The sequence below is a fragment of the Somniosus microcephalus genome, unplaced genomic scaffold (genome assembly GCF_052327205.1).
Source record: "Somniosus microcephalus isolate GS21.2 unplaced genomic scaffold, FLI_Smic_1.0 unresolved_chr3, whole genome shotgun sequence".
Lineage (NCBI taxonomy): Eukaryota > Metazoa > Chordata > Chondrichthyes > Squaliformes > Somniosidae > Somniosus > Somniosus microcephalus.
The window spans coordinates 30,637,587-30,709,675 of NW_028225181.1; the positions used below are offsets into that span (position 1 = coordinate 30,637,587).

The 72,089-nt window shown below is 46.5% G+C and overlaps 1 protein-coding gene across 1 annotated transcript; it reads left to right on the top strand.

Moving 5' to 3' along the window:
• The first annotated feature begins 27,963 nt into the window (after window positions 1-27,963).
• On the top strand, window positions 27,964-59,238 carry LOC147091343 (putative G protein-coupled receptor 139). Its single transcript, XM_085976510.1, has 2 exons — window positions 27,964-28,250; window positions 58,337-59,238. Exons 1-2 carry the CDS (start codon window positions 28,028-28,030, stop codon window positions 59,236-59,238), a joined length of 1,125 nt encoding a protein of 374 aa, XP_085832636.1. The 5' UTR covers window positions 27,964-28,027.
• The last annotated feature ends 12,851 nt before the right edge of the window (window positions 59,239-72,089 follow it).

The following is a 72,089-nucleotide window of genomic DNA, read 5'->3' on the forward strand; positions in this document are numbered from 1 at the left end:
CTTTACTCTATCTAAACTGTGCTGTACCTGCCCTAGTAGTGGTTGTTCGGGCAGTGCAGAGGGAGATTTACTCTCTATCTTACCTGAGCTGTACCTGCCCTGGGAGTGTTTGATGGGACAGTGTAGAGGGAGTTTCTCTCTCTATCCTACACTTGTGGTAACGGCCATGGGAGTGTTTGATTCCGCAGTGCAGAGCGAGCTTTATTATCTCTCAAATCCGCTCTGTAACTGTCCTGGGCCTGATTGATGTTACAGTGTAGAGGGAGCTTTACTCTGAATCTAACCGGTGCTATAACTGCCTGAGTGTTTTTGATTGGGCCGTGTAGAGGGAGCTTTTCTCTGTATCTAACCGGTGCTATAACTGCCTGGATGTTTTTAATTGGGCCGTGCAGAGGGAGCTTTTCTCTGTATCTAACCCGTGCTGCCATGCCCTGGGTGTGTGTGGTGGGACAGTGCTGAGGTAATTTTACTCTGTCTCTAAGCCGTGCTGTACCTGCCCTGGGAGTGTGTGATGTGATAGTGCAGAGGGAATTTTACTCTGTATCTAAGCCGTGCTGCACCTGCCCACAGAGTGTTTGATGGGACAATGTAGTGGGAGCTGTACTCTGTATCTAACCCTGTGCTGTAGCTGTCCTGAGAGTGTTTGGTTGCACAGTGTAGATGGAGCTTTACTCTGAATCTTACACTTGCTGGAAAGGCCATGCGCGCGTTTGATTGGCCAGTGTAGAGGTAGTTTAATCTATCTAAACCGTTCTGCAGCTACCCTGGTCGTTATTGACGGGACAGTGAAGAGGGAGATTTACGCTATATCTAAATTGTGCTGTCGCTGTGCTGGGAGTGTTTGATGGGACAGTGCAGAGGTAGCTTTACTCTGTATCTAACCTGTGCTGTCCCTGCATTGGCAGTGTTTGATGGTCTAGTATTGATGAAGATTTCTTCTGTATCTAACACGTGTTTTAATGCCCTAGTAGTATTTAATGGGACAGTGGAGAGAAAGCTTTACTCTTTATCCAAACCATGTTTTCCCTGCCCTGGGAGTGTTAGATGGGGCACTGTAGTGGGTGCTTTACTCTGTATCTAACCCGTGCTGCCCTGCCCTGGCAGTGCTTGATGGGACAGTGTAGAGGGAGATATACTCTGTATCGAACCTGTGCTGCCATGCCCTGGGACTGTTTAATCTGACAGTGTAGAGGGAGCATTACTCTGTATCTAACATGTGTTGCACTGCCGTAGTAGTGTTTGATGGCACAGTGGAGAGGGAACTTTACTCCGTATCTAAACCGTGCTATCACTTCCCGGGGAGTGTTTGATGGGGCAGTGTAGAGGGTGTTTCACTCTGTATCTAACTTGTGCTGTACCTGCACTAGGAGTATTTGACGGGAGAGTGTAGGACGAGCTTTACTCTGTATCTAACCCGTGCCTTAACTGCCCTGGGAGTTTTTTATATGACAGTGAAGAGAGAGAATTACTCTAAATCGTAACGGTACAGTACTTGTCCTGGGAGTGTATGATGGGACAGCGCAGCAGGAGCTTTACTCTGTATCTAACGCTTGTTGTACTGCCCTGGGAGTGTTTGATGGAACAGTGCAGCAGGAGCTTTACTCTATATCTAACCCGTGCTGCAGCTGCCTTAGTAGAGTTTGATGGGACAGTGGAGAGGGAACTTTACTCTGTATCTAAACTGTGCTGACCCTGCCCTGGGAGTGTTTGATGGGACAGTGTAGAGGGAGCTTTCTTCTGCATCTAACCAGTGCTGTCCCTGCCCTGGGAGTGTTTGATGGGACAGTATAGAGGGAGCTTTATTCTGTATCCAACGCGTCTTGTACTGCCCTAATAGTGTTTGATGGGAGAATGTAGAGGGAACTTTACTCTGTATGTAGCACTTGCTATCCCTGCCCTGGGTGTATTTCACTGGATACCATAGGGGGAACTTGACTTTGTAACCAACCCGTGCTGTACCTGCCCTGGGAGTTTTTGATTGGAAAGTGTGGTGGAAGTTTTACTCTTTATCTAACCCGTACTGTACCTGTCCTGGGATTGTTTGATGGGACAGTATAGAGGGAGCTTGAAATAAAGAATAGATTTGCCTTTCTAATCTAGGCTTTATTAACTTTAAAATCCTGTAGCACATCTTTCCACACCCAGTCCGAAACAAAGCTGGAAAAGAACTGAATTTAAGATGGCCACCACACATCATGTGACATTAACTACCAATGAGATTACAGCATATATCCCAAGGCAGGAAACAAACAACCAATCACAATACTTCTTACTAATCATAAAGAATAATCACCACATTCACCTCTCCTTTTAAAATATACTCCAAGGTAAATAACCTTTACAATTTATAATTAATTATTTACAACTAAAACTATGCACAGACAAGAACAAAACTATTCACATGACACAATACTAAGTGAACAAAAACAAATAGTAACATTGCACATAAGTATTAAGTATCTCTCAACTAAAACAATATAATATAATATTTCAACAATTTTAAAACATTGCTATCAATTTAAAAGTCCATTTTCAATCGGTCGACCGGATATCTTGTTCGTGTCGACCTTCTTAACCTTGGTGAAATTCCTTGCCCTCCCACACCAGGAGACACAGAAGTGTCTTCAACAGGAAGGCTATCCATATCCCGATTTTCAACAGTTTCCGGATTAGAAATCCCATCAGGAGGTAAACTGGGACGGTCATAAACATCCATCGAGGGCTGACTAATAGAAGTATAATTATCTGCAATCGGATTGGAAATATTCGTAGCATCTGTAACAGCATCCACATTATCTGAATCATGACTATTGTTAATATCCTCAGAAGAGGGCTGGCCACCACAAGGAGCCAAGTCTTTAATTGAAACGGTACATTCTATCCCATCTTGGAATCGAATATGAGCATATTGGGAATTTGCCTCCAACAGCTCCACCTCCTCCATTAAAGGATCATATTTTGACAATCTAACATGGCGTCGAAGCAGCACAGGTCCCTGCATAGTAAGCCATGAAGGTACCGAATATCCCGTAGTAGATCTCCGCGGATAGTTAAAGAGCCTTTCATGGGGGGTCACATTAGTAGCCGTTGAAAGCAATGATCTAATGGAATGCAGGGCATCAGACAGTATCAATTCCCACTGTGTATTCTTAAGGTTCCGGGATGTCAAAGCCAACATAACTGCTTTCCGGATTACCCCATTGTATCGTTCGCACTGTCCATTACCCTGGGGGTTATACGCGGTAGTTCTACTAGTAGAAATTCCCCGACACTGAAGGTATTCCTTCAACTGGGAAGACATGAAAGAACTTCCCTGATCCGAATGGATATACGCAGGCATCCCAAAGATGACAAAAAGTTGAGTCAGACATTTGATAACTGTAGCAGCTGATACATCTGTGCAAGGAAAAGCAAAAGGGAATCTTGAAAACTCATCCACAACAGTAAATATATATCGGTTTTGAGTAGTTGAAGCAAGAGGCCCCTTAAAATCGACGCTCAAACGTTCAAAAGGAGAAGTAGCCTTTATAAGATGAGCTCGTTGAGGCTTAAAGAAATTCGGTTTACACCGAGCACAGATAGAACATGATGAAGTCATCCGCTTGACGTCTTCAACTGAAAAGGGCAAATTCTTACTGCGTACGAAGTGTATCATCCTCGTAACCCCATGATGGCATAAGGCATTGTGAAGATTAATAAGCATATCTCCGTGAATCACAGAACAATAAGCCTTCCCCGGACGATAAACTATATCAAAATGGTAACATGCCAACTCAATCCTCCACCTCATTATTTTATCATTCTTAATCTTTCCAAAATGCTTGACATCAAACATAAAGGACACAGACTTTTGATCAGTTACCAACGTAAAATGTCGCCCCGATAAATAATGTCTCCATTTACGCAATGCTTCTACTATTGCATACGCCTCTTTCTCTATTGAAGAATGCCTTTTCTCACTATTGTTCAAGGTACGTGAGAAAAAGGCCACAGGTCTTCTATTTTGGTTCAGAGTAGCCCCAATTGCAAAATCAGAAGCGTCCGTCTCAATCACGAAAGGAACCTGCTCATCAATAGAATGCACAACTGCTCCAAGGATATCCTTTTTAAAATTATCAAAACACGTCCTGGCCTCCCATGATAGAGGATATGTCATAACCCGAATAAAAGGCCGGGTCTTCCGTTAAAATTTGCAATCCAATTAGAATAATAAGAAAACAGTCCAACAACTCGTTGCAAAGCCTTAGAATTAGTAGGACAAGGTAAATCAATCAATGGTCGCAGACGTTCTGGATCTGGTTTAATCTTGTTTCCCGAGATAATATACCCCAATAGATTTACCTCAGTGGTCGAAAAGATACACTTCTCTTTATTAAAAGTTAAACCAGCTTTTTCCGCAGCTTGAAGGAAACTTTTAAAATTAGAATCATGCTCCACCCTTGATTTGCCACACACTGTGATGTCATCTAAGTATGAAAATGTGTCAGAGAGAGAGTTATCACTTATAAAAGCATCCAATGCCCGTTGAAAACAAGCAACATCATTAGTAACACAAAATGGTATTCGGCAAAACTGATACAGCTTTCCACCAGCCTCAAAGGCCGTATCTGGTTGATCCTTCTTAACAATAGGAATCTGATGATAAGCACTCTTTAAGTCAATAGTGCTAAAAACCTTATACTGAGATACATTGTTGATAAGCTCATCAATCTTAAGCAAGGGGTACGCATCTAATTGAGTATGCCTATTAATAGTTTGGGAATAGTCTATCACCATTCGTTTCTTATGTCTCTCGTTAGTCGTGACAACTACCTGTGCTCGCCAAGGCCTTATATGTTTCAATAAGATCGCCTCTCATTCTTCTGAACTCCAATGAGTAGAGTCCCAATCTACTCAACCTCTCCTCATGATTCCTTCCAATAAGAGACGTTGAACTTCAGAATTAATAAATTATCTATCGTGACTGCTATACCTTCTTGACTTGGTAGCAATTGGCTTACAATCCGGCATCAAATTGGAAAAAAGTGATAATGGAGAAATGGATAAAGAGGTTAATCCACAAATAGATAAAGGTGACTTAATCCCTCCAAATGAAAGACTGAGAGACTCGTGTAACTGAAGCACATCATGACCAATCAAAATATCTGCACAGAGATTAGGCAAAACAGATAGGCGTATATCAGTATACGTATTACCTAGAAGAATCAATTTCACAAGGCAACAACCAGCCACTTGTGAAGTGAGAGTCGTCTGAGCCATACACACCTGATACGTAACAGGCAAAATTTTCAAATGCTTCTCCTTCGCAAACTGAAGACTTATAAAACTCTCGGTACTGCCCGTATCTATAAGGGCCTTCACTTCCAACCCATTAACTTGAGCCGTAACTATTGCTTTGTTTAGGCCATGAGCAAATGCAGCAGAAATTGATGCAATAAACGCCCTATCTAAAGGCTGAATAGTCACAGAAGAGGTAATTGAACCTGATCATTTACACACGCATGCGTAATGACCTCTCTTGCCGCATTTACTACACACAGCCTCCCGAGCAGGACACACTTCAGACGAGGGTGCCGGACATTCGCACAAAAATAACACTTCTGAATCCTAGAGGCAACAGCCGCCAAAGTAGAAACTGTTTCAGAATCTAGTAAACCACTCCTATTAAGTCCACATAATTCCTTTTCATCCGGAACTGCCAAAACCACAGTCGCAGGCCGATTAAAAAGAGCATAAGAATCCAAACTTCTCTGAGCCACATCCAATGTAGAAGCTTGCTCAAAAGCACTCTTAAGGTCCAAAGTCTTATTTTCTAACAACCGTTGACGAATTGATCTAGACAGTAATCCATTAATAAAAGCATCCCGTACCGATCCTTCCTTATATTCTTCAGCCGTCACGGCCTTATAATTACAGTTAACACTAAGGCACCAAAGTGCTTGTAAATAAGTAACCAAAGATTCTCCCACCTGCTGCCTACGGGCAGATAGAAGGTGACGTGCAAATTTCTCATTCTTTGGTTTAACAAAAATCTTTGCCAATGTAGAAATAGCCACTTCGTAAGTTTTACAGTCCAAAATATATTTATACACATCCGGAGCAATGTAGTTGATCAGCATATTCAGCTTATTTAGAGAATCTTGATCCAACACGCCCAAAAAGTTTTTAAATGTACAATACCAATATTTCCATTTATCATCTACTCCAGCAGAAGTAGGGTCAGCATTGAATCGTTCTGGTTGAAGATATCGCTCCATTCAGACATAAAGTTAATTAATTGAAATAAAGAATAGATTTGCCTTTCTAATCTAGGCTTTATTAACTGTAAAATCCTGTAGCACATCTTTCCACACCCAGTCCCAACCAAAGCTGGAAAAGAACTGAATTTAAGATGGCCACCACACATCATGTGACATCAACTACCAATGAGATTACAGCATATATCCCAAGGCAGGAAACAAACAACCGATCACAATACTTCTTACTAAACATAAAGAATAATCACCACAGAGCTTTACTCTGTATCTAACCCGTGCTGTACCTGCCCAGGGAGTGTTTCACTTGACACCGTAGAGGGAGCTTGACTCTGTAACCAACCCATGCTGCACCTGCCCTGGGAGTTTTTGATTGGGCAGTGTAGGGGGAGCTTTGCTCTGTATCCTTCCCTTGCTGTATCGGCCATGCGAATTTTGATTGGGCAGTGTAGAGGGAGCTTTTCTCTGTAACTAACCCGTGCTGTAGCTGTCCTGAGAGTGTTTGGTTCTACAGTGTAGATGGAGCTAAATTCCGAATTTTACCCTTGCTGTAACGGCCATGGGAGCGTTTCCTTGGCCAGTGTAGAGGGAGTTTACTCTATCGAAACCGTGCTGCACCTACCCTGGGCATGATTGATCGGGCAGTGTAGAGGGAAGTTTACTCTGTACCTTAATGGGTGCTGTACCTGCACTGGGATTGTTTGACTGGACAGTAGAGAGGGAGTTTTACTCTGTAACTAACCAGTGCTGTACCTGCCCTGGGAGCATTTGATGGGACAGTGTAGGGGGAGCTTTACTCTGTATCTAACCTGTACTGAATCTACCCTGGGAATTTTTGATGGGCCAGGCGAGAGTGAAGTTTACTCTGACTCTAACCAGTGCTGTACCTGCCCTGCGAATGTTTGATAGGGAAGGGCAGAGGGAGCTTTACTCTTTATCTAACGCGTGTTGTACTGCTCTAGTATTGTTTGATGGGACACTGGGGAGGGAACTTTACTCTGTATCTAACCTGTGCTGTCCGTGCCCTGGGAGTTTTTGATGGCACAGTGCAGATTGAGCTTTAGTCTGTGTCTAACGCCTGTTATACTGCCCTAGTAGTGTGTGTTGGGACACTGGAGTGGGAACTTTACTCTGTTTCTAAAGTGTGCTGTCCCTGCCCTGGGAGTTTTTGATGGGAGAGTGTAGAGTCAGATTTTCTCTGTATCAATCCTGTGCTTTCTCTGCCCAGGGAGTGTTTGATAGGGAAGGGCAGAGGGAGCTTTACTCTTTATCTAACGCGTGTTGTACTGCTATAGTATTGTTTGATGGGACACTGGGGAGGGAACTTTACTCCGTATCTAACCTGTGCTTTCCCTGCCCAGGGAGTGTTTGATGGCACAGTGCAGAGTGAGCTATAGTCTGTATCTAACGCCTGTTATACAGCCCTAGTAGTGTCTGTTGGGACACTGGAGAGGGAACTTTACTCTGTTTCTAAAGTGTGCTGTCCCTGCCCTGGGAGTGATTGTTAGGACAGTGGAGAGGGAGCTTTACTATGTGTCTAACCTGTGCTGTATCTGTCCTGGGAATTTTTGATGGGACAGTGCAAAGGGAGCTTTACTCCGTATCTAATGCCAGTTGTACTGCCCGAGTAGAGTTTGATGGGAGAGTGGAGAGGGAGCTTTACTCTGTATCAAAACTGTGCTGTACCTGCACTGGGTGTGTTTCATAGAGCAATGTAGAGGGAACTGTACACTGTATGTAACCTGTGCTGTACCTGCACTGGGAGTGATTGATGGAACAGTGCAGTGCGGGTATCTCTCTGTATCTAACCCGTGCTGTCCCAGCCCTTGGAATATTTGACGGGACAGTGTAGAGGGAGCTTTACTCTGTATGCATTCGGTGCTGTACCTGCGAACGGAATGTTTGATGGGACAGTGCAGAGGGAGCTTTAGTCTGTATCTAACTCGTTTTATCCTGCCCTAATAGTGTTTGTTGAGACACTGGAGAGGGAAATTTCCTCTGTATCTAAACTGTGCTGTATCTGCCCTGGGATTGTTTAATGGGGCAGTGAAGGCGGAGCATTAATCTGTATCTACCCCATGCTGTACCTGCCCTGGGAATGTTTAATGGGACAGTTTAGAAGGAGATTAATTCTGCATCTAACGCGTGCTGTCCCTGCCCTGGGAGTGATTAATGGGTCGGTGTAGAGGGAGCATTAATCTATAACTAACCCATGCTGTACCTGCCCTGGGAGTGTTTAATGTGACAGTTTAGAGGGAGCTTATCTCTGTATCTAACGCGTGTTGCACTGCCCTAATAGTGTTTGATGAGACACTGGAGAGGGCACGGTCGTCTGTATCGAAAAAATGCTGAACCTGTCCTCGGAGTGTTTGATGAGGCAGTGTAGATGGAGCTTTACTCTGTATCTAACTGGTTCTGTACATGCCCTGAGGGTGTTTGATGGGACAGTGTAGGACGCGCTTTACGCTGTATCTAACACGTGCTCTACATGCCCTGGGAGTGTTTAATGGGACAGTGTAGAGGGAGCTTTACTCTGTATCTAACCCGTGCTGTACCTGCCCTGGGAGTGTTTGATGGGACAGTGTAGAGGGAGCTTTACTCTGTATCTAACCGCTGCTATATCTGCCCTGGGTGTGGTTGATGGGAGAGTGTAGAGGGAGCTGTACACTGTATTTAAGAACATAAGAACATAAGAAATAGTAGCAGGAGTAGGCCAATCGGCCCCTCGAGCCTGCTCCACCATTCAATAAGATCATGGCTGATCTGATCCTAACCGCCAATCCACTATCCCAGAACCATCTCCTGAATCTAACAGAATTAGACACACGAAATAGGAGCAGGATTAGGCTACACGGCCCCTGGGCCCGCTCCGCTACCCACAGGACCATGACCGAGTCGAACCGAGACTCATGTCCAATTTTCTGCCCGCTCCCCGTAACCTTTAATTCCCTTTACCTCTAGGAATGTGTCTATTTCTGTTTTAAATTTATGTAATGATGTAGCTTCTACAGCTTTTTGGGGCAGCATATTCCATGGACCTACCACCGTCTGAATGAAGTAGTTCCTCCTCATCTCAGTTTTGACAGAGCAGCCCCTTATTCTAAGACTATGCCCCCTACTTCCAGTTTCACCCATCATCGGGAACATCTTCCCCGCATCCACCCGATCCAACCCCTTCACAATCTTATATGTTTCAATAAGATCGCCTCTCATTCTTCTGAACTCCAATGAGTAGAGTCCCAATCTACTCAACCTCTCCTCATATGTCCATCCCCTCATCCCCGGGATTAACCGAGTGAACCTTCTTTGTACTGACTCGAGAGCAATTATGTCCTTTCTTAAGTATGGACACCAAAACTGTACGCAGTATTCCAGGTGCGGTCTCACCAATACCTTGTACAACTGAAGCAATACCTCCCTATTTTTATATTCTATCCCCCTAGCAATGAAAGCCAACATTCCATTGGCCTTCTAAATCACTTGCTGCACCTGCATACTAACCTTTTGAGTTTCGTGCACCAGGACCCCCAGATCCCTTTGTACTTCAGTACTTTCCAGTTTCTTGCCATTAAGATAATAACTTGCTCTACTATTTTTCCTGCCAAAATGCATAACCTCACACTTTCCAGTATTGTATTCCATCTGCCAAATCTCTGCCCACTTACTTAGCCTGTCTGTGTCCCCTTGCAGGTTTTTAATGTCCTCCTCACTCACTTCTTTCCCTCCCATCTTAGTATAATCTGTAAACTTTGATATGTTACACTCGGTCCCCTCCTCCAAATCGTTAATATAGATTGTAAAGAGTTGGGGACCCAGCACTGACCCCTGTGGAACACCACTAGTTACTGATTGCCAGTCTGAGAATGAACCATTTATCCCAACTCTCTGCTTTCTGTTAGATAGCCAATCCTCTATCCATGCCAGAATATTACCCCCAATCCCGTGATTTTTTATCTTAAGCAATAATCATTTGTGTGGCACCTTGTCAAATGCCTTTTGGAAGTCTAAATACACTACGTCCACTGGTTCCCCTTTATCCACCCTATACGTTACTTCCTCAAAGAACTCCAGCAAATTTGTCAAACATGACTTCCCCTTCATAAAACCATGCTGACTTTGTCCTATTTAATTATGATTATCCAAATGTCCTGTTACTGTCTGCTTAATAATGGACTCCAAAATTTTACCTACCACAGATGTTAGGCTAACCAGTCTATAGTTTCCCACCTTCTGTCTACTGCCCTTTTTAAATAAGGATGTTACATTTGCAGTTTTCCAGTCTGCCAGGACCTTTGCCGAGTCCAGGGAGTTTTGGAAAATTATTACCAATGCATCCACAATCCCTCCTGCCACTCCCCTCAAGACCTAGGATGTAAGCCATCAGGTCCAGGTGATTTATCCGCCTTGAGTCCCATTATTTTACCGAGTACCACTTTCTTAGTGATTTTGATCGTGTTTTGCTCCTCCCCCCCCCCCTTTAGCCCCGTGTTTGTCCAGTGTTGGGATATTCTTAGTGTCTTCTACTGTAAAGACTGATGTAAAATATTAATTCAGTGTTTTTGCCATCTCCATATTTCCCACCATTAATTTCCCGGTCTCATCCTCTAAGGGACCAACATTTACTTTAGCCACCCTTTTTTTTTTTATATAACTATAAAAAGTCTTACTATCTGTTTTTATATTTTTTGCTCATTTACTTTCATAATCTATCTTCCCTTTCTTAATCAATCTTTTTGTTATTTTTTGCTGTCTTTAAAAGTTTTCCCATATCCTCTATCCTCCCACTAGATTTGGCTACCTTATATGCCGTTGTTTTTAGTCGAATACTATCCTTAATTTCTTTACTTAGCCATGGATGGCTGTCTTTTCTTTTACACCCTTTTCTTCTCAGTGGAATATATTCTTTTGGAAGTTGTAAAATAACTCCTTAAATGTACACCACTGATCATGTATCGTCTTACCCTTTAATCTATTTTTCCCAATCCACTCTACTCAATTCCGCTCTCATACCTTCATAGTCTCCTTTATTCAAGCTTAGCACGCTTGTTTGAGATCCAACCTTCTCACCCTCTAATTGAATATGGAACTCAACCATGTTATGGTCACTCATTCCAAGGGGATCCTTTACTAGTACATTTTTAATTAATCCCGTCTCGTTACACAGGACCAGATCTAAGGTTGCTTGCCCCCTGGTCGGTTCAGTTACATACTGCTCAAGAAACCCATCCCTAATACACTCAATGAACTCATCCTCAAGGCAGCTCTGCCCAATTTGATTTGTCCAATTAATATGATAGTTAAAATCCCCCATAATTATAGATGTTCACTTATTACATGCCTCAACTATTTCCTGATTGATACTCCGTCCAACAGAGTTGCCACTGTTCGGCGGCCTATAGACTAACCCATTAGTATTTTTTTCCCCTTATTATTCCTAACCTCCACCCAAACTTTTTCATTATCCAGATCTTTTGACCCAATATCATTTCTCTGTATTACAGTGATTCCTTCCTTTATTACCATAGCCACCCCACCTCCCCTTCCTTCCTGCCTGTCCTTCCTGATCGTTAAATAACCTGGTTAGTTTAATTCCCAGGCATTGTCACCCTGCAGCCATGTTACTGTAATGGCCACAAGATCATACCCATATGTAGTTATTTGTGCCATTAACTCGTCTATTTTGTTATGAATGCTACGTACATTTAAACTGTACTGTAACTAAACTAGGAGTGTTTGATGGGGCAATGTAGAGGGAGTTTTACTCTGTATCTAACCCATGCTGTCCTAACAGTGGGTGTGTTTGATGGGACTTTGTAGAGGGAGCTTTAATCTGCATCTAACCCCTGCTGTACCTGCCCTGGGAGAGTTTGATGGGACAGTGTAGAGGGAGTTTTACTCTGTATCTAACCCGTGCTGTCTTAACAATGGGAGTGTATGAAGGGAAAGTGCAGAGGGAGCTTTAATCTGTATCTCGCAACCTGTTGTACTGCCCTGGGAGTGTTTGATGTGACAGCGGAGAGGGAACTTTACTCTGTATCTAACCTGTGCTGACCATGCCCTGGGAGTTATTGATGGGACAGTGTAGAGGGAGTTTTACTCTGTATCTAACCGGTGCTGTCCTAACAATGGGAGTGTTGGATGGGAGATTGTAGAGCGGGCTTTACTCTGCATCAAACCTGTGCTGTACCTGCCCTGGGAGCTTTTCATGGGACAGTGTAGAGGAAGCTTTACTCTGTCTCTAACCAGTGCTGTAGCTGCACTGGGAGTGTTTGATGGGAAAGTGTAGAGGGAGCTTTACTCTGTACCTAACCTGTGCTGTACCTGCCCTGGGAATGTTTGATGGAAAAGGACAGAGCGGGCATTACTCTGTATCTTATCCGTCCTGTCCCAGCCCTTGGCGTATTTGATGGGCCAGTATTGGGGCAGCTTTACTCTGTATCGAATGCGTGTTGTACTGCCATGTAAGTGTTTGATTGTATTTTTTAGAGTTAGCTTTACTCTCTATCTAACCCTTGCTATCCCTGCCCTGGGAGTGTTTGATGGAACATTGTAGAGGGAGCTTCACTCTTTATCCAATCTGTGCTGTACCTACCCTGGGAGTGTTTGATTGGACAGTGTGGAGGGAAATTTACTCCGTATCCTACACTTGCTGTATCGGATTTGGGAATGTTAGATTTGGCAGTTTAGAGGTAGCTTTACTCTGTAACTAACCCCTGCTGTACCTGCCCTGGGCGAGATTGAGGGGACAGTGCAGATGCAGCTTTGCTCTGTATCTAACGCGTGTTGTACAGCCCTGGGAGTGTTTGATTGGACAGTTTAGAGTTAGCTTTACTCTGTGTCAAATACTTGCTAACCCTGCCCTGGGAATGTTTGATGAAGCAGTGTATAGGGTGCTTCACTCTTTATCCAAACTGTGCTGAACCTGCCCTCGGAGTGTTTGATTGGACAGTGTAGAGGGAGATTTACTCTGTATCCTGCACTTGCTGTATCGGCCATGGGAATGTTTGATTGGGCAGCGTAGAGGGAGATTTACTCGCTAACTATCCCGTGCTGTACCTGCCCTGGGAGTGTTTGATGGGAAAGCGTAGAGGGAGATTTACTCGCTAACTAACCCGTGCTGTTCCTGCCCTGGGCGTGATTGTTGGGACATTGTAGAGGGAGCTTTACTCTGTATCTAACCGGTTCTGTATCTACCCTGGGCGTGTTTGATGGGACAGTGTAGAGAGAGCTGTGCACTGTGCCTAACCTGTACTGTAACTAAAGTAGGAGTGTTTGATGGGGCAGTGGAGAGGGAGCTTCACTCTGTATCTTAACGTGTGCTGTACCTGAACTCGGAGTGTGTGACAGGACAGTCGAGAGGGAGTTTTACTCTGTATCTATGCAGTGCTCTACCTGCTCTGGGAGATTTTGATGGGTCAGTGTAGAGGGAGCTTTACTCTGTATCTAACCTGTGCTGCACCTGCCCTGTGAGTGTTTGATGCATCAGTGTAAAGGAAGCTTTACTCTGTATCTAACCTGTGCTTTACCTGCCCTGGGATTTTTTGATGAGACAATGTAGCGGGAACTTTGCTCTCTATCTAACCGGTTCTGTACCTGCCCTGGGATTGTTTGTTGGGGCATATTAGAATTAGCGTTACTCTGTATCTAACCGGTGCTGTACCTGCACTGCGAGTTTTTGATGGGACAGTATAGAGGGTGTTTACTCTGTATCGACACGGTGCTGTACCTGCCCTCGGTGTCTTTAATGGGGCAGTGTAGTGCGAACTTTACTCTGTATCAAATTTGTCCTTTACCTGCTCTGGAAGTTTTGATGGGACAGAGTAGAGTGGAGTTTACTCTGTCTCTAACAGGTGCTGCACCTGCGCTGGGAGCGTTTGATGGGAAAGTGCAGAGGGAGCTTTACCCTGTATCTGGCGTGTGTTGTACTGCTCTAGTATTGCTGGATGAGACACTGGAGAGGAAAAGTTACTCTATATCTAACCCATGCTGTCCCTGCCCTGGGAGTGTTTGATGGGACAGTGCAGAAGGAGGATTTTCTGTATCTAAACTGTGCTGTACCTGCCCTGGGATTGTTTGATGAGACAGTGTAGAGAGAGATTCACTCCGTATCTAATGCATGTTAAACGGCCCTAGTAGTGTTTGATGGGGTACTGGAGAGGGAAATTTACTCTGTATCTAATATGTGCTGTCCCTGCCCTGGGAGTGTTTGATGGGCCAGTGTTGACGGAGCTTTACTCTGTATCTAAACTGTGCTGTCCCTGCCCTGGGAGTGTTTGATGGGCAGGTGTTGTAGGAGCTTTACACTTTATCTAACCCGTGCTGTACCTGTCCTGGGAGTGTTTGATGGGACAGTGGAGAGGGAAGTTTACTCTATATCTGAACTGTGCTGTCCCTGCCCTGGGCCTGTTTGATGGGAAAGTTTAGAGGGAGTTTTATTCTGTATCTAACCTGTACTCTACCTACTCTGGGAGTTTTTGATTGTACAGTTTAAAAGGAGCTTTACTCTGTATCCAAATCTAGCAGTAACGACCATGGGACTGTTTGATTAGGCAGTGTAGACAGAGCTTTACTCTGTATCTAACCGGTTCTGTATCTGCCCTGGGAGTGTTTGAAGGGACAGTGAAGGGGGAGCTTTACTCTGTATCTAACTGGTGCTGTACCTGTCCTGGGAGTGTTTGATGCGACAGTGCAGAGGGATCTTCACTCTGTAATTAACCGGTGCTTTACTTGCTCTGGGAGTGTTTGATGGGACAGTGTAGAGGGAGATTTACTCTGTATCTAACCTGTGCAGTACCTGCCCTGGGAGCTTTTGATGGGAAAGTGTAGCGGGAGCTTTACTTTGTATGTAACCCATGCTGTCCTAGCAATGGGAGTGTTTGATGGGACTGTGCAGAGGGAGCTTTACTCTCTATCTAACTCGTGCTGTCCCAGCCGTTGGAGTGTTTGATGTGACAGTATCAAGGGAGCTTTCCTCTGTATCGAACCATTTTGGTACCTGCCCTGGGAGTGTTTGATGGGACACTGTAGTGGGAGATTTATTCTGTATCTACCCCGTGCTATACCTGCCTGTGTCTGTTTGATGGGGTCGTGTAGAGGGAGCTTTCCTAAATCTAATCCCTGCTGTCCCAGGTCTGGGAGTGTTTGTTAAAACAGTGTAGAGGGAGTTTTACTTTGTATCTTAGCCGTGCTGCCGTTCCCTGGGGGTATTTGATGGGACAGTTTAGAGGGAGGATTACTCTCTATCTAACACATGTTGTACTGCCCTAGTAGTGTTTGATGGCGTGGAGATGCCGGTGTTGGACTGGGGTGTCAAATATAAGAAGTCACACAACACCAGGTTATAGATCAACAGCTTTATTTGAAATCACAGGCTTTCGGAGCGCTGCTCCTTCATCAGGTGAAGTGGAGAAATGCATAAAGACACAGCTTATATCGAGAGATATAATGTCTGATGTTTATAGGTAATCTTTCTAACTGCCCTTTATCACACCTCGGCAGAGAGATAATCACAGCAATCAAAGGTGTGAATGGTGTCCAAACAGGTCAGCCAGGAAAACATTACATCAATGATCAGTGAGGTAGGATCACAAGGGGTCAAATGTTGAAGCTGCTGGGGTCTGTATGAAAAACAAAAAACAAACATAAAAACTATTTTTTGCAGGATATCACAGCAGGTCCGGCCGCATCTGTGTAGAGAGAACAAGCCAACGACGACTCGAGTCTGGATGACTCTACGTCACGTGGGGTTACATGTAGCGTGACGTGGACCCAAGATCCCGGTTGAGGCCGTCCTCTTGAGTGCGGAACTTGGCTATCAGTTTCTGCACGACGATTTTGCGTTGTCGTGTATCACAAAAATCGCTTTGGAGGCTGCTTACCCAAAGATCGGAGGCTGAATGTCCTTGACTGCTGAAGTGTTCCCCGACTGGGAGGGAACACTCCTGCCTGGCAATTGTTGTGCAGTGTCCGTTCATCCATTGTCGCAGTGTCTGCATGGCTTCACCGATGTACCATACTCCAGGGCATTACTTCCTGCAACGTATGAGGTAGACAACGTTGGCCGAGTCACATGAGTATGTACCATGTATCTGGTGGGTGGTGTCCTCACGTGTGATGATTGTATCTGTTTTGATGATCTGGCATATCTTGCAGTGGGTGCCGTGGCAGGGTTGTGTGGTGTCGTGGTCAATGTTCTCCTGAAAGCTGGGTAATTTGCTGCAAACGATGTTCTGTTTGACGTTAGGTGGCTGTTTGAAGGCGAGTAGTGGAGGCGTGTGGATGGCCTTAGTGAGGTGTTCGTCATCATCGATGATATGTTGAATGCTGCGAAGAACATGGCATAGTTTCTCCGCTCAGGGGAAGTACTGGATGACGAATAGTACTCTGTTGGTTGTGTCCGGTGTTTGTCTTCTGAGGAGGTCTATGCGATTTTTCGCTGTGGCCCATCGGAACTGTCGCTCGACGAGCCGAGCATAATATCCTGTTCTTATGAGGGCATCTTTCAGCGTCTGTAGGTGTCCATTGCATTCCTCCTCGTCTGAGCAGATCCTGTGTATTCGCAGGGCTTGTCCATAGGGGATGGCTTCTTTAACGTGGTTAGGGTGGAAGCTGGAGAAGTGGAGCATCGTGAGGTTGTCCGTGGGATTGCGTTAGTGTGAAGTGCTGAGGTGTCCGTCTTTGATGGAGATTCATGTGTACCTCCCAGTCGGGGAACACTTCAGCAGTCAAGGACATTCAGCCTCTGATCTTCAGGTAAGTATTCTCCAAGGTGGCCTTCGAGACACACGACAACGCAAAATCGTCGAGCAGAAACTGACAGCCAAGTTCCGCACTCATGAGGATGGCCTCAACCGGGATCTTGGGTCCATGTCACGCTACATGTAACCCCACCTGACGTAGAGTCATCCAGACTCGAGTCGTCGTTGGCTTGTTCTCTCTACACAGATGCGGCCGGACCTGCTGTGATTTCCAGCAAAACAATCGTTTTTTGGGGGGGGGGTTTTCATACAGAACCCAGCATCTGCAACATTTGACCCCTTGTGTACCCAGCTCATTTTTTTTTGATGTAATGTTTTCCAGACTGACCTGTTTGGACACAATTCACACCTGTGATTGCCGTGATTATCTCTCTGCCGAGTTGTGATAAATGGCTGTTAGAAAGATTACCTGTAATCATCTGGCTGTGTTCTCTGACTATATATGCTGTGCCTATATGCTTCTCTTCACTTCACCTGACGAAGGAGCAGCGCTCCGAAAGCTTGTGGTTTCATTTAAAGCTGTTGGACTATAACCTGTTGTATTTTTTGATGGGACAGTGGAGAAGGAACTTTACTCTGTGTTTAAACTGTGCTGTACATGCCCTGGGATTGTTTGATTGTACAGTGTAGAGGGAGCTTTACTTTGTATCTAACCGATGCTGTACCTGCACTGGGAGTGCTTGATTGTACAGTGTCGAGGGAGCTTTACTCAGTATCATACCCTTCCTGTAACGGCCATGGGAGTGTATGGCTGGGTAGTGTAGAGGGAGCTTTACTCTATATCTAAACTGTGCAGTACTTGTGTCGGAGTGTTTGATGAGACAGTGCAGAGAGAGATATACACTGAATCTAAACGGTGCTGTAATTGCCCTTGGCGTGATTGATGGGAAAGTGTAGAGGGAGCTTTACTCTGTATCAAACCGGTGCTGTACCTGCACTGGGAGTGTTTGATGGGACAGTATCGAGTGACTTTTACTCTGTATCTAACCGGTGCTGTACCTGACCTGTGAGTGTTTAATTGGAAAGTGTAGATGGAGCTTTACTTTATATCCAAACTGTGCTGTATCTGCCCTGGGAGTGTTTGATGGAAATGTGTAGATGGAGCTTTACTCATTATCTAACCCGTGCTGTACCTGCCCTGCGAGTGTTTGATTGGACAGTGTAGATGGAGCTTTACTCGGTGTCTAACACATCTTGTATCTGCCGGGGGCACAGTTTCTATTCCCTACACCTCGCACTGCTGAGCATTAAACTCAGAGATATTGTTCATGTTGGTCAGTCCTGTTATTACAAACTTCTTTCTTATCACCCAGAAGGTTTTGCCTCTCGCTGAGTTCAGTATTCTCAGGTAGTCCATGCATTTGTCAGTGTTGAGCATTGCTATTGAGCCGCATGAGGTGTCTCGGCCATTTCCGATCGTGATCTACCTCAACAGGCTCCAGCCTCAAACTCCACCCCTCTGCTCAGCCACGGTCTGATGCTGAACCCTACTTTTCACAACTTCGGCGATGTATCTGACCCTGAGCTGAGCTCCCGACTCCATATCCCCTCCATCAACAAGCCCGCCACGGCCCTCCCCATATCATCACCCATCTCTGCCCCTGCCTGAGCTCATCTTCTGTTGGATCCCTCATCCATGCCCTGGCTACCACTAGACACGAGTTTTCGAATGCCCTCCTGGACGACTTCCCACATTGCAGCCTGTCTAAACTTGAGGTCATGCAAATCTCGGCTGTCATGTCTTAACTCGCACCAAGTCCCGTTCACCAAGTCCCGTACACCAAGCCCCGTTCACCAAGTCCCGTTCTCCTATCACCCCTGTGCTCGCCGACCTGCATTGGCTCCCGGTCTGGCAATGCCTTGATTTAAAATTCACATCCTCATGTTCAGGCCCAACTCATTGGCAATTGCCTAGTAAAGGAATTGTATCCCCAAAATGCCAAATATTAACTTGTGTTTAATATTTTACCATAAGTACTTTTCAGCCCAGGATAACAGTTTGATTCCTAAAATTGGCATCAAGGGGACAATAGTCACAGGGCAGGGGGTAGAATTGGGCTCGGACTGTAGCACAAAACACCATCACCTCCAAGTTGCGCCATCCACTCCAAGTCACACACCATCCAGACTTGGAAATATATCGACATTCCTTCACCGTCACTGGGTCAAAAGCCTGAATTACCTTCAGTAACTGTATTGTGGGAGTCTGGTCAAGAAGGTGAGAGCCCATGGTATCCAGGGCAATTTGGCACATTGGATACAAAATTGGATGAGTGGCATGAGGCAGAGGCTGATGGTCGAAGGATAATTTTGTGACTGGAAGCCTGTGTCCAATGGTGTACTCCAGGGATCAGTGCTGGGTCCTTTGCTGTTTGGCAGTGTACATTAATGATTTAGATATGAATGTAGAAGATGTGATCAGTAAGATCACAGATGACACAAAAATTGTTGGAGTGGTAAATAGTGATGAGGGAATCCTCAGGCTACAGGATGATATAGACGGGTTGGTTAAATGGGCAGAACATTCGCAAGTGGAAATAACCCTGAGAAGTGTGAGGTGATGAGCTTTGGGAGGACTAACAAGTCAAGGGAATACACAAATGATGGTAGGATGCTAGGAAGGGCAGAGGATCAGAGGGACCGTGGTGTGCATGTACATAGATCCCTGAAGGCAGCAGGACAGGTAGCTAAGTTGGTTAAAAAGGCATATGGATACTTGCCTTCATTAGCCAAGGCATAGAATATATAACTGCAGGGAGGTTATGATGGAGCTGTACGAAACGCTACTTAGGCCACAGCTGGAATACTTTGTGCAGTTCTGGTCGCCAATATATAGGAAGGATGTGCTTGCTTTGGAGCGGGTGCAGAAGAGGTTCACCAGGATGTTACCTGTGCTGGAGCGCTTCAGCGATGAAGAGAGACTGCACAGGCTGGGGTTCTTTTCCTTAGAGCAGAGAAGGCTGACGGGGGACCTGATTAAGGTGTACAAAATTATGAGGGGCATAGATAGGATAGATAGAAAGGAACGTTTCCCCTTTGTAGAGGTGTCAATAACCAGGGGGCATAGTTTCAAGGTAAGGGACAGGAGATTTAGAGGAGATTTGAGGAAAAACCTTTTCACCCAGATGGTGGTTGGAATCTGGAACTCACTACCTGAAAGGGTGGTAGAGGCAGGAACCCTCACAACATTCAAGAAGCATAGAGATAAGCACTTGAAACGTCATAGCATACAAGGCTATGGACCAAGTGCTGGAAAATGGGATTAGAACAGACAGGGCTTGATGGCCGGCTTGGACGCGATGGGCTGATGGGCCTCTTTCTGTGCTGTATAACTCTATCTAGAAATTCGGTATCGCCCCGTTTTGGACGCTAGGCCTGGCGAAGTGCTAAGTTTAGCGCCAGGCGCAATTTAGCGCCACCTAGCGTGATATTGCGTAGTTGCGCCCATGATGTTGATTGTGGCATTAAATCAGGCGCTGCACGGGACTCCTAAAGCACTAACCCGGCGACGCAAACCAATTTCGCGGCGGCCAGGCACAGCACAGATGCTCTCATTAATCAATGACCCCGAGACACAGTGGTGCCGGACAGCTCTTAAAGGGGCGGGTCAATTAGGTTCACCAGACAAATTCACTGCCTTGTAGGCCTTGAAATCAGTGGGAGCCTTCCTGTGGTGCACCAGCCTAGCAAGACATGGAAAGGGTGAGCCAGAGGGCGGAACACATCACTGATGGGGCATTGGATGCTTTGGTTGGCGCAGTGGAATCAAGGCCAAGGAAGATGGTCGGAATGTGATTTATGTTTTGGACAGTCTCCCGTGTGTGAGAGTTGGTTATGTGTCAGTGTATTACTTTTGCTTTGTGTTGCCATTGCTTTCTCATGTTTGATGGAACCACAATTTGTGTAATAAAGCACTTTCTTCATTAACAATGGCCATGTCTGCTATTTACATGCATCTTGCCCTTCACAGGCTTGGGAATATCAGACCGGCTCCATTCCTGCTCTTGGAATGACAGCAAGCAATCCGTGAGAGGTGCCTAGAAGCTAATTCTGATCAGCCTCTGATGCGCAGCCTGAGAAGAGCTGCTCGCGTAGAAGATCAGGACAGCAGGCATCTTCTCAGCCACCGACAGAGATGTCCTGTGCTTTCTCTGAGGTTGCAGATCTGGCTAAAGCAGCTGGCACAGCTCAGACACCACCTCCTTTGTAAAGCGCAGCCTTCTGATACACTGCTCCTCCGACATGTCCATGTAGGAAAACTGCTTTCGGAAAACCCTGCCAGCGTAAGGTCTGGTGTGGCGACATCTGTTGGCTCTCCTCCGTCTGGCCATGCCTGCCCCTCTCGCCATGTTTCTCTGTGCCCTTCCCCGATGATTCAGCTGCAGGACGCTCCCCTCAAATGTAGCCCCCATAATAAGAGCACACAGGAAGTTTTCCCATTGTCAATGCTCACCAACAGCAAGGCGATGGTCAGAAGGCTGAAGTTCCTCTGCCCGCGTGGGCTCAGTGGTCAAAAGGCTCTCAGGGTGCAGCTCAGCAACTCTTTGTTGCTCTCGAGGAAGGTGTGCTCCAAAAATGGATGCCGCATTTAAACCACACCAGTCCCCTTTAAATAACGCTCCTCCAGCCCGAGGCCGACTTGGTAAGGTTCCAGATAAGCTGTCACTATTAGCGCCTGACGCTACAGAGGGGGGCGCCACTGAATTTCCAGCCTGGGGAGCCCAAAAAGCGTTGCACACTCAAATGACTTCATAAGCTGCTGGCGCTAAATGCATGCTAATTATGGGGTGAGGCACTATGCGCCCTGCGCCCGGTCGGAAATTGGCTAGCACCCCACTTTTCGGCCTCGTTAGGCACTAATCCGTGGTGCTACCAGCCGAATTTCTAGCCCCATGATGAATCTATTCCTTCATCGTCACTGGATCAAACTCCTGAAATTCCTTCAGTAACTGTATTGTGGAGCACCGTCACCACACGAACTGCAGTGGCTCATGACAAAGGCCCAACATTTTCTCATGGGTAACGAGGGATGGGCAAGTAATACGGGCCTTGACAGCGTCACACTTATATGGATAGAAATAATAAAATAGGAATAACATCAATGATTTTTAATTCACTGATTGAATCCAGGCGAGGCCTGTGATCAGAGTGGCGCCTCATGCTCCGCTAAGCAAATAAAAAGAATTTACAGAATTGAAACAGGCCATTCAGCCCAAGGCTCCATGCCCGGCTTTATGCTCCACTTGACCTGCTTCCTCCTCTCTTTATCTAACTCTATCGCCGTAACCGTCTGTTCCTTTCTCCTTCATGTGTTTCTCTCGCTTCCCCTGAAATGTATCTGTGCTTTTCGCCTCCACTACTCCCTGTGCTAGTGAGTTCTCACCACTCTCTGGGTGCAGAAGTTTCTCCTGAATTACCTCTCGGATTTATTGGTGATTATCTTATATTCATGGCCCCTACCTTTAGTCTCATAATTATTTCATGATTTCAGTTTTTTTAAACTCTCTTTATAAAATTGTCAACACACCTTGTCTTACCAGCCCATTGTGTTTGCTTTCCTGCTGTAACATTTATCAGAGTACAAGGAGCGATTGGAATCTGGCTCAAAAACTGCAGAATGCCGATTATACACGAGACAAGGACTCAGTCGCTTTTGTGATCACAGAATCACAGTTTCATACAGCACAGATGGAGGTCATTCAGTCTATTGTGCCTGTGCCGGCTCTTTGAAAGGGCATTCCAATTAGTCCCACTCCCCTGTTCTTTTCCCATAGCCCTGCAAATCCCTCACTTCCATTATTGATCCCGTTCCCTTTTGAAAGTTATTTCTGAATCTGCTTCTATCACGTTTTCAGGCAGTGCATTCCAGATCATAACATCTCGCTGTATAATTCTCCTCATCTTCCCTCTGATTCTTTTGCCAATTATCTTAAATCTGTGTCCTCTGGTTACCAACTCTTCTGCCACTGAAAACAGTTTCACATTATTTACTCTATCCAAACCCTTGAACACCTCCCTTCAATCTCCAGTTAACATTCACTGCTCGAAGGGGAAAAATCTCAGCTTTTCGAGTCTCCCATTGTAACTGAAACGTTTCACCTCTGGTACCATTCTAGTAAATCTCCTCTTAGCCTTCTCCAAGGTGCTGACATCCTTCTTAAATTGTGGTACCCAGAATTGGAGACAATACTCCAGCTCAGGCCTAACCGATCATTTATAAAGGTTTAGCATAACTTCCGTGCATTTGTACTCGATGACTCTATTTATAATGCCAAAGATCCTGTTTGTGTTTTTAACAATCTTAGCTACTTGTCCTGCCACCTTCAATGATTTGTGCACATAAACTCCCAAGTCTCACTGTACCTTTTTTTTATTCATTGATGGGATGTGGGCGTCGCTGGCTGGCTAGGCCTGCATTTAGTGCCCATCCCTAATTGCCCTTCAGAAGATGGTGGTGAGCCACCTTCTTGTACTGCTGCAGTCCATATGGTGTAGGTACACCCACAATGCTGTTAGGAAGGGAGTTCCAGGATTTTGGCCCAGCGGCAGTGAAGGAAAGGCGATACAGGTCCAAGTCAGGATGGTGTGTGGCTTGGAGGGGAACTTGTAGGTGGTGATGTTCCCATGCGTCTGCTGCCTTTGCCCTTCTAAGTGGTCGAGGTCGCGGGTTTGGAAGGTGCTGTTGAAGGAGCTTTGGCGAGTTGCTGCAGTGCATCTTGTAGATGGTACAAACTGCAGCCACAGTGCGCCGGTGGTGGAGGAAGTGAATGTTGAAGGTGGTGGATGGAGTGCCAATCAAGCGGGCTGCATTATCCTGAATGGTGTCGAGCTTCTTGAGTGTTGTTAGAGCTGCACTCATCCAGGCAAGTGGAGAGTATTCCATCACACACCTGACTTGTGCCTTGTAGATGGTGGAAAGGCTTTGGGGAGTCAGGAGGTGAGACACTCGCTGCAGAATTCCCAGCCTCTGGCCTGCTCTTGTAGCCACAGTATTTATATGGCTGGTCCAGTTCAGTTTCTGATCAATGGTAACCCCCAGGATGTTGCTAGTGGGGGATTCAGCGATGGTAATGCCATTGAATGTCAAGGGGAGATGGTTAGAGTCTCGCTTGTTGGAGCTGGTCATTGCCTGGCACTCGTGTGGTGCGAATGTTACTTGCCACTTATCAGCCCAAGTCTGAATGTTGTCCAGGTCTTGCTGCATATGGACACGGACTGCGTCAGTATCTGACGAGTCTCGAATGGTGCTGAACAGTGTGCAATCTTCAGCGAACATCCCCACTTCTGACCTTATGATGGAGGGAAGGTCACTGATGAAACTGCTGAAGAGAGTTGGGCCTTGGACACTGCCCTGAGGAACTCCTGCAGTGATGTCATGTGATTGAGATGAATGACCTCCAACAACCACAGCCAGCTTCCTTTGTGCTAGGTATGATTCCAACCAATGGAGAATTTTCCCCTTGAGTCCCACTGACTTCAGTTTTGCTCGGGCTCCTTGATGCCACACTCGACCAAATGCTGCCTTGATGTCAAGGGCAGTCACTCTCACCTCACCTCTTGAGTTCAGCTCTTTTGTCCATGATTGGACCAAGGCTGTAATGAGGTCAGGAGCTGAGTGGCCCTGGCGGAACCCAAACTGGGTGTCAGTTAGCAGGTTATTGCTGAGTAACTGCCGCTTGATAGCACTGTCGATGACACATTCCATCACTTTGCTGATGATTGAGAGTAGACTGATGGGATGGTAATTGGCTGGGCCGGATTTGTCCTGCTTTTTGTAGGCAGGACACACTTGGGCAGTTTTCCACATTGCCGGGTAGATGCCAGTGTTGTAGCTGTACTGGAACAGCTTGGCGAGGGGCGCAGCTAATTCTGGAGCACATATCTTCAGTACTATTGCCGGAATGTTGTCAGGGCCCATAGCCTTTGCAGTATCCAGTGTCTTCAGCCGTTTCTTGACATCACGTGGAGTGAATTGAATGGGCCGAAGACTGGCATCTGTGATGCTGCGGTCCTCAGGAGGAGGCCGAGATGGATCATCCACTCGGCACTTCTGGCTGAAGATTGTTGCTAATGCTTCAGCCTTGTCTTTTGCACTCACGTGCTGGGCTCCATCATCATTGAGGATGGGGATATTATTGGAGCCTCCTCCACCTGTTAACTGTTTAATTGTCCACCACCACTCACGACTGGATGTGGCAGGACTGCAGAGCTTTGATTTGATCTGATGGTTGTGAGATCGCTAAGCTCTGTCTATCGCATGTTGCTTCCGTTGTTTGGTATGCAAGTAGTCCTGTGTTGTAGCCTCACCAGCTTGACACCTCATTTTTCGGTGTGCCTGGTGCTGTTACTGGCATGCTCTCCTGCACTCTTCGTTAAACCAGGGTTGATCTCCCGGCTTGATGGTAATGGTAGATGAGGGATATGCCGGGCTATGCGATTACAGAATGTGGTTGAATGCAACTCTGCTGCTGCTGATGGCCCACAGCGCCTCATGGATGCCCAGTTTTGAGTTGCCAGATCTGATCGAAATCTGTCCCATTTAGCACGGTGGTGGTGCCACACAACACGGTGGAGGTTATCCTCAACATGAAGACGGGACTTCGTCTCCACAAGGAATGTGCGGTGGTCACTTCCACCAATGCTGTCATGGACAAATGCATCTGCAACAGGTAGATTGGCGAGGATGAGTTCAAGTAGGTTTTTGCCTCTTGTTGGTTCCCTCACCACCTTTCGCAAATCCAGTCTGGCAGCTATTTCCTTTAGGACTCAGCCAGCTCGGTCAGTTGTGGTGCTGCCGAGCCACTCTTGTTGATGGACATTGAAGTCCCCCACCCAGAGGACATTTTGTGCCCTTGCTACTCTCAGTGCTTCTTCCAATTGGTGTTAAACATGAAGGAGTACTGATTCATCAGCTGAGGGAGGGCGGTAGGTGGTAATCAGCAGGAGGTTTCCTTGCCCATGTTTGACTTGATGCCATGAGATCTCATGGGGTCCTGAGTCAATGTTGAGGACTCCCAGGGCTACTCCCTCCCGACTGTATACCATGGTGCCACCACCTCTGGTGGGTCTGTCCTGCCGGTGGGACAGGACATACCCAGGGATGGTGATGGTGGTGTCTGGGACATTGGTTGTAAGGTATGATTCGGTAATTATGACTATGTCAGGCTGTTGCTTGAAAATCTGTGGGACAGCTCTCCCAATTTTGGCACAAGCCCCCAGATGTTGGGAAGGAAGATTTTGCAGGGTCGACAGGTCTGGGTTTGCCTTTGTCATTGTCGTTTCCGATGCCGAGGTCGATGCTGGGTGGTCCATCCGGTTTTATTCTTATTGTTTTTCGTAGCGATTGTTTACAACTGAGTGGCTTGCTAGGCCATTTCAGAGGGCATTAAGAGTCAACCACATTGCTGTGTGTCTGGAGTCACATGTAGGCCAGACCAGGTAAGGACGGCAGATTACCTTCCCTAAAGGGCATTAGTGAACCAGATGGGTTTTTGCAACAATCGACAATGGTATCATGGTCGCTATTACTAAAATTGTACTATTTAGTTAATATTGCCTCTCCTCATTTTCCTCACAAAGTGTATCAATTTACATTTCTTTGTGTTAAATTGTATCTGCCAAATGTCTGTCCATTTCACCAGTCTGTCTCTGTGCTCCTGAATTCTGCTACTCTCCTCACTGTTTACTACATTTCACCAGTCTGTCTGTGTGCTCCTGAAGTCTGCTACTCTCCTCTCTGTTTACTACATTTCTGAGTTCCGTGTCATCTCCAGACTTTGGAATGTTGCCTTTAGACTTAAGTCCAGGCCATTGATGTCCATGAAAAAGAGCACTGGCCCTAATATCGACCCATGGGGACACAACTGGACATAGAAACATAGAAACATAGAAGATAAGAGCAGGAGTAGGCCATTCGGCCCTTCGAGCCTGCTCCACCATTCAAAGGGATCATGGCTGATCATCCAAAACCTAGCACCCGGTCCCTACACCGACAGCCATCCCACCCAAGCCCTATCCCTGTAACCCCACGTATTTAATCCCCCCTAACACTAAGGGTCAATTTTTATCATGGCCAATCAACCTAACCCGCACATCTTTGGACGCATCCCTTCTGTCTGAAGAATAACCGTTCACCACTACTCTCTGTTATCTGTCCCTCGGCCAATGTCACATCCACGCAACCACCGCCCCTTCCATCCCATGGGTTTCCATTTCCTATCAAGTCTATTAAATGGCATTTTATCAAACACCTTTTGAAAGTCCATATACACAACCTCAACCGCACTAACCTCATCAACCCTCGCCATTATTTTATAAAAGAACACAATCAAGTTTGTCAGAGAGACTGGACTTCAAACAATCTGTGCTGCTTGCCATTTAGTCCTCCAAGTTTTTCCAAACGCCATAACTATGTCCTGGACCGTGGCCTCTGGAATTTTCCCCACCACCAACGTTAGGCTGACTGGGCTGCAGGTACAGGGTTTATCCCACTCTGCTTTTTTAAACATGGTTTAACATTTGCAACCCTCCAGTCCTCTGGCACCTCTCCCATATCCAAGGAAGATTGAAATATTCTGGCCAGAACCTGCGCTGTTTCCACCATTCCTTCCCTCAGCAACCCTCGTACATCCCATCCGGACCGGGTCAATGTACTACTTTACTGTGGTACAAAGAGTGCTGGATTGAAAGGGGTTAAATGAAGTTGTTTGTTCAGTGATTGTAATTAATGTCAGTCTCCACAGGTTAACTGAATATGTTTGTTCAGTGATTGTAATTGATGTCAGTCTCCACGGGTTAATTGAATCTGTTTGTTCAGTGACTGTAATTGATGTCAGTCTCCATGGACCCTAATTGTATCAGTGCAGGGTTTCCCTCTTCTATTAATAAGGGACTCCTTTCAATGTGTTATCCCGTAGTATCAAAGAGAGCATCACCTCCACCACTAACAGGGACCAGCGCGCTGCTCCACAGAGAGGGAGTCGGAATCTGAGAACAGTAGATTGGAATGTTACAACAATGGGTCGGAATCTGAGAACAGTAGATTGGAATGTTACAACAATGGGTCGGAATCTGAGCGCAGTAGATTGGAATGTTACAACAATGGGCAGGATTTTCATCTGGGAGTTTGACTTACTTTCAAATTCTTATGAAAGAATGTCATTAGAGGAACGACTGTATTGGGCACTTGTGATTTTTCAACACTTTTTCTATCCCATCCTCGCTGCTGTTGGTGTTCCTGGTAAGTCTCTCTCTCCAGCTGTTAATCCTATAGATCACGTTTAACTGCATTACTGTTCTTGTTATTTACTCTCCCCTCCTCGATGCTGTTGTTGTTCCTGTTAAGTCACTTTATCCAAATATTAACTCTGCAAACCTTTGCTAACTGTATTACTGTTCTGTTAATTTACTCTTCCCACGTTGTGGCTGTTGTTGTCACTGTTGTATCCAGAAAATAGATCTGTAATTCTAGGAATCAGCAGTCCTGCCTACCGTCACCTCCACAATATCACCCGTCTCTGCACCGCCTTAACCCTTCTGCTGCATAAACCCTCATCCTTTGTGCCTTTGTTAAATCCAGACTCGACTATTCCAATGCTCGCCTGACCAGCCTCCCAGTTACAAGCCTCCATAAACTATAGCTCATTTAAAACTCTGCTGCCCTTATCCTACACACATCATGTCAAATTCATTCATCACCCCTGTGCTCGCTGACCAACATTTGCTTCCAATCCGGCAAAGCCTTAATCTTAATATTCTACTCCTTGTGTTCAAATCCCACCATGACCTCACCCCTCCCATTCCCCTGCTCTTTTCCCATAGTGCTACACATTTTTCCCCTTCATGTACTTATCTAATTCCTCATTTAAACTTATTATTTTTCCCTCTGAACCACTCCCAGTCTTTCTGTCTCTATTTGTATTTCTCTTTTTCGCTCTTTCTCTTTGTCCCCCTCTTCTCTCTCTCTCTCTGTGCCTCCTGCTCATAGAATCGTAGAATGGCACAGCACAGAAGGAGACCATTCGGCCTATCAGCTCCATGCCGGCTCTTTGAAAGAGCTATCTGATGAGTCCTACTGTTTAGCCAGAGCCCTGTAAAGATTTCGCCTTCAACTAATTATCCAATTCCCTTTCAAAAGTTACTATTGAACCTGTTTACACTGCGTTCTCAGTCAGTGCATTCCAGATCACAACAACTCACAGTGTAAATAAAATTCTCCTCATCTCTCCTCTGGTTCTGTTGCCAATTGCCTTAATGAGGAGCCTAGATAGAGTGTATAGGGAGCATTTATTTCCCTTACCAGAGAAATCAATAACCACGGGCATAGATATAATGTAATAGGTGGAAGGATTAGAGTGGAGATGAGGAGAACTGTTTTCACCCAGAGAGGGAGTTGGGGGTCTGGAACTGACTGCCTGAAAGGGTGGTGGAGGCAGAAACCCTCATCACATTTAAAACGTAATTGGATATGCACTTGAAGTGCTGGAAACTACAGGTCTATGGAGCAAGAGCTGCGAAGTGTGATTGGGCTGGCTAGATCTTTTTCGACCGTCGTAGGCACGTTAGGCCAAATGTACTCCTTCTGTGTTGTAAATTTCAATGATTCTATAAATCTATGATTGTTAACCTTCGCTGCTGTACAAAGAACAATCCCAGCTTCTCCAGTCTCTCCACGTAACTGAAGTCCCAGATCCCTGGCACCATTCTGGTAAATCTCCTAAACAACTTCTCTAATACTTGTCATGCTTGCCCGAGAAAGTGCTCAGAATTCGACACAATATTCCAGATGGGGCCTAGCCAATGATTTATAAAAGGTTACCATTTCATCCTGGATTTTGTTACTCTGATCCTGTTTGTAAAGCCAAGGACTCCATATGCTATATTAACAGCCATTCCAACTGGTCCTGCCACCTTCAAAGATTTGTGTAAGTACGCCCAAGGCCTCTCTGATCATGCAGCTCTTTTAAAATTGTACAGATTAATTTATATCGCCCCTCTTCTTGCTTCCTAACTCCATGTATCTCCTCACCCTTCTCTTTATTAAATTGTATCTGCATGCGCCTGCCCATTTTACCAGTCTGTCTGTGTCTTCCTAAAGTCTGTTACTACCCTTCTCACTGTTTATTAACACTTACGAGTTTAAAATTATGTGCGCTATACCCAAGTCCATGGCATTGATATATATGAAAGGAGCAATGGTACTAATACCGACACCTGGGGAACTCCAGTGTAGACTGAGTCTGAAAAGCAACCGTTTACCACTACTCTCTGCTTTCTGTCTCTTAGCCAATTGGTAAAAGAAACAGGGAGCAGATGAGAAGAACTTTGGTCATGCAGTGAGTTTTTATGATCTGGAATGAACTCAAAGTCTGGTGGAAGCAGATTCAGTAGGCTCAGCTTGTAGCACTCTCAGCTCTGAGTCAGAAGCTTGTAGTTTCAAGTCCCACTCCAGTGACTTGAGTAGATATATCTAGGCTAACACGGCAGTGCAGGACTGAGGGATCGCTGCACTGTCAGAGGGGCATAAAGAGGGAGAACATCACTGTCAGAGGGGCAGTACTGAGGGAGTGCATCACTGTGAGAGGGGCAGTACTGAGGGAGCACATCACTGTCAGAGGGGCAGTAAAGAGGGAGTGCATCACTGTCAGAGGGGCAGTACTGTGGGAGCGCATCACTGTCAGAGGGGCAGTACTGAGGGAGTGCATCACTGTCAGAGGGGCAGTACAGAGGGAGTTCATCAGGGTCAGAGGGGCAGTACTGAGGGAGAGCATCACTGTCAGAGGGGCAGTACTGAGGGAGTGCATCACTGTCAGAGGGGCAGTAATGAGGGAGTGCATCACTGTCAGAGGGGCAGTACAGAGGGAGTTCATCAGGGTCAGAGGGGCAGTACTGAGGGAGCGCATCACTGTCAGAGGGGCAGTACAGAGGGAGTTCATCAGGGTCAGAGGGGCAGTACTGAGGGAGCGCATCACTGTCAGAGGGGCAGTACAGAGGGAGCGCATCACTGTCAGAGGGGCAGTACTGAGGGAGCGCATCACTGTCAGAGGGGCAGTAATGAGGGAGTTCATCAGGGTCAGAGGGGCAGTACTGAGGGAGTGCATCACTGTCAGAGGGGCAGTACAGAGGGAGCTCATCAGGGTCAGAGGGGCAGTACTGAGGGAGTGCATCACTGTCAGATGGGCAGTAATGAGGGATCACTGCTCGGTCAGAGGCAAATTTGCTGATGATACAAAGATAGGTGGGAAAGCAAGTTGTGAAGAGGACATAAGGGGTCTGGAAAGCGATATAGACAGGCTGAGTGAGTGGGAAAATATTTGACAGATGGAGTATAATTTGGGAAAGTATGAGGTTATCCACTTTGGTAGGAAAAATAAAACAGCAAATTATTATTTAAATGGAGAGAGATTACAAAATGTTGCAGCACAGATGTTTCTAGGGGTCCTTGTGCATGAAACAGAAATATTAGTGTTGTGTCTGTGTATAATAAGACACAGACTGCAGGAGAATGGTAGAACAGGTGTTTACTCAACGTGGCTCAGACGGGAACTGATCTGTACAGATTCCTACTTAGTGCTATATACAGGTGTGGTCACTGCCGGTACTGCAGTATACATGAGCTGTAAAAGATAGTTCCCCCCTCAAAGGTATATACATTACAATTCCTCCCCTTTTAGATTAACAGTACCATAACACTCATTTAACAACTAAATATCAAACTAATTGCAATTAATACTTTTAACATGCAACATTAGCTGAAAATAGTCTATTTATATATTCAGTCTTTGGGGAGGCTTCCTGATCCTTTCTGGATAGCGCCTTTCCCGAGTGTTATGCTCTTGGTGTGGAGGCGATTCTGGCCCCCTGTCGTCGGTTGGTTCATCAGCTTCCGATGCTACTGTTTCTGGGGAAGATGCAACCTGTACGTTGGGTTCATCACCAGGTACTTATGGCCGAGGCATGGGGTTGAATTGTTCCTGTGACTCTAGGATCTGGTCAGCATGGCATCTCACGATGCATTCCCCAACGTCCACTGTGTACATCAGTGGGCCCTGCCGTGTGCATATCGTTCCTGGCTGCCATTTTTCTGTTCGGTAGTCGCGGGCCAAGACTGGTTGCCCTACATTGAAGCTCCTTGTTGGCTTCTCATGGATGTGCTGGAATTGCTTACTCTCAACATCTCTTCATACTTTTGGTCTGAGCAAATCCAGGCGAGATCTTAACCTTCGGTTAAAGAACTTCATGGCTGGGGCCTGGTTGGTGACTGCATGTGTCGCATACCGGTAGGCGAACAGGAAATTGTCCACCTTGTGCTGCAGTGGAATGTTGTCATTGTAAATAGCCTTTATTGCCTTCTTAAAGGTTTGTACGAAACTCTCAGCCAATTCATTTGTGGCTGGATGATACGGGGCGGATGTGTAATGCCTTACCCCATTCTTCTCCAAGAACCTCTGGAACTCTTCGGACACAAACTGTGGTCCGTTGCCGGAGCAAATCTGTTCTGGCAAGCCATTCCTGGCAAAATTGGTCCACAGGACTGCAATAGTTTTCTCCGTGGTGTTGGAGGACATTTGATGACCTCAGGCCATTTCGAGTGCGCATCCACGGCAATAAAAACATTGAGTCCATGAATGGACGAGCAAAATCAATATGCACCCGTTGCCATGGAGATGAGGGCCACTCCCATGGGTGTAGAAGGGCCTGTGGTGCTGCATTTTGGACTTTCTGGCATCCTGAGCAGCTCTTGGTCAGGTCCTCGATTTGTTTATCGATTCCCGGCCACCACACATAAGCCCTGGCTAGGCTTTTCATTTTTACCCCTCCCAGATGATCCTCATGAAGCTCATTGAGCACTCTATCCCTTAACTTGGGTGGAATTACCACTCGGGATCCACACATCAAGGTCCTCTGGCACACTGACAGCTGGTCTCTCCTTGTCGAGAATGCTGGCAACAGTGAATCGCCATGTGCTGGCCATCCCTTCACCGTCAAATCATATACCCGAGACAGTGTCAGGTCATTTCGGGTTTCCTTTTCAATACAATTGTTAGTTACCGGTAGGTATTCAACTGTAGTCGAATGGAATATTTCGACAGGATCCACTGCTGGTGCTTCCTCTGCAGTAGGCAGTGGCAGGCGTGATAGCCCATCAGCATTTCCATGCTGTTTCGTGCCCTTATATACAATCTCATAGTGGTGCGCCCCTAGAAAAAGTGACCATCTTTGTAGTCATTGCGCAGTCATCACTGGAACGCCCTTCTTCAGATTAAAAATGGAGACAAGAGGCTGGTGATCAGTCAGCAAGGTGAATTTCTGCCCGTGCAGATAGTGATTGAACTTTCTCACTCCCCACGCTAGGCTGAGGGCCTCCCTGTCAATCTGGGCATAGTTACGCTCGGCTGAGGTTAATGATCGTGATGCAAAGGCTATTGGCCTCGCCGAGCCGTCTGAGAATTTGTGCGACAGCACCGCTCCAACACCGTAGGGTGACGCCTCACATGCCAACCGAATTGGTAATGCTGGGTTGTAATGAGCCAATACCTCTTTCGATGTGATTAGTGTTTTGCTCTTCTGGAAAGCTCGTCTACATTCGTCACTCTACTTCCATGGCACCACAGTTTGCGGAAGGTTATTCAGTAGGCGTAGTATTGTAGACAAATTAGGCAAGAACTTATGGTAGTAGTTTACAAGCCCGTGGAACGACCTCAGTTGTGACACATTTTCCGGTGCTGGAGCCTTGACTACTGCCTCAATCTTCTCTGGGAACTTATGTAACCCCTCTTTATCGATAACGTGGCCACAATACGAGATCTCTTTTCTAAAAAACTCGCATTTGGGGCAGTTAGCTCGGAGCCCATATTCCTGCCATCTAGTGAGCACCTGCTCCAGGTTGGCAAGGTGATCAATGTCATTTTCGCCCGTGACCAGGATGCCGTCCAAATAAAACTGGGTCCCTGGGATCCCTTGCAGTACTTGTTCCATTGCCCTCTGCCAAATAGCCGGAGCTGATGCCAGCCGGTTGCATTGGTAGAGAACTTTATGGGTGTTGATTGTGAGGTAATTTTTTTGATGCTACTTCTACCTCCATTTGCAGATACGCCTGGGCCAGATCAATCTTAGTGAAGCGTTTCCCTCCAGATAGTGAGGCGAAAATATCTTCAATCCGGGGAAGTGGATATTGTATGGTGTGAATGACGGGGTTCACTGTTACCTTAATGTCCCCACAGATGCGAACCTTCCTTGGTTCCCCAGGCGTGCTGCTCAACGACTTCTTCATCACAGGGACGATGGGTGTAGCCCACTCGCTCCAGTCTACCTTGGAGAGTAAACCTGAACGTTCCAGACTCTCCAGCTCTGCTTCGATGGCTGGGCGGATCACATAAAAAATTTTGACCTTGCGTTTTCTTCAATTTTAATCAACGCTGTCATGCCTTTTAGTGTTCCGAGTCCTTGCTGGAACACTTCTTTCGCATCAGTTAGGACCTTTGACAGTCGCCCAGGTGTAACGTCGTCATCCTTTTTGTCAGCCACATTCAGTGCCTGTATGGAATGCCAATCCAGTTGTATTTTCCGGATTCTTTCACGTAATTGTGGTCCTCCGTCTTGCAATACATACAATTCTAGTTTTGGTGTTTCCTTACCGTTATATATAATGGTCACCCTTAATTTTCCTTTAGGGTAGACTTTTTGCCCTGTGTACATCTTCAAAATAATTTTTCTGTCTCTCAAGGGTATGTGTGAGAATAGCCGCTCATAGTCCCATCGGTTTATGACTGTTAGGGCTGAGCCTGTGTCCAATTCCATCTTTACCTGGACTCCTGCTATCTTGAGAGTGACCCAAATGGTTCGGTCATCCTCCGTTGTGATCACATTGTGTAGTTTCAGACAACACAGTTCCCTGCTTTTGGAGTCGTTATCACTCTTTTGTTCATCTGAACTATTCTCCGTCCTCTTATGTACCTTCTTGTACTTTTCTTTGGTAGGTTTCTTATTGCTGGTTTTCTTTCCCGACCTGCAGACTTGTGCTTTGTGTCCTACTTTTCCACACTGTCTGCACACTTTGTCTTTGAACCAGCAATCATTCTGGTCGTGTGCTATTCTGCCGCAGTGATAGCAATTCTCTCTTCCATATGACATTTCGTTTGTGCCATATTCTTGCGGTCTCTGATGTATCTCTGCAGTGCCCCGTGCTGCTGCTTCATATGATACCGCAATGCTGAAAGCCTTTTCCAGCGTAAGGTCGTTTTCAGATAAATGCCGTTTCTGGGTTCCTTCACTTTGAAGCCCACACACAAACTTGTCCCTTAAGGTATCTGCCAGTCACACTCCAAACTGGCAGTGTTTCGATAGTTTGTGCAGTTCTATTAAATAATAAGCATTGCTTTCATCCTTATGCTGGTTCCATTTGTGAAACTTGAATCTTTCTGCTATCAGCAGCGGTGTGGGGTTTAAATGTTCCCGTAGTATCGTTACTATGCCTTCAAAACTCTTTTCCATTGGCTTCGTTGGGGTTACAAGATTTTGTCATAAACCATACGTCTTTGCACCCATTAAATTTAACAATACCGACGCTTTCTTGTCATCTGACACATCATTTGCCTTGCAGTATACCTCTATTCATTCGAGATATGTAGTCCAATCTTCGACTTCATTGTCAAACGCGGTGAAACTGCCACTCTTGGGCATTTTGGGTGCGGTTTAAAATGGCGTCTCCCAATGGCTTAAAATTGCATCTCCTGCGCTTTCCTTCCTCACCCGCTGCTGCCAACGCCGCTCCCGGCGGTTCTTGTGGCAATGGCAGCGCCCTGTAGGTTTTGCGCGCTTCTCCTGTGCTGCTGCCAACGCCGCTCTCGGCAGTCCTCGTGGCAATGGCGGCGCCTCGCGGGTTTCTGTGCGTTTCTCTCTCCCTCTCTTCGACGCTGCTTGGCCCCTGAACACCGGCCACGCCCTGTGCGCTCTGCCCTCTCTCTCTCTCCCCCTTCGATGCAGCTCGGCTCTTTGCTGTGCCGCTCGGTCGGGCTCTAGCCCGCCGCTGTCCGGGAAGGATCTGCGCACTACATGTTTCCAGCCCGTTTCGCTGGACCACCTCGACTGGAAAGCCAAGCCTGGCTCTCGACAGCCTCCCCTGCAATTCTCGAGTCTCTGCTGGATGATTGTCGGTTGCCCGTGGTCGATGCCCAAATCTATGGCCTTTACCACCAATCCACTGATCTCCAGGAACGAATCTCCGGGAGGTGATGCAGAGTTGCAGGTAGGTTCGAACTTGCCTCGTCGCCAATGTTGTTTCTGTGTATAACAAGACACAGACTGCAGGAGAACGGCACAACAGGTGTTTACTCAACGTGGCTCACACGGGAGCTGATCTGTACAGATTACTACTCAGTGCTATATACAGGTGTGGTCACTGCCGGTACTGTATTATACATGAGCTGTAAAAGATAGTTCCTCCCTTAAAGGTATATGAATTACAATTAGCATGCAGGTACGGAAAGTAATCAGGAATGCAAATGGAATGTTTGCCTTTACTGCAAGGGGGTTGGTGTATAAAAGCAGGAAGTCCTGCTACAACTATACAGGGTGTTGGTGAGAACACACCTGGAGTGCTGCGTACAGTTGGAGTTTAGAAGAATGAGAGGTGATCTTATTGAAACATATATGTCAGTGAGGGGGCTCGACAAGGTAGATGCAGTGAATATGCTTCCGCTCTTGGAGGCATATATAACTAGGGGGCAAAGTTTCAGGTTAAGGGGTCGCCCATTTAAAACTGAGATGAGGAGAAATTTCTTCTTTGAGGGTCGTAAATCTGTAGAACTTTCTGCCCCAGAGAGCTGTGGAGGCTGAGTCATTGGATATATTTAAGGTGGAGATAGACAGATATTTGAACAATAAGGGAGTGAAACGTTATGGGGAGCAGGCAGGGATATGGTTCTGAGCCCAGGAACAGAACAGCAATGATCTAATTTAATGGCAGAGCAGGCTCGAGGGGCCAAATGGTCTACTCCTGCTCCTATTTCTTATATACTTATGATAGCTGGAGAGTGGTCTCTGTTGTATCCGTGTGTTAATGGAGACATGGAACGCAGGAGTTGATTTAACAGGTGTTTACTGAAAAATGTCTGGAGGTGAACTAAACTCTACAAGACGCTATACAGGCTTATATACCCGAGTGGTCACTACCGGGACTACAGTACACAGGGGATTCAAAAAAACATAGTTCCTCTTAAAGGTACATACACTACAATTCCTCCCCTTTTAGATAAATAGTACATAACATTTTACGTAATCATTAATTGACATGTTTACAAGAACAATAATCTACACATCTGCTGCAGTTAATCAATTAAAAAGTCAGTCTCTCTGGAGGCTTCCTGACTCGTTCCGGATAACGCCTCAGTGGTATAGTCGGTTTCGGTGGTGTAGTAGATTCTTTTGGCCAGGTCGATTCAGCTTGAATGCCAGTGTCGGGTTCATCTGGTTCCAGTATCACCGGATCGGAGGTAGATACTATGGGTATCTCTGCTTCATCATTAGGCATATAGAGTTGTCGTCTAGGTTGTCCCTTTTTGGATGACTCTATGATTTGGTCAGCATGGCGCCTTATTATGCATTCTCCAATGTTCACAGTATACATCAGCGGTCCTAGTCATGCGCAAATAGTTCCAGGCTGCCACTTCCCGGTACGGTAGTCCCGGGCCAAATCTTGCTGACCTATCTGGAAGGTTCTAGTTGGCCTTTCATTCATGCCTTGAAATTGCCGGTTCTCTACGTCGCTTCTGATGTTTGGCTTGATCAAATCCAGCCGGCATCTTAGGCTTCTAATGAAAAACATCATGGCGGGGGTTTGGTTTGTAACCACATGTGTTGCATTCCTGTATGCAAACAAGAAGTTATCTACCTTATGTTGTAGATTAATGTGTTCATTACCCATGGACTTTATGGCCTTCTTGAAGGTCTGGACAAATCTTTCAGCTAATCCATTGGTGGCGGGATGGTATGGGGCGGACGTGTAGTGCTTAACCCCATTGTTTTTTAAGAACTTCCTGAATTCTTCGGATACAAATTGCGGTCCATTATCAGAACAGATCTGTTCAGGCAGCCCATTTCTGGCAAATATGGCCCTTAATACTGTGATGGTTTTTTCCATGGTGGTGGACGACATCTTTATTACCTTCGGCCACTTGGAGTGTGAATCAACCGCGATTAAGAACATTGAGTCCATAAATGGACCAGCAAAGTCGATATGTATCCTTTACCATGGAGATGAGGGCCACTCCCATGGATGTAGAGGGGCTTGTGGTGGTGCGTTTTGGACCTTCTGGCATCCTAGACAGCTCTTGGTCATTTCTTGGATGTCTCCATCGATACCTGGCCACCACACAAGCGCTCTGGCTAGGTTCTTCATTTTCACTCCACCCAGATGCCCCTCGTGAAGCTCCTTTAGCACTTTATCCTGGAGTTTGGGTGGAATCTTCAAACTGGATCCACACATCAAGGTTCCTCGGCACACTGACAGCTGTTCTCTTCTTTGCGAGAATGCTGGGAACAGTGGTTCGCCATGTGCTGGCCATCCCTTCACCGTTAAATCGTACACTCGTGAGAGAGTCAGGTCATTTCTCGTTTCCTTTTCAATGGTAGAATTTGTCACTGGTAGACATTCCACTATGGTCGAGTGGAACATCTCCACTGGGTCCACTGTAGGTGCCTCTTCTACCATTGGCAATGGTAGGTGCGATAAACCGTCAGCATTCCCATGCTGTTTTGTTCCTTTGTAATCTATGTCACATTGGTGTGCCCCTAGGAAAAGGGACCACCTCTGTAGCCTTTGCGCTGTCATAATGGGAACGCCCTTTTTAGGGTTGAATATGGAGACGAGGGGTTGATGGTCAGTCAACAAGGTAAATTTTTGTCCGTGTAGGTAATGGTTGAATTTCCTCACTCCCACCACCAGGCTGAGTGCTTCCCTGTCGATCTGGGCACAGTTATGCTCAGCTGAGTTCAATGAGCGTGACGGAAAAGCTATCGGCCGCTCCGAGCCATCAGGGAATCTATGCGATATTACTGCTCACACGCCGTAAGGGGATGCATCACACGCCAGTCTGATTGGCAGTGATGGGTTGTAATGAGCCAACTCTTCCTTGGACATGATCAAGCCTTTGCATTTATGGAAGGCACGTTTACAGTCTTCGCTCCATTTCCAAATTACTCCCGTTTGTAGCAGTGCGTTAAGAGGGTGCAGAACCGTTGACAAGTTCGGTAAAAATTTATGATAGTAATTTATCAATCCCAGGAACGACCTTAATTGTGAGACATTTTCAGGTGCTGGGTCTTATATGACCGCTTCAATTTTTTCAGGTGAATTATGCAACCCTTCCTCGTTAATGACATGTCCACAATATGATACTTGTTTTTTGAAAAATTCGCACTTGGGGCGATTTGCTCATAGGCCCCATTCTCTCAGCCTCGTGAACAACTGCTCCAAATTGGCAAGGTGCTCGTTGTCGTTTTCTGCTGTTACAATGATGTTGTCTAGGTTGCATTGAGTCCCCGGAATCCCTTTCAGGACTTGCTCCATAGCTCTTTGCCAGATAGCTGGAGCTGATGCTACTCCGAAAACCAGTAGAGTGTACTGGTGCAGGCCTTTGTGTGTGTTTATCGTGGGATACTTTTTAGAGGCCTCCTCAACCTCCATCTGTAGATATGCCTGTGCCAAGTCAATTTTGGTGAAACATTTCCCTCCGGATAGTGAGTCGAAAATATCCTCTATCCACAGAAGAGGTTACTGTACCGTGTGAAGGACCGGGTTTACAGTCACCTTGAAGTCCCCACAGATGCGAATTTTTCTCTGTTCTTCAGATTTATCATTATTCAACGTTTTCTTCATGACCGGGATGATGGGTGTTGCCCGCTCGCTCCAATCTACCTTGGATAACACGCCTGCTTTATCCAAATTCTCCAGCTCTGCCTCGACTGCTGGACGAATTGCGTATGGCACCGGCCTTGCCTTAAAAAACTTGGGAATTGCCGCATCTTCCACTTTTATTGAGGTGGTGGCACCTTTCAGGTTTCCTAGTTCCTGTTGAAACACTTCTTTGGCGTTAGCCAAGATGTCTTTTAATCGTTCAGGTATGACGTCATCATCATTTTTTTTCTTACTGGTCACCGTCAGTGCCTGAATGGAGTGCCAGTCTAAACGTATCTTCCTGATCCATTCACGTCCCAACAACGGTGGACCACCATCTTGCAGAACGTATAAATACAACTTCTGTATTTCCTTGCCGTTGTATACAACAGGCACCATTATTTTCCCTCTGGGGTATACTTTCTGCCCCGTATATGTCTTAAAAATAATGGATGTGTCTTTCAAAGGTATATGCGGAAATAGCCGCTCGTAATCCCGTCGAATTATGACGGTCAGAGCTGACCCTGTATCTAGCTCCATTTTAACTGGGGACCCCGCTATCGTGAGGGTAACCCAAATGGTCTGGTAATCTTCTTTGTCAATTACATTATGTAATTTGAGACAGCTTAGTCTCTTATTTCTGGAGTCGCTATCGCTCTTCTGGTCTTCGGAGGTACTGTCCATCATCATTTGTACCTTTCTGTATTTTCCTTATTGACATTTTTACTGTCAGTGAATTTTTTTCCAGATCGGCATACACGTGCAATGTGCCCCATCTTTCCGCATTGCTGCATGCTTTGTCCTGGAACCAGCCATCCCTCTGGTCATGGATGGATCTGCCGCAGCCATAACATCTCTCGAAACCCCGTGTCCTTTCATGGGTGCCGAAGTCCTGTTGCTTTTGCTGTATATCTGCAGCTCCTCTTGCTGCTGCTTCATATGTTACAGCCAAACGGAAAGCCTTGGCCAATGTCAAATTTTTATCAGAAAGTAGCCTTTTCTGTGTTCCTTCGCTTAGGAGACCGCAGACGACGTTGTCTCGTAGAGAATCTGCCAGTCCTGCCCCGAATTGGCAGTGCTTTGACAGCTATCTTAATTCGGTGAGGTAATCAGCGTTACTTTCATTCTTGTGCTGATTCCTCCTGAAGAATGTGAATCTTTCCGCTATCAGCAGCGGTGTTGGGTTCAAGTGCTCCTGTAGGGTATCAACAATCTCCTTAAAATTCTTGTCCATCGGTTTGGCTGGCGTGATTAAGTTTCATAACAGCCCGTATGTCCTTGCGCCCATCAGATTTAGAAGTACCGATGCCTTTTTATCATCCGCTACTTCATTCGCCTTGCAATTTACCTCCACTCTTTCCACATATGTGATCCAATCCTCTATATCACTATCGAAAGCAGTAATATTGCCAGTCTTAGGCATCCTGCTGAAAATCAAAAATGGTGCCTCCCGCGCTTTCCCTTCTTCCCTGCCGAGTCAAAATGGCACCTCCTGTGCTTTCCCGCCACTGCTGCTGCTGCCAACGCTGTTCTCCACGGTATTTAATTACGCATATATTTTTTAACAGTTTCTCCGTCACTTGGAGACTCGTTCCCGTCGGACTCTCTGGGACTTTCCCCGACATCTGCTTGGTCCGAACGCCGACCTGCTTTGCAGCGCTGGCCGTTTCCCGAGTGCTCCACCCTCCATCTCTGTTTGCCTCCGGCTTCCATCTCGCTGCTCGGCCCCGCTGCAGAGCCGCCCGATCGAGCCCCTGCCCACCACCCAGGAAGGATTAGTGCACTACCTGCCACCAGCCCGCCTAGCTGTTGAAACCACAGTTTTCTTTTTCTTCGACCTTCGTCTGAGGAATCGATCTCTTTGAGGTGCTGCCGAATTGCAGGTAAGTCCGTTTCTAACTCGTCGCCACTGTTTTATCCATGTGTTAATGGAGACACGGAATGCAGGAGTTGATTTAACAGGTGTTTAATGAACAACGTCTGGCGGTGAACTAAACTATACAAGACGCTATACAGGCTTATATACCCGAGTGGTCACTGCCGGTACTACAGTACACAGGGGCTTCAAAAAAACATAGTTCCTCTTAAAGCTACATACACTACAGTCTCAGGGTGAAGGCGAGACTTATTCTCCACAAATATTGTGCAGTGTTCAGTTCTACAAATATCGTCATGGACAGATACATATGCGATAGGTAGGTTGGGGAGGACGAAGTCAAGCAGTCTATTCTCCCATATAACAACAGAGAATGCTGGAAAAACTCAGCAAGTCAGGCAACATCCGTGGAGAGAAATTTGAGTTGACGTTTCGGATTGAAACCCTTCTTCAAAACTGGAAAGAAAATAAAAAGATCGAAGGCAAAAATGCGATCGAACAAAAGAAGAAAATGAGACAATAAAAGGTATTAGAAGCCAAATCAGATGGTAATGGGCCCGTGGAGACAAAAGGCAGCTGAGATTAGGAGTGAAGTGTACTGGCAGGTGTACTGGCAGGATAAGGTATTCTCCCATGTTGGTTCTCCCACTGCCTGCTGCAATCCCAGTCTGTCAGCTGTGTTCTTCAGCGCTCGGTTAATGCTGGTACTTCCGAGCCACTCTTGGTGATGGACATTGAAGTTTCCCCCCTCCCAACCTAGAGTATAATTTGTACCCTTTCTGCTCTGGGTGCTCCCATCAACTGGTGTGCAGCATGAAGATGTGCCGATTCATCAGCTGAGGGAGTGTGGTAGCTGGTAACCAACAAGAAGTTACATTGCTCATGTCGTTAGGCAATGTTGAGGACTCGCAGGGTCTTGCCCACATGACTGTATAACACTCTGCCCCCACCTCTGGTGGGCCTGTGCTGCCAGTGGAACAGGACACAGTCTTGGATGGTGTTGGAGGATTTGGGATATTGACTGCTAGTTATGCTTCTGTGAGTATGACTATGCGCGAAGTCAACGTTTCTTTAAAAAGTATTCACATTGGTTAATATATTTAACATTTCCCTTTGATTCCTTGGTATCAAACCTTTGCTCCTTTTAATTATTCTTCCCCTCGGTCAAACACCATGACCTGGCTCTCTGGGTAAGTTCAATCTTTACAAACATGTTGTTCTTGTTCTAGTTTCAGGCAATAGAGAAATGAACTACTGTCAGAGTGGGACTGGAGTGGAGAATTAATGTGACCAGCTTACCATCCCACTCTGACCTCTCTGTCCTCTGCCTCTTACAACAGCACCTCATCTTTCTATTAGGCTCTTTACAGCCTTCTGGACTCAACACTGATTTCAAGAATTTCAGATCATATCCTCCGCCCCTCTTTTTTCAGATGGCAGCTGTTGATGGTTTTGCCTTCCCCATTTGCAACATTTACCCAGTACTGACTCCCACCCTATCACAGACCGTCCCTTTTGTTCTTTCCTCCCCTGCCCCCTTCCCCTGCCTCTGCACCTGTTTAGAACCTGTTACGTCTCTAACTTTTTCCAGTTCTGACGAAGGGTCGTCGACTTGAAACGTTAACTCTGTTTCTCTTTCTACAATGTTGCCTGACATGAGGGTTTACAGCATTTTCTGTTGTTATTTCAGATTTCCAGCATCCGCAGCATTTTGCTATTTTAAGGTCTAAAATAGAGGCTTACATTTATATCACGCCTTTCATGACCACCCGACGTCTCAAAGCGCTTTACAAACAATGAATACTTTTGGAGTGTAGTCACTGTTGTAATGGCCCAGAAATTCGGGTCGGGGGCTTCCCACGGGTGCAAGCCCCGACCTACATTTAACTTGCACGCCGGCAGTTGAACTCTGTGCCTGCATGGAATTCCTCTCTGAGGCCTCCCGCAGAGGCCGGCGCACTGTGTTTGTGTGTCCCAGGGGTGTCGTTAGTGCGATGCGTCCCCTGGGATCAGGTGAGCCATGGGCAGCCAATAGGAGCAGGGAATGCTCCATTCATAAATCTTGACAGAAAGACCAGTCAAAACGTATGAATGCTGAGGGCCCAAAACAGTACTTAGCCTTCAAATACATTTTTTTTTTAAATCACACTTTTTAAATGAACTATAAATTACATTAAATAACAATTTTAAACAATAATTTTAATTTTTGAAAAAATTTATTTATAAAGAAACGGGGCTAAAAATAAACTTACCTTGCGTTAAGTATTTAAAAATAATAAACCTGTGGAAAAAATGTTTTGTTTTAATTAATTGACCACGTACATTGTAAAAAGCAAGCCTTACGCCTGCTTTTTAAATGTGTAAATCCTGCAGGCTTAACCTCACGTGAAAACCTGTAAAAAAAAACTAAGTTCAAAGCGCACACGCAGACTACCGCGCGCTCGCATTCGACCTTTGAACCCCTTCGTTCAGAGGATCGGAAGTGCCAGTTTCCCGCGCATGCGTAGTGCATGCAAGAAACTGGCACTTCCATCGGGTCCATGCGTGAGTACTCCATCTGTACTCACACGTTGCAACCCGATTTTCTGGGCCAATGTGAGGAACATGACAGCAATTTGTGCACAGCAAGTTTCCACAAACAGCACTGTGATAACAATCAGATAATCTGTTTTTGTTATGTTGATTGAGGGATAAACATTCATCGAACTAGTGTAATGGGATCTTTTACATCCACCTGAGAGAGCAGACGGGGACTCAGTTTAACCTCTCATCGGAAATACAGCACTTGCAACAGTGCAGTACAATCTCAATACTACACTGGAGTGTCAGCCTGGAATTATGGGCTCAGGTCTCTGGTGAGGGACTTGAACACACAACATTCTGACTGACAGGTTAGTGTGCGACTAACTGAGCCACAGCTCACACTTTCAGATAGGTTTAAAGTGCATGTTTGTACAGGCACTAAGTGTGGTAAAAAGCTTGGTGAGCTGCAGGCGCAAATAGCCACGTAGGAAAGTGATGTCATTGCGATAATAGAGACCTGGCTCTAAAGATGGCAGGAGTGGGTACTAAATATTCCTGGATATAAGATGTTTCAGAAAGATAAGGGAAAGAAATGAGGTGGGGTAATGATATTGATTAAGGAGAATATTACAATGCTGGAGAGAGAGGAGGCCCTGGAGGAATCAAGGACAGAATATATTTGTTTAGATTTAAGAAACAGTAGAGGTACTATTACAGTACTAGATTTATTCTATAGTCCACCAACTAGTGGGATGGATAAAAAGCAGCAAATTTGCAGGGAAATTACAGAAAGGTGGAAGAAATATCGAGTAGTAATAATGGGGGTCTTCAGTTATCCAAATATAGATTAGGATAGTAATAGTATAAAGGGCAGAGAGGGGGACACATTTCTGAAGTGTGTTCAAGAGAACTTTCTTGATTGGTGCATTTGTGTCCTAAAAAGGAAGGAGGCATTACTGGCCATGGGACCTTTAACGTCCACTGAGAGCGCAGACAGGGCCTCTGTTTAACGTCTGATTCAAAAGACGGCACCTCCGACAGTGCAGCCCTCTACTAGAGTGTCAGCCTAGATTTATGTGCTACAAGTCTCGGGAGTGGAACTTGAACTCACAACCTTCTGAGTCAGAAACGTGTGTGCTACCCACTTTTTTTTTATGTTACTTTATTGAACATTAAGAACATTTACAACATCGTGATCATTACATCGTATGCTACAAATCAATTCCATCGCCCTGCACAGCCATTCCGCCACCACATTTTGACATCAAAACCTAAAGTTTAATTAGTCACCTTTAACATATATTAATCGATTGTACTTTAAAAATTTGTTGTAAATTACTGTCCTTAAATTCCTTTCTGAATAAAACATCCACAGAGCCTCATAATGGTCTTTTAGGTTATATTTAAAATACTCTTTTAGATTGATTCTCCTCCCCTTAAAAAACAGAGCATTCCTTCTTTGCACAATCACGAATCTAGCCAAACTGAGCAGTAAATTAATTGCCGCTCCGCTAGACTCTGGCAGACTCTCCTGCAATCCCCATCTCAAAATTGAGTCCCATGGGATTCCCATTCTCGCTGTTCGGTCCCCACCCAGCAAAAAAGCTTCACACAACTGTCGAACATAGTACTTAAAGTCATTTAACTGCGGACATAACACCAGTAAATTGGACAGAGTCTCATCCTGTGTCCCACACATTGGGCAAGTTGCCGCCTCCACTCGTCCAATCTTGCACAAGACCGTCATGGTAAAAATCCGGTTATGAGCCAATTTGAAATCCAGTTCAATCCATTCTGGGCATTTAAAATTCGCCCACACTCCCTTCCAAATCCTGTTGAAGTCCAGCTGTGGCTATATACTCTGCCAAAACTCCTGACCAGCAGGTGCCTTGAATCTCCATTCTCTGAATACCTCATAGAAATCTTGAGTATTACAGTTGTCAAATTGGACTAACTCTCCACTTTATCCAGTACAAAGCTTGGAAAAGCAGGACGCATTTTACTTCCTTTGGAGATTTCCACATTTATTTCTTCCATCCAATCCTGTGGCATTGCCCTCACAATCTTCTCATACATGATTTCTATTGCTTTTCCAGCAACCAACCTGGAATCACCTCGTATAAAACATCTTTCACCGATATAATCCCAGCTTTTATAAAAGCTAGATTAAATAAAACCTCTCTTTCGATGTTGACCCACCTGTTCAAAAATAAAGGCTGTTCTAATAATTCCTCAGCCGCCTTGGGCATAAACTGTACACTTTTTAAAAATTGAGCCCAAGTCTCTACTACCCCCTTATAAAACCTAGGGAGAAGCTTAATCGATTTCAAAAACATATTATTGTATTCCATATACAATATCCCCTGCCCTCCTATCCCACTTCGTTTTAAAAAATGCTCAAAACAACTCTTCCAAAAACTTGAATTTGACTTCTGAAGAAATCTCTTCACCCGTTTGATTCTAAAGGATTACTTCTCCAAATCAATATCTGGGAAGTTGAGCCCTCCCAGATTTCCCCGTCCAGTGATGGTATTGTAAGCTACCAAGGCTGGTTTCCCTTCCTATAAAAACCTCACACAGCCTCTCGGATGGACTTTTCTGCCCACTCAGGAATATCCTCCACCGTCAATAAGTACCATAGCTTAGATAGCAGGAGAGCAGACAGCACTGTCGCTCTTCCTTGCACTTTCAACCACCTTCTTTGCCATCTTCCCAAAATCTTTTTAATTTTCAATACCTTCGGTTCCCAATTTAATCGATCCACTTCTTCCCTGTCTTTCTTGCACCCCATATGCACCCCCAGAACTTCCAAAACCCCCACCACCTTAAAGGGACATTCCCCCAACCATTCCCCCCTACCCCTCCCTGCAACCAGGCATTGGGACTTAGCATAATTGACTCTGGCACCTGAAGCTCGACAATATTCCTCCACTACCTCCATAGCTTTCCTCACTGACTCCCCATTTCTCAATGTTAAGGTTGTGTCATCTGCATATTGCTGTATCACCGACACCAGCCCGGAATTGGGTACCACAATCCCAACTACACCTTGTTTCTTTCGTGTCATGTAACCTAATGGTTCTGCTACCAATGAGTACAGCAGTGGGGACAGGGGACAAACCTGTCTCACTGATCTCTGTATCGGAAAATACTTAGATAAAAAACCATTACATTTAACACAGCTAAATATGTTTGAATAAAAAATCCTTATCCACTGAATGAAATTTTCCTTGAAACCAAATGCTTCCAAAACCTTCAATAAAAACTCATGAGAGACCCTATGAAAGGCTTTCTCTTGATCTATCTTTAATACAGAAGCCTCCCTCCCACTCTCTTCCATGAGCTCTATCGCATCTCGTATTGAGACCACAGAGTCTGCGATGTCCCGGCCAATTACTCCATAGGACTGAGAGGGCCAAATTATCTCTGGTAACACCTCCTTCAAACGGTTTGCCATAACCCTCGCCAAGATCTTATAATCCACATTTAATATTGTGATTGGCCTCCAATTCTTCAGATCCCGTCTATCCCCTTTATTTTTATAAGCTAAGCTTATGATATTCTCCTCATAGGTGGGGCCAGGCTTCCCTCAATTTTAATTTCCTTAAAAACTTCTAAGAGCAATGGACTTAAAATCTCGAAAAATTCCTTATAAAATTCTGCACTTAGTCCATCGGACCCTGGACTTTCCCCCCCCTTTATTCCACTTATTGCTATTTTTATTTCCGCTAATCCTACTTTTTATCACACATTCTTCTCTCATCCTCCTTTAAACCCTTTTCAATAAAAGCAGTAACCTTCTCCATCTCCAAATTGGAAATGTCTTCTTTTGTATATAGCTCTTGATAAAAGCTGCTAGCCGCCTCCAAAATCTCCTCACTTTCATGAATGATCTTCTCCCCAACCTTCAACTCCTCAATTAACGATAATCTCTGTCGCAGCTTCTCTTGCTCTAGAAAATATCTAGTGCATCTTTCGCCTTCCAATGCATCTCTAGCCTTTGCACGGAGAATGGCCCCCTTGCATTTTTCAGCTTGCAATAATTCCCACTCTTCATTTAGCAGCCGGAACTTAGTCTCAACTCCCTTATACCCTCCGTCAACTGCTTTACAGACATCCATAAACCTTTTGTTTATATTCGCTTCTCGATGTTGGTTAGCTGCCGCCCTCTTTTTCCCATAACGTACCAAAAAAACTTTTACCTGATAATTGAAATTGTCCCACCAAACTCTTCTTTCTTTCAAGAGCAAAAGTTCCTTTCGAGCATTCTTTATTATATTTATAATCCCTTCTTTATAAGCACATTCCTTCAGGTATTGATTGTTTAAAATCCATACCCCTGAACCGATCTTAACTCTGCTGTTCCTAATTCTAAGAACCAAAGCCGAGTGATCACTAAAAAATACTTTTTTATAATAAATCTCCATCACCTCCGAAATTAACCCTTCCCGCATTAATACAAAATCTATTTGGCTCTGTTTTAAAATATTACCCACCCAACCTGCTCTGGAGAACTCCCTTTTTATGGGGTTCCGGTCCCTCCATAATTATAAAAATACATTAAAATCCCCCACTATACAAGGATTTTCCACCTCTGCCACCTCAGTGAATAACCCCCGAAAAACTCACGATGCTTGCAATGGTCCTTCGGTGCATAGATATTAAAAAGATCGCAATTAAATCTCTCCAATTTTACACTTAGCCGTAAAAATCTCCCCTCAGTGTCCTTGTCCACCAAGGCAACGTTCTCTTCTATGGACGGACTCACCAAAACAGCCACCCTTCTATGGTTATTGTTTTCATAACTTGCAAACACCTCTCCCTTCCAAACCTTCTGAACTCTTTCTAGAATATCCTCATCCCAAAAGGTTTCTTGCAGACACAACAAGTCCGTGCCTTTAAAACCCTGCAACAACTGCTGCAATTTCTTCTCACCCCTCAGTCCGTTCACATTGATCGAGAGTAATGTAATCATGGCTCCAAAGAAGGGAAGTATGCCCAATAATCTCCCCATCATTTAATCTCTGGCTCCTCCCTCCTCTCATGCTCCTTCTCCACTTTTAGTGCAGCTGTTACGTTTTCCTGCAGCCTCCGTCTCTTTTTCCCCTCCTGTTTGACCCCTCCCTGCTGTTTCAGCCTCTTCCTTGCCTTAAGTTTGGACCCAGGAGCTGCCCTTTCTCCCTCCTTCTGCCCCTCACTAACCTTTCCCTTTCCACATGATGCCACCCCATCCCCGACTTCCATGTCTCTGTCCCCCTCTAATTCCTCACACTCAAGCTCTTCTGCAACCCCCTGTGCCTGCTCCCCGTCAGTTACATAATCCTGCTCCCCGTCAGATACTTCATCTCCCATAGAGAGTCTTCCTGCTATCGCAGTTTCTCCCACAGTGCCGCTCCCTTCGACCACATCTCTACCTCTGACCCTTGCACCTTGTTCCCTCACTCCATGGGACAATGGTTCACCTATATTGTTCCCTTCTGACGTCTCTATCTCGCTGATCCAATTCTGCTGTCCCTTTAAGGCTCCTGCCTCTTGCACTCTCTCCCCGCCCTGCCCCCTCCCGCTCACCAAAATATCCGACTCCCCGCCTCTCCCTGGAGCACTCACTTCCACCACACACCCCGCTCCTGCCTCCTCTTCCCCCGCAGACACCAGACTCCCCAGGGGGAGCCGAACTGCACTAAGGCTGGAGTCTGCACTCGACCCTTGCTGCCCGCTGCTGTCTTTATTCCCCTCCATAGCACTCGCCGTGTTTTCTACCATCTCCATCTCGATATCTGCTCCGCCAACCTCTGCCTCTTCCTGTGCTCCTTTTTCCTTCATTTAACTGGCTGTGCCCTCCGACTGCAACGCACCTCCGGCCGCTCCACACTCCTCTCCTGCTCCTTCTCCCATCTCCTCATCACTCATTTTGCTCCCTTCTGCCACACACTCACAGTGGGCAGGGCCTTTACGACACACCCCACAGCTCTCCGCCTTGCAGCTCCGTGCGATATGTCCTGACTCACCGCAATAGTAACAATACAAATCAGGACAGTTTCTTACGAGATGTTCATGTCCCAGATAATAGTAACACACCTTTACTTGGTTGTCGTGCAGCACACGAAAGTACTGTACTCCTTCCAGTGTCTCGAACTTCATACTGCAAGGCAAACACCTCACACCCTCTGGGAACCGCACCTTTGTATATCGGGCTCCGTCTGCTACCCGTGTTCCCGGATAGTACCTCCACTTTATTTCGGAACAGATTTTAACGTCCGACCACTCCAACTTTTTGCTCAGCACTTCTTCCTCCATGTACACAGGCAAGTTCAAAAATGAAACCACCACCTCCTCTGAATATAACAGACTCACCTCCAAAAATTTCTCCCCAACTTTCAGACTGAGCAGCACTTTTTCCACCTCCTCACGGCCACTGACCGTCACCTCAAATCCCACATTTGCTTCCCTCACCACAGTCATCATGAACCGTATGGATTATATCCCAAGCTCGAATCTTCATATATTCACATTGCAGCACCACCGTATTTTCTTTACCAAACCTCCTGAGGCCTCGAACCAAATCTTTGGGCCTTTTTTTTCCGGTTCCCACCACAGTTTCTTCCCTAATCAAATTCCTCTCGGGAATATTGTCCTCTGAGGGGCCCGGCACTCCGGACCCCTCAGCAGCCATCTGGTTGTTTTTTGTGGGACAAAAAGGCACTAAAACCTGAAAACAACACCCCAAAACCTTCCACCAACTTTTACAAAACTTCCTCCAACACCCAGCTGCAATTAGGCAACCAGTCACACCTGGCTCACTCCTAGCCCCTCCCACCTAGAGAGTGCTACCCACTGAGCCACAGCTGACACATTATTACTTCCTATTTCTGTCCTTTTCTCGTCTTTTGTTCTCAGCTTTAGTTCAATACAGGAAGGGAAACTCACTTCTCTCTGTTCTGTCCTCAGTTGTTTTGAACTCTACAGGAATCAAGTAATATGAGGATGGGGTGGGTGTGGGGGGAATGTGGATTTGAGGTCAAAGATCAGCCATGATATAATTCATGAAGGGCTCCTTCTCCGAATTCTTATGTTTTGATGTTTATGGGCGGTTGAAACATTGCGTATTCGCTCACATTTAATTTAAAACTGTACAATAAGGTGAGCTAGATTGTGTTGCAGTAAAGCTTTGTGATGACAATGGCTCAATGAGTCTGTTTGTTCAATGACTGTAATTAATGCCAGTTACAGTGAGGCCTAGTGATGTCACTCTGGGATTTCCCTCTGCTCTAAATAAGGAGCTCCCTTCACTGTGTCACCTCACACAGTCAGCACGCTGCCCCCAGCACAAAGACCACCGGACACTCACAGAAGGGAAGGCATGGATTGGGATGGTGTGTTGGATATTAGGAATATGTTATGATATACAAAATATGTACTATTCCTTCCTCACTGCTGTTGGTGTTCATAGTAAGGATATATGTCCAGTTATTAATTCTAAATAATGGAGAGGCCCAGAGAAAGAGCTGGGCACTGCAGTGAGGAGGCATTGGTGGCTCTGGTTGGTGCTGTTGAAAAGCGGTGGGCAGTGCTGTTCCCTGAGAGTGGCAGGAGACTATTGCCACGGGAGTTTAGAAGGGTGTGGAGGGAGGTGGGTCAGCATGTCACCGCAGGGAGCCTGATGCCAAGGACCCACACCCAATGTCGGAAGAATTTCAACGATCACTCATGTGATCAGGGTGAGTACCTGCTTTCAATACCTCTACATCCCTCCATCTCAACTTCACTCTGTCCCCAAAGTGTTTACAAACACAAATGCCCATCACTCATCCAAGACCTATGGCCATCCCATAAAATACACATGCACATCCCACACCTTGCACAAAATAACGACTATTCAACTCTGGCAGGCACATCTGCCAATAACATGGCTGCACACAGCAACGGTTATTCAACTATGGTAGGCATTTCTGCCAAACACATGGCTGCCCACAATAATGACAGGCTAAGTGAGTGGGCAGAAATTTGGCATATGGAATATAATGTTGGAAAATGTGAGGTTATGCACTTTGGCAGAAAAAATCAAAGTGCAAGTTACTTTCTAAATGGAGAGAAACTGCAAAGTGCTACAGTACAAAGGGATCTGGGGGTCCTGGTGCATGAAACACAGAAGGTTAGTATGCAGGTGCAGCACGTGATCAGGAAGGCCAATGGAATCTTGGCTTTTATTGCAAGGGGGATGGAGTATAAAAACAGGGAATCTTGCTACAGTTATACACCGTACTGGTGAGGCCACACCTGGAATTTAGATTTCCATATTTAAGAACAGATATAATTGCTCTCGAGGCAGTTCAGAGAATGTTCAGTCGGTTGATTCCGGAGATGAGGGGGTTGACTTATGAGAAAAGGTTGAGTAGGTTGGGCCTCTACTCATTGGAATTCAGAAGAATGAGAGGCGATCTTATCGAAACACATAAGATTGTGAGGGGGCTTGATCGGGTGGATGCGGGGAGGATGTTCCCACTGATGGGTGAGACTAGAACTAGTGGGCTTAATCTTAGAATAAGGGGCTGCCCTTTCAAAACTGAGATGAGTAGAAACTTCTTCACTCAGAGGGTAGTAAATGTATGGAATTTGCGACCTCAGAGAGCTGTGGAAGCTGCGACATTAAATAAATTTAAAACAGAGATAGACAGTTTCCTAGCTGATAAAGGTATTATGGGTTACGGGGAGTGGGCAGGGAAGTGGACGTGTGTCTAGGTTCGGATCAGCCATGATCCTATTGAATGGCGGAGCAGGCCCGAGGGGCCATATGGAGTACTCCTGCTCCTACTTCTTATTATGTTCTTATGCCAATTCAATAGTGCTTGGCACATCTGCCAAACACCTGGCTGCAAATAATAATGGCTATTTAACTATGCTAGCCACATTTGCCAAATGCATGGCTGCACACAATAACAGCTATTCAACTATTGTAGGCACATCTGACGAACAAATGCCTGCACACAATAACGGCTATTCAACTACGGTAGACACATCTGCCAAACACATGCCTGGGAACTCACTCATACGCTGTTCATTTTCTTGCAGGCCGAGCTCTCTCATAACAGACAGGAGCAGCAACGCACGGGAGGAGAACAGGCGGACTTACACCCCCTGACTGAGTTGGAGGACAGAATGCACAGGATCGTTGTCAGCCAGTTCCCAGGTGCCTTGGCCGCTGGAGTGGTCGACCCCCTTGGGACAGCAATGGTATGTTCTTCAGCTTTCTCTCCTCTCTCATACCACATCCCCCTCACAGCACAAGCCTTTTACACTTTCAATCCAACTAACTGTCTCCAGTGCTTCCTCCTTTCCTGCCCCCCCTCACGTTAAATCCACACTTTGTTCGCTATGTGAAAGCAGGACGGCACATCAGCTGACCAGTCTGTCCCTCAGCCAGCCAGTGGCAGCGACGCACCAGACGAGGAGGAAGAGGAAGCTGGAGCTTCACCACCTGTGTCTCCCGAGGGTGACACATCAGACACTGGGGCCACGCCTTCCCTGGAGGGGAGCAGGGTGTTAGTGTCTGATGAAAGAGAAACTCCTGGTCCCAGCGGGCTGCAGCAATGCCATAGGGGTAGGAAGCTCAGGGGCCATCTACCCAGAGGGTGAGTAGGCACCCAGGTTCTGCTGCACAGGACTCGGATGAGCACCTCGACATTGCAGCCGTGAATACCCAGGTCTTGTGCATGCACACTGAGTTAGTGGGAGCGATGGCAAGGGTGCCCGACAGCATGGATGCATTGTCTAGGAGCGTGGACGTGTCTGCCACTAGTACAGCTTTCTTCCGTGCGCAAACCCACGAACCCATGCTTGCCTCATTGCAGAGAATGGTTCAATTGCAGGGGACTCTGGTGAACCAGACCCACGTGTAATGGGTGAGGAGGCAGGATTCATTGCAGCACAGGCCAACACAACCCAACGGCTTAATGCTGCAATTGAGTCATTGGCTGGTGCCATCCAGTCTCAGATTGCTCTCATGCAATCTCAGTTTGATGAAACGCAAGCACTGACTGCGGCCATCCTCACTGGGTCACCCTCGATCCCCAGGAATCTCTCAGCACCACAGCAGGCCAGCAAACTGTGCTCGAGCAGATTGCTCCAGATGCTAAGGTTCCACCCCGGGGGAGTGGCAGCGTGTCGGTCGAGCAGGAAGATACTGTCCTCTCTCAGGATTACAGCATTTCTGCTTGCGCCACTGTCACTTCCACATTACACTTGGCATGACCTGCAAAACAGCCAGCCCAGACTGCTGCCGCCCATGCAGTATTGGTACAATCTACAGCCGGGCCCTCCACACAGATCTAATCGAGGGCGTCCTTCCAGGCAATGTCTGGATCCAGCATTCAGCAGCCTTCCACCAGCCTTGCTGCAGCCACTGTGGCCACATTAAGAGGAGCAGTAGGGTGAGTAGGGTGGAAGTGCACAGGGAATGGAAATCACCCTCGAAGGCCCAACAGAACAATCTGTATATAAATCGGGGGAATGTTTGTGGGCAAAGTTCGAGGTTATTGTTATTATATCTGTTGATTGTTTTGCTGTTTACCTCCATGTTGCGAGAACGAGTTTTGTTAGTTCTTGATTTGTTGGGTTTGTTTCTAATTGTTTTGTCCTGAATAAATGACACAGAGTTTGTAACGTAAATATTTTTTTTTTTGTTACTTTACATCTTTTATGAATTGACTCATTGCAGCTTTGCGCGGAAACATGGGTTGCAGGATGCTTTCATTGATGTGCTTCTTCATCCCAGAAGCCATCTTCACAGTAACGTATTAGAATTGGTGTCTTATGAGCTGTTCACGGACGGCCGTTGCAGTGGCAAAATTGTTCGCCTCCCTCCCACGTTGGTGCTGCTGATCTTCCTCTTCATCCTCCTCCTTCTCTTCTCCCTCTTCATCCTCCTCCTCAGGTTGTACACCAATCCCTGGTGGCAATAGCTGGTCCCTCATGATTGCATTGTTATGAAGCATGCAGCACACAACAATGAAGAGGGAGACTCGCACGGAATAGTACTGCAGGGCTCCTCCTGAGTGGTCCAGACACCAGAACCATTGTTTCAAGACGCTGACCGTCTGCTCTATGAGGTTCCTGGTGGCGCTACGGCTCTCATTGTATTGCAGCTCGACAGGGGTGTTGGGGTTACAGAGCGGTATCATCAGCCAGGTGCCGAGTGGATAACCTGTGTCCCCGAGGAGCCATCCATTCGGTTGACACGGTGCTTGGAAGATATCTGGGACACCAGACTGGCGCAGGATATCTGTATCATGGCTGCTACCAGGATAGCGGCATTGACGGTGAGTATGAACTGTCTGTGGTCACAGACCAACTGGAAATTCAGAGAGTGGCAACCCTTGTGGTTACAGAGGACCTCTGCATTCTTATGAGGAGCCCACAATGCCACATGCCTGCAATCAATGGCACCCTGAACCATGGGGAAGCCCAATGTCCTCGCAAAGCCACATTCACGCTCTTTGTCCTGGTTCATGGGCAGAGAGATACTGGCGTCTCCTCTTCTACAAAGACTTTGTCACCTCCTGGATGCAACAATGAAAAGCGAACTGCGGGATATTTGCTATGTCCCCAGTAGAAGCCTGAAAGGAACCGCTGTTTTAGAAATTCAGAGCCACTGTCACCTTCACAGACACCGACAGAGATGTCCTGGTCCTGAGCTGAGGTTGCAGATCTGTTTGCAAGAGGTGGCGGAGCTCAGTGACCAGCTCCTCGCTGAAGCACAGCCTTTGGAAACACTGCTCCTCAGACAAATGGATATAGGAGGAGAATTACTCCCTGAATACCCTGGGAGATTGAGGTCTCCTGTGCAGAGGCCTGATAGCCTTCCTTCTACTGGCCATGTTTGCCACTCTCTGTCTCCACATCTGATGCCTCCGAAGGTGAAGCTGGATGATGACGACGCCCCGATTTAGTGCAGTCCCCATTGAAGATTCTAAACATCGTTAGAAGGAAGGTGAAATAAAAGTGAACCTGGAAAGTGGCGCTGAGGACCCGAAACTCCTTCCGTCAGTGCCGAATCCCTCCAGACATCTCTCTCCCACTCAACCTGCATGTAGCAAATATTTTGCGGACAATAAAAGGGATAAACGGCCGCCATTAAATAACGCTCTCTCAGCCCGTTCCCGACTTGAAACCGATCCACTCTACCACTCTAGCAGGCGCTAAGGCAGGGGACGTGACTCAATATCTGGTCCAGGGCGTTGCATGCTTGTTTGATCTCATGATCTGTGGGGGCATGAGATCGTGCAAAATGACTGATCAATTTCGTGAGCGGCGCTATAATAGCCGTGAACAGGCGCTAAGCATCTAGCGCCCCCTGAAGGCGCTAACCAAATGATTTTTTCCCCGCATTTTTCACTGTGTTTGTCTCTTTGTTGTTCCCCATCCCATCTACGCTGCTGTCAGCCATTGATTCTGAAGGAGATATCATGTTACCAGGATTCAAAAGTTCTGTATTGAACTCCAGCAAATGTATTGGCGGGGACTCTTTATTTAACGAATGTCAGTTTGCTATCTACACTGAACAGTAGTATCTGATCAGAAGAATGCTGTCTTGGATTGGGAGACTTTTCACCGAACGGCGAAAGGCCATCGGCCTGAAACGTTAACTTTGTTTCTCTCTCTCTCCACAGATACTGCTTAACACGCTGAATATTTCCACCATTTTCTGCTCTCATTTGAGATTTTCAGTATCTGCATTATTTTGCTTTGGTATTCACCTGATGCTGAGTATGGCTACTTAGAGTCAGAGGAACAAACCCTGGCAGATCACATCCACATCTTCAATTGTCTGAAATATCCGCTAATCATTCAGTTCCAGTCAGTGTCTCCTTTCCCACCCTCTCCAGTTCTGCATTAGTGGCACTGCTTCTGATGGTTAAACTAGGATTACAAGGATAATTTACATTCTCACACGACGTTCATTCAGCCAGATTTCAATACATTTATTTCCAGTCTTTGTTTTGAATTCACAATTAGCTCCCTTGCCCGTCTGTCACAGTTCAGTGAAACTGTCAGAGAGACCCAGAGTGATTCTCTATTGCCTCCTGCTGTACTTCAGGATAAACAATCCCCGCTGATTGTAACTGAAGTAATGATGTTAAGAAAACCGTTTGATATCTTCTCGTCTAATATTCTCTACACAAGATGGAAACAACAGGTGAAGAAGTACAAGAATAAATCTCTTCTATTTGTGTTCAGATATTTACACAGCAGTCGGCGACATTTTGCCTGTGGGATAAATCGTCTGAATTCGATGCTGATAAATGCATTTATTGGGACATTACCTGGTCAATCATCACTATTGACTTTAATTCAGAGTCCATTCTTATTGATGAAATTTGCAATGTTATTTGGAAAATCTTCCTTTCATTGAGCGACGTTTTGAGTATTTCAACAGAAATGTGGAAAACTTAATCTTCAAAATACTTCTGAGAGCACAGTTATCTTTATAACTGCAGTGCACTTGTATTTATTATCTCAGCATTGTCATATTACATCAATACATTTTACATACAATTGCCTGTAATTATTGCATGCCTAGGTTGCTGTTGTATTCGTTTTCAGTTCTAAATAGAATGGATATTCTCAACAGGAGCAGGAATCCAAGTGGGATTTCCCTCTCCCTAACACAGGGGCACGGAAGCGAACATCTCCGCTCCAAATGCTGACTGATCCCGAGACACGAAGTCTCCCTGAGAGGTTCTGGTCGTTTGTGTCCCTGATACCTCGGGCGGTGCTTTTGTCTGTTGGGCTAAAGATAGATTGATCATTTAATCCCTCATTGATCAAACATCTGTTATTTTCATGTGGTAGTCATTCCAATTTAATTTATTGATTCCACAATGTATTCCTGGTTATCCACACAATAAATCCTGTATTCAGCTCCACAGGTAATAGAATTAGATGAGTTGCAGATTCCTCCCCGAATTCCATCAAACTGCTGCTCTTGCTCCCAGCCTGATGTATAATTTACATTATGTATTTCCCTTCCTCACAGTGAACTTAGTGACGATTGTGATCCTGTGTCGGGGGAAGTGCGGTCTCTCCAAATGTGTCACTCGCTACCTGGTGGCCATGGCAACGACGGATCTACTGGTCATTATCCTCGACCTGATATTGAGGCACATTCCGATTGTTTATTGGGAACAGTTTATTTTTGTGCAGTCCATTCCCGTGTGTAATATCCACGCCGTCCTGCTGTTCGCAGCCACAGACTGTTCTGTCTGGTTCACCGTCACTTTCACCTTTGATCGATTTGTGGCCATTTGTTGCCAGAAGCTGAAAACTAAATATTGCACTGAGAAAACGGTGGCTGTGGTTCTGGGAACAGTGACTGTGCTGAGCGGTTTAAAGAACATTTTCTGGTATTTTATGTTCACAGGTTCGTATAGACTTCTGAACAACCCCTGGTTTTGTTATGTCACAAGCGATGTTCAGTTGTCCCGGGTCTGGGGAACAATCGAGTTCCTTCATTATATTCTCACCCCGTGTGTCCCATTTGTGGTGATTCTGCTGCTCAATGCTGTCACCGTCAGACACATTTTAGTGTCCAGCAGAGCCCGCAGGAGACTCCGGGGTCCCAGCAGCGGTGAGAGTCCCAGAGACCCCGAGATGGAGAGCCGCAGGAAATCCATCATTTTACTGCTTGTTATCTCCGGCAACTTCATCCTGTTATGGGCAGTGTTTATGGTGTATTCTATATGGGGCCGGATGTGGTGGTTGGGGTATCGGTCTGTAATTCTACCTAATTATCTATTGGAACTGGGATTCATGCTGCAGCTGCTGAGTTGCTGCACAAACACTGGGATTTACGCCGTGACCCAGACTAAGTTCAGAGAGCAGCTGAAGAATGTGGTGAAATATCCCTTTACTCTGATTGTAAAATTCATTAAAGGGTGAGAAGAATCGGAGAATTTGCAGCCTCAGAGTTGAAATTTCCCTGGGCCTGATATGGTGGGGCCCCGCATAAATATGGCGGCTCTGGTGCCACGCGCAAAGATGGTGGCTCTGGGGCCACGCAAAAAGATGGCGGCTCTGGGGCCCAGTTCAAATATGGCGGCACTGGGGTCCCCGAACAAAGTTGGCAGCTCTGGGGCCCCACGCAAAAATGGTGGCTCTGGGGTCTCAGAACAAAGATGGCGGCTCTGGGGCCCCGCACAAAGATTGCGGCTCTCGGACGCCGCACAAAAATTGCGGCTGTTTCTCGGGACCTTTTCCTGGTGGCGGGAGGCAGGCGGGCTTCCTGAGGGCAGCAGCAGCTGGAGCTCCAGTTTCCACGAGAGCGGGCGGCGAGTTGGAGCAGACCGACTTGGCCCAGCCCACAGGAGCCGGAACAGCCCAGCCCGGGGAGGAGAAGGCCCGCCACCAGGACTTTATTAATCATTATAATCCTTTGTAATGCTTTCCATCATTACAGCATTTTACAGATCTTTCTAACCCTTTGTAAATGATAATGACCATCAATAAAACATTTTCAAGCTTTTAAAATCATGATGACGCTTAAGAAATCATTTTTATAATTCATTCTTGGGAGGTGGGCTTCGCTGGCAAAGCCAGCATTTATTGCCCAACCCTAATTGCCATGGAGAAGGTGGTGGTGAGCTGCCTGTGACAAGCGACTGTCATGCTGAGCCATTTCAGTGGGCAGTTGAGCGTCAATCACATTGCAGTGAATCTGGAGTCACACTTCAGCCAGACCAGGAAAGGACAGCAGATTTCCTGCCCTATACAAGGTCATTAGTGAACCAGATGTATTTTTATGACAAGCTGATACATTCTTAGCCACCATTACTGACACTAGCTTTTTATTTCAGATTTGTTTAATTAATTGAATTTAAATTCCCCAGCTGGTGTGATTTGAATTCTGATTCATTTGTCCAGTCTTCTGGTTTACTAGACCAGCATCATAACCACTATGCTACCGTATCCTTCAAATATATCGCCGTTCCTTCATCATCACTGCGGCAAAAGTCTGAAATTCCTTCCATAACAGTATTGTGGGAGCACCTTCACCACAGGGCCTGCAGCGGCTCAAGATGAAGGCCAAACATTTTCTCATGGGTAAATAGGGAAGGGCAAGTGAACCGGCCCTCACACCATCACACATATGCTGACAACAAATACATAGAAAAAATAAAATAGGATTAAAATCAATCATTTTGTAATTCATTGATTGAAACCAGAAGAGGACTGTGATCAGAGTGGGGCATCAAGTACGCTAAACAAATTGAGAACAACACTTGGCTCACCAATTATAAGGTTGTATGATTGATACTGCTCACACTATCCCAATTTACCTATATTTGAAAAGGTGCTTGACAAGGTATCACATGTTACCAAAATTGAAGCCCATGGAATCGAAGTGGCAGACAACAGTGAGTGGTGTGGGGTATATCAGGATTACAGTGAGGTGTAAGGAATATATCAGAGAGTGTGACAGTGGGGGGTGTGAGGTTCATCAGACTGTTACAGTGCATGTGTGGGGTATATCAAAGTGTTACAGTGAGTCACGTGGGATATAAGAGAGTTAGAGTGAGGGATGTGGGGTATATCAGAGTGTAAAAGTGAGGGGTGTGGTATGTATCAGAATGTTACAGTGAGGGGTAAGGGATGTGGAGGGTATCAGTGTGTTACAGTGCGGTGTGTGGGGTATATTAGCGTGTTAATGTGAGCGTTTTGGGGTACATCAGAGTCTTACAGTGAGGGTTGTGGTGCATATCAGAGTGTTACAGTGAGGGGTGTGGGGTATATCAGTGCTACAGAGAGGGGTGTGGGGTATATCAGAGTGTTACAGTGAGGAGTGTTGGATATATCACAGGGTTACAGCGAGGGGTGAGGGGTATATCAGTGTTACAGCGAGAAGTGTGGGATAAATCACAGTGTTGCAGCGAGAGGTTTGGGATAAATCACAGTGTTACAGTAAGAGGTGTGGGCTATATCACTGTAAAATTGAGGGGTGTGGGATATATCACTCTTCCAGTGAGGGGTGTGGTGTATATCAGAATCTTACATTGAGTTGTGTGGGGTATATGAAAGTCTTACACTGAGTGGTGTGGGGTATATAAAAGTATTACAGTGAATGGTGTGGGACATGTCGGGGTGTTACAGTGAGGGGTGTGGAATATATCGATGTGTTACAGTGAGGGATTTGTGGTGTATCAGAGTGCCAATGTGAGGGGTGCGGAGTATATCAGAGTGCCAATGTGAGGGGTGTGGAGTATATCAGAGTGCCAATGTGAGGGGTGTGGAGTATATCAGAGTGCCAATGTGAGGGGTGTGGAGTATATCAGAGTGCCAATGTGAGGGGAGTGGAGTATATCAGAGTGCAAATGTGTGGGGTGTGGAGTATATCAGCGTGCCAACGTGAGGGTTGTGGAGTATATCAGAGTGCCAATGTGAGGGGTGTGGAGTATATAAGAGTGCCAATGTGAGGGGTGTGTAGTATATCAGAGTGCCAATGTGAGGGGTGTGGAGTATATCAGAGTGCCAATGTGAGGGGTGTGGAGTATATCAGAGTGCCAATGTGAGGGGTGTGGAGTATATCAGAGTGCCAATGTGAGGGGTGTGGACTATATCAGAGTGTTACAGTGAGCGGTGTAGGGTATATCAGCGTGTTACATTTAGGGGTGAGTGGTATATCAGAGAGTTAAAATGTGGTAATTGGGGGAGATCGGAGCATCACAGTGAGAGTTTTGGGATAAGTAAGAGTGGATTAAAGTGAGGTGATTATCAGATTGTTACAGTGAGGGGTGTGGGGTACATCAGAGCATTACAGTGAGGGGTGTGGAATACATCAGAGTATTACAGTGAGGGGTGTGTGGTTCATCAGAGTGTTACAGTGAGGGATGTGGGGTTCATCAGAGCATTACAGTGAGGGGTGTGGGGTATATCGGAGTGTTACACTGTGTGGTGTGGGGTGTGTCAGAGTGTTACAGTGAGGGTGTGGGGTATATCAGAGTGTTACAGTGAGTGGTGTGGGGTTCATCAGAATATTACTGTGAGGGGTGTGGGGTTCATCAGTGTGTTACAGTGAGGGGTGTGGGGTGCATCAGACTATTACAGTGAGGGATGTGGGGTACATCAGATTGTTACAGTGATGGGTGTGGTGTTCATCAGAGTGTTACAGTGAGGGGTGTGGGGTTCATCAGAGTGTTACAGTGAGGGGTGTGGGGTACATCAGAGTTTTCAAGTGAGGGGTGTGGGGTTCATCAGAGCATTACAGTGAGGGGTGTGGTGTATATCGGAGTGTTACACTGTGTGGTGTGGGGTGTGTCAGAGTGTTACAGTGAGGGTGTGGGGTATATCAGAGTGTTACAGTGAGTGGTGTGGGGTTCATCAGAATATTACTGTGAGGGGTGTGGGGTTCATCAGTGTGTTACAGTGAGGGGTGTGGGGTGCATCAGACTATTACAGTAAGGGGTGTGGGTTTCATCAGAGTGTTACAGTGAGGGGTGTGGGGTTCATCAGAGTGTTACAGTGAGGTGTGTGGGGTACATCAGAGTGTTACAGTGAGGGGTGTGGAGTTCATCAGATTATTACAGTGAGGGGTGTGGTGTTCATCAGATTATTACAGTGAGGGGTGTGGGGTTCATCAGTGTGTTACAGTGAGGGTTGTGGGTTTCATCAGAGTATTACAGTGAGGGGTGTGGGGCTCATCAGATTATTACAGTGAGGGGTGTGGGGTTCATCAGTGTGTTACAGTGAGGGTTGTGGGTTTCATCAGAGTATTACAGTGAGGGGTGTGGGGCTCATCAGAGTATTACAGAGAGGGGTGTGGGGTTCATCAGCGTGTTTCAGGGAGGGGTGTGGAGTTCATCAGAGTGTTACAGTGAGGAGTGTCGAGTTCACCAGAGTATTACAGTGAGGGGTGTGGGGTTCATCAGAGTGTTACAGTGAGGGGTGTGGGGTTCATCAGAGTGTTTCAGTGAGGGGTGTGGGGTTCATCAGAGTGTTTCAGGGAGGGGTGTGGGTTTCATCAGAGTATTACAGTGAGGGGCGTGGGGTTCATCAGAGTATTACAGTGAGCGATGTGAGGTTCATCAGAGTGTTACAGTGAGGGATGTGGGGTTCATCAGAGTATGACGGTGAGGGGTGTGGGGTTCATCAGAGTGTTAGAGTGAGGGGTGTGTGGTTCATCAGAGTATTACAGTGAGGGGTGTGGGGTTCATCAGAGTATTACAGTGAGGGGTGTGGGTTACATCAGAGTGTTAATGTGAGGGGTGTGGGTTTCATCAGTGTGTTACAGCGAGGCGTGTGGGATTAATCAGATTGTTACAGTGAGGGGTGTGGGGCTCAGCAGAGTATTACATTGAGGGGTGTGGGGTTCATCAGAGTATTACAATGGGGGTTGTGGAGTTCATCAGAGTATTACAGTGAGGGGAGTGGGGTTCAGCAGAGTGTTACAGTGAGGGATGTGGGGTTCATCAGAGCATTACATTGAGGGGTGTGGGGTTCATCAGAGTGTTACAGCGAGGGGTGTGGGGTTCTTCAGAGTATTACAGTGAGGGGTGTGGGGTACATCAGAGTGTTACAGTGAGGGGTGTGGGGTTCAACAAAGTGTTACAGTGAGGGGTGTGGGGTTCATCAGAGTGTTAATGTGAGGGGTGTGGGGTTCATCAGTGTGTTACAGTGAGGGGTCTGGGAATAATCAGATTGTTACAGTGAGATGTGTGGGGTTCATCAGAGTTTTACAGTGATGGGTGTGAGGTTCATCAGAGTATTACAGTGAGGGGTGTGGGTTTCATCAGAGCATTACAGTGAGGGTTGTGGGGTTCATCAGAGTGTTACAGTGAGGGGTGTCGGTTTTTCCAGTGTGTTACAGTGAGAGATGTGGGGTTCATCAGCGTGTTTCAGTGAGGTGTGTGGGGTTCATCAGAGTATTAAAGTGAGGTGTGTGGGGTTCATCAGGGTGTTACAGTGGGGGGTGCGGGGTTCATCAGAGTATTACAGTGAGGGGTGTGGTGTTCATCAGAGTGTTACAGTGAGTGGTGTGAGGTTCATCAGAATATTACAGTGAGGGGTGTGGGGTTCATCAGAATATTACAATGAGGGTGTGGGGTTCATCAGAGTGTTTCAGTGAGCGGTGTCGGGTTCATCAGAGTGTTACAGTGAGGGGTGTGGTTTTCATCAGAGCGTTACAGTGAGGGGTGTGGGGTTCATCAGAGTGTTACAGTGAGGGGTGTGGGGTTCATCAGAGTTTTACAGTGAGGGGTGTGGGGCTTTTCAGATTATTACAGTGAGGGGTGTGGGGTTCATCAGAGCGATACAGTGAGGGATGTGGGGTTCATCAGAGTATTACAGTGAGGGGTGTGGAGTTCATCACAGTATTACAGTGAGGGGTGTGCGGTTCATCAGAGTATTACAGTGAGGGGTGTGAGGTTCATCAGAGTGTTACAGTGAGGCGTGTGGGTTCATCAGAGTGTTACAGTGAGGGGTGTGGGGTTCATCAACGTGTTTCAGGGAGGAGTGTGGGGTTCATCAGAGTGCTATAGTGAGGGGTGTGGAGTTCATCAGAGTATTACAGTGAGGGGTGTGGGGTCCATCAGAGTGTTACAGTGAGGGGTGTCGGGTTCATCAGAGTTTTTCAGGGAGGTGTGCGGGGTTCATCAGAGCATTACAATGAGGGGTGTGGGGTTCATCAGAGTATTACAGTGAGATGTGTGAGGTTCATAAGAGTGTTACAGTGAGGGGTGCGGGGTTCATCAGAGAATTACAGTGAGGGGTGTCGGGTTTATTAGTGTGTTACAGTGAGGGATGTGGGGTTCATCAGCGTATTACAGTGAGGGGTGTGAGGTAAATCAGAGTGTTACAGTGAGTGATGTGGGGTTCATCAGAATATTACAGTGAGGGGTGTGGGGTATATCAGAGTGTTACAGTGAGGGGTGTGTGTTTCATCAGAGTATTACAGTGAGGGGTGTGGGGAATATCGGAGTGTTACAGTGTGGGATGTGGGGTTTGTCAGAGTGTTACAGTGAGAGGTGTGGGGTACATCAGAGTATTATCGTGAGGGGTGTGGTGTTCATCAGTGTGTTACAGTCAAGGTTGTGGGTTTCATCAGAGTATTACTGTGAGGGGTGTGGGGTTCATCAGAGTGTTACAGTGAGGTATGTGGGTTACTTAAGTGTATTACAGTCAGGGTGTGGGGTTCATCAGATTATTACAGTGAGGGGTGTGCGGTTCATCAGAGTGTTACAGTGAGGGGTGTGGGGTTCATCAGAGTATTACAGTGAGGGGTGTGGGGTTCATCAGAGTGTTACAATGAGGGGTGTGGGGTTCATCAGAGTGTTACAGTGAGGGGTGTGGTTTTCATCAGAGCGTTACAGTGAGGTGTGTGCGGTTCATCAGAGTGTTACAGTGAGGGGTGTGGGGTTTCTTCAGCGTATTACAGTGAGGGGTGTGGAATACATCAGAGTGTTAATGTGAGGGCTGCGGGGTTCATCAGTGTGTTACAGTGAGGGGTGTGGGAATAATCAGATTGTTACAGTGAGATGTGTGGGGTTCATCAGAGTATTACAGTGAGGGGTGTGGAGTTCATCAGAGTATTACAGTGAGGGGTGTGAGGTTCATCAGAGTGTTACAGTGAGGCATATGGGGTTCGTCAGAGTGTTACAGTGAGGGGTGTGGGGTTCATCAGCGTGTTTCAGGGAGGGGTGTGTGGTTCATCAGAGTGTTACTGTGAGGGGTGTGAAGTTCATCAGAGTATTACAGTGAGGGGTGTGGGGTTCATCAGAGTATTACAGTGAGGGGTGTGAGGTTGATCAGAGTGTTACAGTGAGGCATATGGGGTTCGTCAGAGTGTTACAGTGAGGGGTGTGGGGTTCATCAGCGTGTTTCAGGGAGGGGTGTGGGGTTCATCAGAGTGTTACTGTGAGGGGTGTGAAGTTCATCAGAGTATTACAGTGAGGTGTGTGGGGTTCATCAGAGTGTTACAGTGAGGGGTGTGGGGTTCATCAGAGTATTACAGTGAGGGGTGTGAGGTTCATCAGAGTGTTACAGTGAGGCATATGGGGTTCATCAGAGTGTTAGTGAGGGGTGTGGGGTTCATCAGCGTGTTTCAGGGAGGGGTGTGGGGTTCATCAGAGTGTTACTGTGAGGGGTGTGAAGTTCATCAGAGTATTACAGTGAGGTGTGTGGGGTTCATCAGAGTGTTACAGTGAGGGGTGTGGGGATCATCAGAGTGTTTCAGGGAGGGGTGTGGGGTTCATCAGAGCATTACAATGAGGGGTGTGGGGTTCATCAGAGTATTACAGTGAGCGGTGTGAGGTTCATCAGAGTGTTACAGTGAGGGGTGTGTGGTTCATCAGAGTATTACAGTGACGGTTGTGGGGTTCATCAGAGTTTTACTGTGAGGGGTGTGGAGTTCATCAGAGTATTACAGTGAGGGGTGTGCGGTTCATCAGAGTATTACAGTGAGGGATGTGAGGTTCATCAGAGTGTTACAGTGAGGCATATGGGGTTCGTCAGAGTGTTACAGTGAGTGGTGTGGGGTACATCAGCGTGTTTCAGGGAGGGATGTGGGGTTCATCAGAGTGTTACTGTGAGGGGTGTGAAGTTCATCAGAGTGTTACAGTGAGGGGTGTGGGGTACATCAGAGTATTACAGTGAGGGGTGTGAGATTCATCAGAGTGTTACAGTGAGGCATATGGGGTTCATCAGAGTGTTAGTGAGGGGTGTGGGGTTCATCAGCGTGTTTCAGGGAGGGGTGTGGGGTTCATCAGAGTGTTACTGTGAGGGGTGTGAAGTTCATCAGAGTATTACAGTGAGGTGTGTGGGGTTCATCAGAGTGTTTCAGTGAGGGGTGTGGGGTACATCAGAGTGTTACAGTGAGGGATGTGGGGTTCATCAGAGCATTACATTGAGGGGTGTGGGGTTCATCAGAGTGTTACAGCGAGGGGTGTGGGGTTCATCAGAGTATTACAGTGAGGGGTGTGGGGTACATCAGAGTGTTACAGTGAGGGGAGTGGGGTTCAACAAAGTGTTACAGTGAGGGGTGTGGGGTTCATCAGAGTATTACAGTGAGCGATGTGAGGTTCATCAGAGTGTTCCAGTGAGGGATGTGGGGTTCATCAGAGTATGACGGTGAGGGGTGTGGGGTTCATCAGAGTGTTAGAGTGAGGGGTGTGGGGTTCATCAGAGTATTACAGTGAGGGGTGTGGGGTTCATCAGAGTATTACAGTGAGGGGTGTGGGTTACATCAGAGTGTTAATGTGAGGAGTGTGGTGTTCATCAGTGTGTTACAGCGAGGCATGTGGGATTAATCAGATTGTTACAGTGAGGGGTGTGGGGCTCAGCAGAGTATTACATTGAGGGGTGTGGGGTTCATCAGAGTATTACAATGGGGGTTGTGGAGTTCATCAGAGTATTACAGTGAGGGGAGTGGGGTTCAGCAGAGTGTTACAGTGAGGGATGTGGGGTTCATCAGAGCATTACATTGAGGGGTGTGGGGTTCATCAGAGTGTTACAGCGAGGGGTGTGGGGTTCATCAGAGTATTACAGTGAGGGGTGTGGGGTACATCAGAGTGTTACAGTGAGGGGTGTGGGGTTCAACAAAGTATTACAGTGAGGGGTGTGGGGTTCATCAGAGTGTTAATGTGAGGGGTGTGGGGTTCATCAGTGTGTTACAGTGAGGGGTCTGGGAATAATCAGATTGTTACAGTGAGATGTGTGGGGTTCATCAGAGTTTTAGAGTGATGGGTGTGAGGTTCATCAGAGTATTACAGTGAGGGGTGTGGGTTTCATCAGAGCATTACAGTGAGGGTTGTGGGGTTCATCAGAGTGTTACAGTGAGGGGTGTCGGTTTTTCCAGTGTGTTACAGTGAGAGATGTAGGGTTCATCAGCGTGTTTCAGTGAGGTGTGTGGGGTTCATCAGAATATTAAAGTGAGGGGTGTGGGGTTCATCAGAGTGTTACAGTGAGGGGTGCGCGGTTCATCAGAGTATTACAGTGAGGGGTGTGGTGTTCATCAGAGTGTTACAGTGAGTGGTGTGGGGTTCATCAGAATATTACAGTGAGGGGTGTGGGGTTCATCAGAATATTACAGTGAGGGTGTGGGTTTCATCAGAGTGTTTCAGTGAGCGGTGTCGGGTTCATCAGAGTGTTACAGTGAGGGGTGTGGTTTTCATCAGAGCGTTACAGTGAGGGGTGTGGGGTTCATCAGAGTGTTACAGTGAGGGGTGTGGGGTTCATCAGACTATTACAGTGAGGGGTGTGGGGCTTTTCAGATTATTACAGTGAGGGGTGTGGGGTTCATCAGAGCGATACAGTGAGGGATGTGGGGTTCATCAGAGTATTACAGTGAGGGGTGTGGAGTTCATCACAGTATTACAGTGAGGGGTGTGCGGTTCATCAGAGTATTACAGTGAGGGTTGTGAGGTTCATCAGAGTGTTACAGTGAGGAGTGTGGGTTCATCAGAGTGTTACAGTGAGGGGTGTGGGGTTCATCAACGTGTTTCAGGGAGGGGTGTGGAGTTCATCAGAGTATTACAGTGAGGGGTGTGGGGTCCATCAGAGTGTTAGTGAGGGTTGTCGGGTTCATCAGAGTTTTTCAGGGAGGTGTGCGGGGTTCATCAGAGCATTACAATGAGGGGTGTGGGGTTCATCAGAGTGTTACAGTGAGGGGTGTGTTATTCATCAGAGTATGACAGTGAGATGTGTGAGGTTCATAAGAGTGTTCCAGTGAGGGGTGCGGGGTTCATCAGAGAATTACAGTGAGGGGTGTCGGGTTTATTAGTGTGTTACAGTGAGGGATGTGGGGTTCATCAGCGTATTACAGTGAGGGGTGTGAGGTAAATCAGAGTATTACAGTGAGGGGTGTTGGGTTCATCCGAATATTACAGTGAGGGGTGTGGTGCTCATCAGAGAATTACAGTGAGGGGTGTGGGGTTCATCAGAGTGTTACAATGAGGGGTGTGGGGTTCATCAGAGTGTTTCAGGGAGTGGTGTGGGGTTCATCAGAGTATTACAGTGAGGTGTGTGGGGTTCATCAGAGTATTACAGTGAGGGGTGTGAGGTTCATCAGAGTGTTACAGTGAGGGGTGTGTGGTTTATCAGTGTATTAGAGTGAGGGGTGTGGTTTTCATCAGATCGTTACAGTGAGGGGTGTGGGGTTCATCAAAATATTACAGTGAGGGGTGTGGAGTACATCAGAGTGTTAATGTGAGGGGTGTGCGGTTCAACGGTGTGTTGCAGTGAGGGATGTGGGAATAATCAGATTGTTACAGTGAGATGTGTGGGGTTCATCAGAGTGTTACAGTGAGGGGTGTGAGGTTCATCAGAGTATTACAGTGAGGGGTATGGGTTTCATCAGAGCATGACAGTGAGGGTTGTGGGGTTCATCAGACTGTTACAGTGAGGGGTGTCGGTTTTTCCAGTGTGTTACAGTGAGGGATGTGGGGTTCATCAAAGTGTTTCAGTGAGGTGTGTGGGGTTCATCAGAGTATTACAGTGAGGGGTGTGGTGTTCATCAGAGTGTTACAGTGAGTGGTGTGGGGTTCATCAGAATATTACAGTGAGGGGTGTGGGGTTCATCAGAGTATTACAGAGAGGGGTGTGGGGTTCATCAGAGTGTTACAGTGAGGGGTGTGATTTTCATCAGAGCGTTACAGTGAGGGGTGTGGGGTTCATCAGAGTGTTACAGTGAGGGGTGTGGGGTTCATCAGAGCGTTACAGTGAGGGATGTGGGGTTCATCAGAGTATTACAGTGAGGGGTGTGCGGTCCATCAGAGTATTACAGTGAGGGGTGTGGGGTACATCAGAGTATTACAGTGAGGGGTGTGGGGTTCATCAGACTATTACAGTGAGGGGTGTGGGGCTTTTCAGATTATTACAGTGAGGGGTGTGGGGTTCATCAGAGCGATACAGTGAGGGATGTGGGGTTCATCAGAGTATTACAGTGAGGGGTGTGGAGTTCATCACAGTATTACAGTGAGGGGTGTGCGGTTCATCAGAGTATTACAGTGAGGGTTGTGAGGTTCATCAGAGTGTTACAGTGAGGAGTGTGGGTTCATCAGAGTGTTACAGTGAGGGGTGTGGGGTTCATCAACGTGTTTCAGGGAGGGGTGTGGAGTTCATCAGAGTATTACAGTGAGGGGTGTGGGGTCCATCAGAGTGTTAGTGAGGGTTGTCGGGTTCATCAGAGTTTTTCAGGGAGGTGTGCGGGGTTCATCAGAGCATTACAATGAGGGGTGTGGGGTTCATCAGAGTGTTACAGTGAGGGGTGTGTTATTCATCAGAGTATGACAGTGAGATGTGTGAGGTTCATAAGAGTGTTCCAGTGAGGGGTGCGGGGTTCATCAGAGAATTACAGTGAGGGGTGTCGGGTTTATTAGTGTGTTACAGTGAGGGATGTGGGGTTCATCAGCGTATTACAGTGAGGGGTGTGAGGTAAATCAGAGTATTACAGTGAGGGGTGTTGGGTTCATCCGAATATTACAGTGAGGGGTGTGGTGCTCATCAGAGAATTACAGTGAGGGGTGTGGGGTTCATCAGAGTGTTACAATGAGGGGTGTGGGGTTCATCAGAGTGTTTCAGGGAGTGGTGTGGGGTTCATCAGAGTATTACAGTGAGGTGTGTGGGGTTCATCAGAGTATTACAGTGAGGGGTGTGAGGTTCATCAGAGTGTTACAGTGAGGGGTGTGTGGTTTATCAGTGTATTAGAGTGAGGGGTGTGGTTTTCATCAGATCGTTACAGTGAGGGGTGTGGGGTTCATCAAAATATTACAGTGAGGGGTGTGGAGTACATCAGAGTGTTAATGTGAGGGGTGTGCGGTTCAACGGTGTGTTGCAGTGAGGGATGTGGGAATAATCAGATTGTTACAGTGAGATGTGTGGGGTTCATCAGAGTGTTACAGTGAGGGGTGTGAGGTTCATCAGAGTATTACAGTGAGGGGTATGGGTTTCATCAGAGCATGACAGTGAGGGTTGTGGGGTTCATCAGACTGTTACAGTGAGGGGTGTCGGTTTTTCCAGTGTGTTACAGTGAGGGATGTGGGGTTCATCAAAGTGTTTCAGTGAGGTGTGTGGGGTTCATCAGAGTATTACAGTGAGGGGTGTGGTGTTCATCAGAGTGTTACAGTGAGTGGTGTGGGGTTCATCAGAATATTACAGTGAGGGGTGTGGGGTTCATCAGAGTATTACAGAGAGGGGTGTGGGGTTCATCAGAGTGTTACAGTGAGGGGTGTGATTTTCATCAGAGCGTTACAGTGAGGGGTGTGGGGTTCATCAGAGTGTTACAGTGAGGGGTGTGGGGTTCATCAGAGCGTTACAGTGAGGGATGTGGGGTTCATCAGAGTATTACAGTGAGGGGTGTGCGGTCCATCAGAGTATTACAGTGAGGGGTGTGGGGTACATCAGAGTATTACAGTGAGGGGTGTGGGCTTCATCAGAGTGTTACAGTGAGGGGTGTGGGGTTAATCAGAGTGTTTCAGGGAGGGGTGTGGGATTCATCAGAGTATTACAGTGAGTGGTGTGGGGTTCATCAGAGTATTACAGTGAGGGGTGTGGGGTTCATCAGAGTATTACAGTGAGGGGTGTGGGTTACATCAGAGTGTTAATGTGAGGAGTGTGGTGTTCATCAGTGTGTTACAGCGAGGCATGTGGGATTAATCAGATTGTTACAGTGAGGGGTGTGGGGCTCAGCAGAGTATTACATTGAGGGGTGTGGGGTTCATCAGAGTATTACAATGGGGGTTGTGGAGTTCATCAGAGTATTACAGTGAGGGGAGTGGGGTTCAGCAGAGTGTTACAGTGAGGGA

Excerpts from the sequence above, each read along its gene's own strand:
- LOC147091343 (XM_085976510.1), top strand. The coding sequence starts at position 28,028 with ATGGGTCGGAATCTGAGAACAGTAGATTGGAATGTTACAACAATGGGT. Across the intron at positions 28,251-58,336 it reads CGCTGCTGTTGGTGTTCCTG|TGAACTTAGTGACGATTGTG; the intron begins GTAAGTCTCTCT and ends CCTTCCTCACAG.